The following is a 72,089-nucleotide window of genomic DNA, read 5'->3' on the forward strand; positions in this document are numbered from 1 at the left end:
AATATAAGTGATAAATATTACCATTCTGTAGAATATTCTTATATTTCACTTTTACTTGTTCCCATGTTCTAGTGGGTCCTGTTGTGGCTCTAATGTGAAAGGGGATATAATATAACATATTATAATATAATATAATGTAATATAATATTGGATAATATAGTGTGATATGATAAATCTACCCTACCACCTACTGGTGTTGGCCAGAGGGGCCGATGGCGCGATATGGCAGCCTGGCTTCTGTCAGTCTGCCCCAGGGCAGCTGTGGCTACAACCGTAGCTGCCTCCACCAGTGTGTGAATGTGAGAGTGACTGAATAGTGGCATTGTCATGCGCTTTGGGTGCCTTGAAAAGCGCTATATAAATCCACTCCATTATTATTGTTATTATTAAATTACTTCCGAGTTTAATTTGTCAGCAACTTTCTGCCAGCCCTCTCTCCTTGCTTTTGCAGCCTTTGCAGTGTTCCCTTGCGTTCTGATTAAACTCTGAAACTCCTGAAATCCCTCACTCAAGAGTTCTTGCTCTGCTGCCGAAAAATACCGAGCGCGCTCCTTCGACATTTTCGCCGACCAATCAGAGGGTTGCCGATCAATGTTTCTACTATCGATGCGTAGCCCCTTTTACGACACCCAGTGATCTCACATTACTTCATCCAGCTGTACTGATCGTCAACAGCAGGTGTGTTCGGAGAACCGGATTAGCGAGCTCATGGTTAGCGCGATGATTTGGTCTTGGATGTGTCATTTGATCTTGGATGTAGTAAGCGACGTACGAAGAACGGGCCCCTGGGATATAACAACACCTCATCCATGCTTAGGCACTACAGAGCTTTGCATGAGAATAAGGGGAACACCGATTGTGGAGCAAGACCAGGTGAGCCATCAAATGCCATGATAATATAGCATGCCGTAATGTTACTAAATGATATAACAATATTATACAACTGTTATAAGTTACGTGTGTGATATTTATATTTATATAGTGCTGTCTTTCCTCAGGAGAACAATCTCAAATAGATGAAGACCTGGTTAGCATGGTGATTAAGGACTCCCAGCCATTTAGCATTGTGGAGGACAAAGGATTTAAAAGATTTGTTAAATCATTAAATGTTTTAAATGTTCTTCCCACTAAAAAGGCCATAAAAGCAGTGAAAATTTAGTTTTTACAGAATAAAATGTTGGCAGGACTGAGGCTCAAAGCCTCAGTGTGTAGCTGTCAATACCTCAACATTACAAAAGCACAACCACTGTCCACAACCCAACCAGGGCCTCATGAGCCTATACTGGTGTTATTAAAAGTTATCTTTGACTTTATGACTTTCTGTGTCGTTTCTGGGATGCTTAGGACTCATATTGCACTGCTGGAAATAGTTTATTTTGATGCATATGCTGCTTTTTTGCAAATTTGCATTATAATATTTATTTTCGTTTTTCCTGCAGTATATAAAAATTGGTGTATTTCAAAAATAAAACTATGAAGACACTCAAAATAAATTTCCGGTGGTGGGAAACTATTTTGTGCAACTTTTTTGTATTTACAGTTTTGAGAGATAAGCCTCTTAAATTTCTCTAACTAGAAATATATGTTAAAAAAACAAAAACGATTTTCAATTTTTTTGTAGTTTATTGCACTTTTTTGCAATTTATGTAATTGCTATGCACTTAATGCAGACATATTATTAAAATTTGGGCTATAATGGTTGTATTGATGTATAGCAACTTGAAATGCTCCCAAAAATGGCACTACAGCATGTAAAAATATAATATAAGCTCTGGTGGACTTGGTTCTATGGTAGCCCATATGGAAAAGATATATATAAATCTTATAAAGTTTTTATCTGTCTTTTATGAAACTTGTATGAAAAGCATACAAGAGTGAAAACACATATAAGATCCCTTGAAAAATTATATAATGAAACTTGTATGTTTTGTATACTTACTAAAAAAATATATATGAAAGTAATGAGAAAGTGGCCACTTTCATGAGTAAATCATGTAAGCCTTATATGATTTATATATGATTTACTCATGAAAGTGGCCACTTTCATGAGTAAATCATATATGTTTTTACTATTTCTTTTCCATATGGGAGGTCTTAAAAAGTTAAATAAAAAAACTTTTTTGGGGGGACTTTCCTTCACTGCTCAGTCCATCACCACAGAACATTGTCATTGAGGGTTCCAAGCTTACATTTTCCTAACTACTGAATGGGGGTGCCTAAAGAGCCAGTTGTTTGCTTGTTCTCTACTTCAGGAAGCAGTTTTCTACCTTCCAGTCTTACATGTTCCAGCCCTACCTCCCCCACTCTCTCATACAACACATCACTTGCACACAATTGAAGGAAATTAATATGGTAAGCTGTGAAAATCTATGAATAATGTTACTGTTATTTAATGAAATAATAGTGAAACAAACCCCTCAGTTTCTTACATTTAATTGTTTCTGTTTCTTGATTAGCTAAGAATTGATAAAAACACAGTGCGATGTGAGCAGATATGTGAGCACAGATCTTCTTTGTTTAACTTACTGTAAAACAGAGCTTCATATTAAACCTTTGCACTCTGCATTTCTTTTTAGTGTGTTAAATTTTGAAGAATTTAAATTACTGTCTCTTTAAATTGTCATTTAAAATAATGTTGCTGCATCATCCTAGGCCAGGTTTCAGTCAACAGTTTTTCAGGATATGAATCAGCCTGTATGCCTTTGACAGCACAGGTAACTGCAGAAATATCTGTAGATTTATCAACTGCAGAGTAACGTGCTAACATGGTGACATTACATTGACATTACACTGGGAGGATTGCTGAACGCTGGATGATTGAGCATGGATCAAGACAACTTGAGAAACATTTTTTGTTGATCGATGTAGCTGTTCCAAATGACAGCAACATCAGGAAGAAGGAACACGAGAAGTTCGAGAAATACCAAGGGCTCAGAGAAGAGCTCGAGAAGATGTGGAGGGTGAAGGTGACAGTGGTCCCAATGGTAATCGGAGCACTAGTTGCAGTGACTCCCAAGCTAGGCGAGTGGCTCCAGCAGATGCAGGGAACAACATCGCAGATCTCTGTCCAGAAGAGCGCAGTCCTAGGAACAGCTAAGATACTGCACAGGACCCTCAAGCTCCCAGGCCTCTGGTAGAGGACCCGAGCTTGAAGGATTAACCACCCACAGGGGCGAGCAGGGAATTTTTTTAAAATATATATATATATATATATATTATACGGTATTGAACCGTTCGATACAGTGCTTTCGGTTCGGTACGCAGATGTATCGAACAATACAAAATTTTTAATTTATTTTATCAACTTCTCTTCTGATGATGCTGTCTGTGTTGAGAGCTCATTGGATCTACGCTCGACTACTCCGCCTAGGCTGCACTGTCAAGCGCAGATTCACTGAGCGCAGCGCAAGCTAGCGAGACAGAAGCTCGTTGCAACATGGCCACTGCCTCAACGCTACCCGAAATTGAACCTCCCCCACCCTCATTCATATCTGGCCTTTGGAACGATTTTGGTTTTCATGTGAAGCATGACCCTGAAGGTAAGCGCGTCATGGACAAAAGTAAAACATTATGTCGGATGTGCCACGCAATGCTCAATTGGTGGGAATTAGTGCGTTAGCGCAGTTAGCTCGTTAACGTGTTGACGCCGTCCAGCCCCATGCACGGGGCGATACGCGGTAACTTGTTAACGGAGATTTGCCGCGTTATGGCGCTAATGTCATTTTAACGAGACTAACGCTGACAGCACTAGTGGGAACACAACGAATATGACTGCACATTTACGACATGATCCTAGTGCAAAGACAAGTGGAAGCAGACAAAAACAACAAGCACGCATGCTACAAACTTTACCCGAGTCATTTAGACAGCGGTTAGCACATGATTCTCCTTATGGGGACCTGAAATGTTTAATATGCTGCTGAGAATATACCCCAGAAGATAGATAGTTAATGATTTATGTAATAATTTAAAATAAATTATTTATGTTTTTATGAAATACAATATAATTATGATATTTTAAAAATCTGTTTGCAATTCTTATAATAATAAACTTTAAAATGTACCTAAATATTTGATCATTAATGCATTCTGTAAATGTGTATATCAACAAATACTGTAGAATTATCATAGACAACAGTAATGTATGATTACACTATCTTGGACTTACCTCAGTATTCCAACTGTAGATTGTATAGATATTGGATTTATGTGGTAGATGATTTTAGTTATCATCCTACTGCTATTTGTGCATCCGAATCGATTCAGCCTTTTAAATCCTGATTGAAAACCCATTTATTCAATCTAGCTTTCCCTGGTTAGTGTCGGTATCCTGCAGATGTTCCCTTATGTAGTTTTAATCATTTTACTTTATTGCTGAATAACCTCTTAGTCAAGTTGTGTTTTGTATTTTCTTTTATTTTTTACACTGCGTTGGTGTATTTATACCCTGTTATTGTTCCTATCTCTAATTTATTGTATGACTGTGAAGCACTTCGGTGAACCACTGGTTTTTAAATGTGCTATACAAATGAAGTTGTATTGTATTGTATTGTATTGTATTGTATCATTGTGAGTTCTTTGATGTTGTGTACCTGTGAGTAAGTAGGACTGATTCTTCCTCCTCCTTCACCATTAAATATGTAGACGCTGCCTTCACCATTATTCTCCAAAGGTGCTCCAACTGCCAAATCCCTGAATCCATCTGAGTTTAGATCAGGCAGCACAGCAAGAGAAGAGCCGAACCTTCCTTTGACAGCTGCATGTCCTCTTAGTACTAATGGATCATCAAAATTACACTCCACAAACTAAAAGCAGGAGAGTGAATATTTTATCGTTAATAAAAATTTGACAAATAAAACGATTAATTTAATTGGATTAGATGAAACTGTGATTTACCAAACCAGTTAGTCTGCAAACATAAACTCTTCCCTCTCTATCAGGCTCCATGTACATTGGAGCAGATATGAAGATTAGATCAGTGATGTCATCATCATTTGTGCCCATGGTACACACCTCTGCCCCGAAATATTCCCCAGTCTGATACTGTGTAAGGAACACATTATTATTCTTTTATTTGAGAAAAATAATTTATATATTATTTACAAGGTCATTCAGATCTGTCATGCTGCAAATTCATACCTGTGATGCCAAGGGCTCAATTATTTGATTTTCAAAGTTTTCTCTGTTAACAGCGACTGTTAACTCCTCTGTGTTTATATCTTGGAGCACCAACAACTGTCAGAGAGCTGCTTTGAGTTTTAGCAATTGCCACTGAGTAACCTAGAATTTAGGTATTTAAAATGAGAAAAATGATTAAGTCTCCTCTTTTAAATTGTGCCCATTTTTCAAACTCATTGGTGTGTTTTACATGACAGAATTACAGCAGAGCTGTTTATATACATGAACACATTTGTATGAATTAGATTGTCAAAGCTGTAATATTCTTACCAAGATAACTGTCAGGCTCCAAAGACACATCCTCATATGTTTTCACCTTCTGGCCTCCTGTTGTGTATTGCACGTAGCCTCCCTTCCACTGGTTTGCACCAACAATAGACATCTGAATTCCCTACAGTGTAGACAGAAAATACATTTAAAATACAATTTATTTTCACTTAAAATCCGGACTGTGTTTAACTGTTTATTTGCCTTTAGGCCATAAAAACTGCCACAAAGGCACATGTGAATCTTTCTTTCTATGACTAAACTGTCTGGTGATTTTCAGGTAGTTTTAATTACCTCAGGCACATGAACTGCACTGAATCCCTCTTGAGATATTTCCATTTCCAGTGACTCTCCACTGCTTTGAGATCCTGTAACAGAAAAATAAACAAAAAGGTAAAAGAGAGACACAATACAACAAATAAAATTTTACAGGTTCATTCTTTCATTATGCTTCAATTAATTATCTTAAATGATGTTTTTACAGTTTATTATAAAAGTGAGCATTTATTGTTCATTTTACAAATGTACAGTTACGTTTAATTTAAAATGTGACTTTAATGAATAAAATACAATAAAGTTAATAGAATGTGGTGATTTAGTTTCTTCTTAGTGTAGCAGTTTACACATTAAATGAACGTTTACTGCTTCAATTCAAGAAGGACGCAAATCCATGTAATAAATGTGAAATAAAATCCTTGTAAATAAGTGATCAGCTCAAAGTAGCATTCAATACAATGTAATTATTTTCATTTTTCGAACATTTACATTTACTTTAAGAAAATTGTAACAATAAAAAAATGTTTGTACCTTCGATGGAGAAAATTTTGTCCTGCAGAATGTGTCTTATTACTTCAAGTGTGTCAAAGTTCTTCACTTGAAAGACGTGTTTGACTGAGGGAGACGATGCAATGGTGTGCAGTTCTCTTCTGGCATAACGGTCAGTAAATACATCCCCCACCTATGATTGTTGACAAATTTGTTTGAGTCCTCATACTATGCATAATGTTTTGCTGACTTTATTAAAATGTCATTAAACTTGATTTTTAATAAAATTTACACACAGACATTAAACTCTCTAACCCTGAATAAAACCCAAATCCAGGATAGCATTTATCTCATGCTGTAAAATAGTTTTAATATATTTTCCTCTAGTAGCTAGATTTGTTTTACACACATATCTCATGTTTCCATCAATATTTCAGCTCTTTAATTTATTTAAGAAACTTAATTTCAAGTTTACATGGTCAGCTTATATACAAATGTGTGGCCAGTATATTCAATTCAATTCAATTTTATTTATATAGTGCCAAATCACAACAACAGGCTCCTCAAGGCGCTTTATATTGTAAGGTAGACCCTACAATAATAGATAGAGAGAAAAACCCAACAATCAAATGAAAATGAAAAAACCCAACAATCTTTGAGCAAGCACTTTGGCGACAGTGAGAAGGAAAAACTCCCTTTTAACAGGAAGAAACCTCCAGCAGAACCAGGCTCAGGGAGGGGCGGCCATCTGCTGCGACCGGTTGGGGTTAGAGAAGGAACGCAGGATAGAAGACATGCTGTGGAAGAGAGACAAGAGATTAATAACAGATATGATTCAATGCAGAAAGGTCTATTAACACATAATGAGTGAAAAAGGTGACTGAAAAGGAAAAATTCAATGCATCATGGGAATCCCCCAGCATCCTATGCCTATTGCAGCATAACTAAGGGAGGATTCAGGGTCACCTGATCCAGCCTAAACTATATACTTTAGCACAGGAGTCGGCAACCCTGGGTTGGGTTAACTGATGGCACGACCATAGCTGGACTGGCCATCAGGCAAACCGGGCATTTGCCGATGGTGATTTTTTGTTTTTATGGGCCTGAACTTCATGTAAGAAGTTATGACCTGCAGTCTATCTGGGTCAGATAGGAACCAAGTTTAGGTAGAGTTTATTTTTGTTATGCTGACTTTTTACAGTCAGTTACAATAACTCGTACTGCGTACTAGCTAGCATGATGGAGTTTCTATACAGCTGGGCGGGTGCTATGATGTTACTGATAGTGAACTTTATTTTATTCATAAGGTTAGTTAGTAGAGTTGCCAACCGTTCTGTAAAAGACGGAATCGTCCCGCATTCAGAGAAAACGTATTGAGCTGAAAAGGAACACAGTTTGTCCTGTACTTCAGCTAGAATGGAAAAAGACACAAAGCTGAAGTAATTCTGCGTCTTTTCACTGCACAGCTGTTTCTTCTTCTCTCATTCTCCCCCCTCCCTCTCCTTTTGCTACTTCAATCACGAAACTGATCAATGATGAAACTGATCAGCTTTTCTCTCTTGCTTATTTATCGCCCACTTTGCACCAGAAAGAGGAAACCAGCGGATGTCGCACTAAACAATGGCAGCACGTTTAAGCTTGATCAGCTGTTGTTATAATTTATTTAATATTAATTTCTAGTATCAGCTGATGTTTGCTGGAGCCACAGCTGTAAAAGCTGCTGGTCATGATAGCGGTTTGGATATGTGGTGAGAGGGAAACATGAAGATGAAACCAGGAGATGTCCTTACTGAATCATCAGAGCTGAACAGGTGATGAGAAACAGGTTTACCTTGAATGAGTTGAAGGGAAGTTATGAACTGTTTCTGAGAGACAAATAACACCAGGATCCTTTTCTAAGTAGCTGACAGATGGTAACTGTGCAGGGGCGGGTCTAGCAAAGTTTTGCCAAGGGGCCAGGTAGGACATTAACAGGGAAAGGGGGGCACAAAGAAATACTTTTCTTTCTTACTCTCATTTTTAAAATGTCTAGCTTTTAATAAATAATTATCTGAATCTTACAACCAAAGTTTTTATCTGACGTAAAATGTATAGAAATCATAGATATACCAACAAGAGTGTTTTCCTATAACACCTGGTGGGCCGGTCTCTAGTCAAAATGCCTGGGCAGTTTTTTTGTCCCAGTCCAGCCCTGGGTAAGACACGCGGTGAATTAATCTGAGAAGGCGAATTAAAAAATAAATGGCCGTGCCAGCGGTGCACATCGCAAATTAGCTCCCATAGACCCATTAGTTGTGCTGCTTCTTAATGACGGTATCTTAGCTAACAACCCCCAATTACCAGATTCAACTTGTAATTGGCTAAAAATCACTTAGCCTACTGGTGAGAGGGACGTTGCTAGCTGGCAGTTTTTCCAATGTGGCAGGATGAATATTATGTCTTGGTTCATCCCACTTTCAGTCAGGCGCATTAGGGGGCGCTAGTATAAATAGGAGCAGCCATCTGAGCACCCCTGAATCGCGTACCTGTTATCTCCTTTCGGTCACCTGACTTCGCCCGGTGTTGCAGGTAGGAGCTGCGTACATGTCGTTGTTGCCTCAGCCTGAATTGGCAGTACTTGTGTTGATTGTGGTGTTCGTGTTACAGAGATCACCCGTGGATTTCCTTCCTGAAGCCTCCATCGTGGCTGGTATGTGTGTATTTGGTGCTGTGCGTACATTATTTAGCTGTGGTAAACCAGTGTTGTTTATAGGTCATAGCTGTAGAAGCCTCCTATGGGCCACTCTGTTCATGAATTGAGTGACGCCGTTTAATTGGTACGTAACTCAGCTTCGTTGTGATCTCTGCCTTTTATTGTTGTTTTATAGTAAACGCTTATTATGTATTGCAGGAAGTGTGGGCCTTAGAGGGCAGCCAGTAGCTTTACAGCAAGGTCACTACGGTTTTCTATGCTACGCTAACAGAAGTGCTGCTGCTTTGCCTTTTACCGTCTGTTTCCGTTTGCGAGGGGGGTTATTTTTCCCTGCTGCTGCCAGCCTCTTAAGAGTGGATGTCAGCGTGGACAGCGGCTACATACATGCCGGCTACGGGAGTCAGCTGGCGTGCATGTTGATAGACTGAATTGTTAAATTAAAGTAGTCGGGCGGACAGCAAATTGGAGTAATACGGTAACTCCGTCTGCTCTAGATTTAAGGTTTTATTTAGTTTGTATGTTCGGTTGTTTTGATTTGTAGTTTATTTTTTTTGTTACACCACCGGTAGGAGGCCCTTTATCGAGTTGCGGATCACCAGTGTGTTCCTGCAGTTGGGCTAACCCCAGTGTGTGCAAACTATTTTTTTTGGAATATATTAAAATTTTCTTTGTTTCTTTTATTCAGATGTGGAGGGCCTGACGTGGAGGAGACCGGGGTGCCTTGGTTGTGGGATCCTTTGAGTGTTACACACCTGCATTTTTAGTTTATTAGTGTGAGCGTGTGATAGTGTGCTGCACTTGTGTATTGGTGAGTTTTCTTTTCTTTTTGAGCTGTTTTTGTGCGTGGCATCCCTGCCCCTCCACTGGCAAGCCTCGGCTCGTGTTTTTATATGCTGTTTTAAATCATTATTAATAAATTGTCTGTTTTATCACTGATAAAACAGTATATTGAGTATAATGGATCTTAGTGTCTTCCTGGTAATTAGCATTATTTAGATCCAGTATTCTCTGGGTGAAATTCACAGGGTGGCATTGTCTTTTAAATTGAGTATTTATTCCATCCCCACCTCTTGCTGCCACACCAAGCGACGTTGACATTTCCACATTCCAACACTTCAAATGCTTCAGGAGCTGTCCACTCATCAGCATCAGCACCACGTATATACATGGATACATCCGAAGACTCGAGACAGAATTCACAATTTGTATTTGGGACTTTCAGGTGTATGGACCAATGTATTTTTTTCTGATCAAACCAGAAAGCTTTAATGAGCAGCTGGATTTGTCTTGCATTAACTGGCTGGACACAGAGGACATCGAAGTGCACCTGATTGAACCAAAAAGCTCGACTCTGTGGGGGTCAAAGTTTGCAGAACTACAAACGCAGTTGGAATCCATAGCTGTGCGTGTTCATGGAGCTTGCATTTTCAGCTGCTGGACATCACTACCTGACAAGTTTAACTGTCTTCAGAACATTGCAGAAGCATTATTGACAGTACTTGGCTCTACATGTCTGTGTGAGCAGATTTTCTCTCACATGAGTGTCCTCAGGTAGCCGTCTGAATGCTGGACACTCGTAGACCTGTGTCTCTGTATTAACAAACATGCCATATTGGCCCAGTTTATTTTTCTTATCATTGTTGTGAGGAGACCATAAATAGCATTTGCATTTTCTGTTGTACAGTTCATTTGCTGTTATGGAGTTCTTGTTATGGATAAAAAGTGTCTTTTTTTTGTTTCAAAATAGCTGATAACTATTCGCTGATAGCTGCCAACATCTGCGAACAAATATAATCCTATAAAGTTGTTCTATATAGTGTGTAGCTGTTGATATAGAGCGTTATTAAATTTATTGCTAATGCAATCATATGCCACATTGACTTCTGAGGAAATTTTGAATGGCACTCATCTATGGGCTCAAAATGTGGTCATAAATATTTTGTACTTGTAAATCGGTTTTGTACTTGTAAAAAAGATTTGTATGTGTAAAAAAGATTTGTATGTGTAAAAAAAATTTGTGCGTGCGTAAAAAAGATTTGTATGTGTAAAAAAGATTTGTGCGTGGACTTAGCCCAAAAAAACCCTGCAAGTTACAACTACAAATTTTGACCCTATTTTTCTTCCTTTAAGCTGATTGGTCAATGTCATGTCAATCACAAATTAAACAATCCAATCAGAGAACAGATGGGTTTGGCTGTCGGAGGGGGAATTTTTTGAACTGCAGGTCCTTGAAGGGTAATCTCTATATAAATATCCGATAGCAGTTAGGTCCCCTTACTTTCAGCAGCTGTTGAAAGGATAAAGTTGTGGTATGTCAGTGGTTAGGAATACCATTATTACTTTAGGATTAGTTTAACACAACGTCAGGGCTGACCCGGGACCATTGCTGTGAGTCACAGTGCGCAGCATAAAAGTCCTTTCACATCGGCAGGATGTGCTGCTAATGCTAATTGCTAACTAAAAGCAAAGGATCCAGAATTTGTTGCTGGCTGCTGAGCTCTGTGGGTTTTTGCAGCAATTCTACCTGTACTAGATGCACCTGCTCCTTGTCGTTTCTATCTCTGACTTTATGTGAACTACAAGAGTTTGTGGGTTTTTTTTGCTAGTTCTGCAAATGTTCAATAAAAACATGTATGCTAATTCATAACGAAGAAAGCTTTGTAATGAAGACTGTCATTTCCAAAACACTGCCCCCCCCCCGCGTCCGCAGCGCTGTTGAAAAGGCTGTGGAAGTCCCTGTATTAAACACGTAGTCCTGTGACACAAAAATCACCAAACTCGGACGACCACAGACTGTTTTCCTTAGTGGTGATGAAGGAAAACGCTGGGTTGGCATGTAAAAGGGCATTTATTCCCTTCAAAGACAGTCTCCGACAAGACCGACAGTCTCGGTCATTGTGTCCTTGGGCAAAACACTTCACACTTGCCTACTGGTGGTGGTCAGAGGGCCAAGTGGCGCCAGTGTCCGGCAGCCTCGCCTCTGTCAGTGAACTCGTTTTCATGTTCCAGGAGTCATTTTAAAATGTTTTGGACTTTGTGATATGGTGCGTTATCCTGCTGGAAGCAGCCATCAGAAGACAGGTACATTTTCATGACAAAAGAATGAGCTCAGGTAGACTGTAGCATTAAGCAGTTGAAGTAACAAAGTACAAGTCCTTCATTACAGTACTCAAGCGGAATTTTCAGGTATCTGTAGTTTCAGTTACTTTTACTCGCCAGATTTGAAAACAAATGTAGTTTCTACTCCTTACTTTTTCAAGCGTGTTGCTTTTGGTTTAAGATTCTTATGTGCAGTTATTGTTGCTCCAAACTGACATAAAATTCGGTTTCAAAAATCAAACAGACTTTTAGGGAAGAAGCACTGATGATGCATGATGAATACAATAATGATGTATTCATCATTAGTTATTATGGCACACAAAGAGATAAAAGAAGCCAAAAACATTTATGCATTATTTACAACACTATTAACACTGTTCTACAGGGTAAAAGTGTCAGGAAGTTGTGGTTGTGGTACTTTTATATCTAGCAAGTATATAGCTAGCTAGTTCCATTAGCACTTAACTCCTCGACACGTCAAATGCTCAACAGACTTAAACTAATACCAGTGAAGAAGGAAATTCAGCAGTGTTCATATTAGCTTAGCTTAACTTTTTAAGTGGCAGGTAATTTTAGATGTAACTTTGAAAACAGCCCAATGAACATCAGAAATTACACAAATTTTCTGTGCAGTTTGCCACAGTCACACTCCTCAGCTAGTTAAAGCTGCAGCTGCTGCGTTTAACTGGAAGAGAAATAAATTTGAGATAACTTCAGTCAAAGATAGAGAAAGATGAATTAAGGCTGAGAGGAAGAAGAGGCCACAGCAGCAGACCATATGATTTGGGCGGGCAGGCAACTTTGACAATTCAATTCGGCTCAGTTTGGCTTTCCATGAAAAAAACAAACAAATTAAAATTAAATAAAAATAAATAAATTAAAAAAAATTTAAAAATTGTTTAGATTGCTGTGATTATACTTAATGTGTGAGTGCAAGTGCTCATACATGCTATACATAATTACAACCATACTGTTCACACACACCTGGTGAGTTTAACTAAGGCTGCGTTCACACTGCATGCGACCCATATCCGATCATGGTATGACAGTTTGAACAGCACAAGTCCGATATTTTCAAATCCGACCTAGGTCACTTTTGTATGTGGTACTGAATCCGATACATATCTGATGTTTTAAAAAGCGACTGCTGTTTGAATGGTCATGTCGCATTAAATCCTTCTTTTACATCACTGACACAAGACAGAAGCCAATTATCAGTGCTGGAGTAGACAAACGAGAAATCATGGTGGCGGAAACTGGAGACGGAGCGAGTCAACCCATATGGAAAAGAAATAGTAAAAACTTATAAAAGACTTGCATAAGATGTGGCCTACTTCATGTAGTGAATCATATAAGGCTTATATGATTTACTCATGAAAGTGGCCACTTTCTCATTACTTTCATATATTGTTTTAGTAAGTATCCAAAACATCCAAGTTTCATTTATATGATTTTTCAAGGGATCTTATATCTGTTTTCAATCTTGTATGCTTTTCATACACGTTTCATACAAGACAGATAAAACTTTATAAGATTTATATATATCTTTTCCATATGGGTATGGACAGAAACTGAGGTTTTGGACTTGATTAGCATATGGGGAGACAATTCTATTCAAGCTGCGCGGAGGTAGCAGCCACTGCTCCAAACAAAGCCATTGTTAAAGCACAGGGTCTCTTTTTTTCACAGTGTCCTTCTTTCTCTAATTAATTTGTCAAAATTCTGTCGGTTATGAGTGTGCAGAAATTGATAGACTGCTGCAACAACACCTACTAGCTCTAGCCATTTTTACTTCCGTAAACAGAGCGTGTTGTGTGTGACGTCTTCTTTTGCGCATGCGGGCCGCTTTGAGGGTCATAAACCGCTCACACTAGAGCGCGTTTGCTGTCTCATTTTATTTGCAGTGTGAACAACCAGACAAAAAAATTGGATTTGATCAAAAAATCAGAATTGAGCATTAAGACCTGCAGTGTGAATGTAGCCTGATTTTCCTGTGTAAATGTGGATGCTACTGACTACTGACTGTAGTGTATATCAAACCATCTAACATTTCACAGGAGGGAAGTGAAGTAATTTCAAACTTGTTATGGTGAAAAAAGTGTGATTCTTCAATACTTTTAACATGTTGTCATCCAGATTTTTAAAGCTACAAAAGATGAGTCCACAATTGAATGATAAAAACACAATTCATACACAAAGTGACCTCTGGTAAGAACAACCATAGAGAAATTGTGTGGCTTTCTCTTTGCTCTGATTACATGCATTTCTAACACTGGTTCACAAGTCACACTGCTACATGAAACTTATTCACACCCTACCAGACGACACACGTCAGATTTGGCTAGAGCAGTAACATCTGCAATGTAGGCAACAGCAAATAGATCGATTTTTTTATTGCCATTGTTTTTCTCTGCCCGTTTACGCTCATTATAATTTATGATGAAAAAGTCTGTAGTAGGAGATATTATTTTATTATAATATTAATAAAGACATTCAGTTAACTTTGCACAAAAAATGGTAAATGTCCAAGCAACATCCATACAGTTACTTTTTAATTTTTACTTTATGACATTTCAGAGCTACTTGCTTTTTTTCACTTTTGTTTCAATAAAAACCTTTTACGTGACTTTTTAAAACACAAGTATCTGTTGTTTTGCTCAAGTGATGTGTGTACTTTGTCATTTCTATCAGGCATCAGTGTGCATATCAATGCTCAGCAACACCAACAAGCCTAAAAGACCAGAGTACAACAATTTGTTGTACATGTACAGAAACAATAAATTTCCATTCTACCCTGCTCTAAGTGGATGATTGCAAATTCTTTCCTTTATTAAGAAAAACATCTTCAGTTTATCTCTGAATGCTGCCTGGCTGGTGGATAACTAACCAGCCAGCTCTAGTTCTTTTGAAGCCTTATTACATCTCTGCATGCTTATTAGCAGAGGTGTGGACTCGAGTCACATGACTTGGACTCGAGTCAGACTCGAGTCATTAATTTTATGACATTAGACTTGACTTGAAAAAATGTTCTAAGACTTGTGACTTGACTTGGACTTTTACACCATTGCCTTGGGACTTGAATTGGACTTGAACCGGTTTATTTGAAAAGACTTGATATTTTACCCCAAATATAAAATTTAACATGCATATTATATAGAGATTGAAAATGTGACGTCATTCACGGGTAGAACCGCAAAGGATTCTGGGAACTCGTGGCAAGCGGTACTAGCGCACGCAGGCTTTCAATTGAAATCAGTTACACAGCGATAAAAAGAAACACAAAAATGTCAAGAAGCCGTTGTATTATTAACTGCAATAGCATGACAGCCACGGGAAGCCGACGGGTAAAGAGATCGGTTGTTATCGGATTACGTCGTTGAAGAGAAATTGTTCTAGCCATGTTTCCGAAGTAACAAAGAGGTGACTGGATTGCAGCCATTCAAAGATCAAATATAACGTCCCAGAACACTCCAGCTCACAGGTTAGTCTGCTCCAAGCATTTACACAAAGGTCAGTGTTTTTTAGTAGTTAATACGTCACTTTCATAACATAATTGGTGATATAGGTTACAAGCAAGTCTGGCGCTGAACAGAAATTGTCGCGCTATGCTCCTTTATTTATTGTGCATAAATAGTGAATTGTCCTGACACAATATTGCGTTTCGCTTCTGTTATTATGGTACATTGACAAAAACATATACTTTTATTCACAGGATAAAACAGGTTTTTTGTATCACCAATTGCCCAGTACGATTACAGCATACAGTATTATTGTCACTGCTCCATTTCTGTGATGGGTACCAGAAATTATTTCCACTACTAATTAATTACCGTTGAGCTCAAAGGTCCTATTAATAAACGGTTAAGGAATGTGTATTTATGACGACAATTTGTGAGACTGGTAAACTTATGATACGTACGATGGTCTTTCGTTCTACACGGTGCATTTCAAGGTCCTGTACCCATCCGTCGGTAAACTGTACCTGGGCTTGTTGCAGTGACCTGAAGTTACTAAACTTCATGAGTGTATGCACTCACTCCAAGAACCGTATGATTATAAATATGCATATAAATATGCTACGATGAGATAGCTGACTTCATCTAACTAGCAAATGTTGTACAGGCTACGTTGGTGATACAGTTTTTTTTAATGTGTATGATATTTTTGTCATGCGATTTTAAAGCTGGTCCTACAACCGCATCCAAGAATAACATGCAGCTTATCTCAGAACTGTCGGTGAAAATTATTCTTGGAGCTAGGTTTAATTGAGCTGCATTTTAAAGAGGTGCAATTTCACAATTTGTGTATATTTTCTAAGTTCACTATTTTGTCATGTGTTGAGAAAAACACAGATTTTAAAATTACATGGTCTAATATTTACATTTAGCATATAACTGCAACATTATTTTTTCTTTTTTTTCTTTTTTAAAGACTCGAAAGGACTTGAAATTCAAAGTTTCAGACTTGTGACTTGACTCGGACTTTTACACCAGTGACTTGAGACTCGACTCTGACTTGCCTGACATTACTTGAGACTTGACTTGAGACTTGAGGATAAAGACTTGAGACTTACTTGAGACTTGCAAAACAATGACTTGGTCCCACCTCTGCTTATTAGTTCAAACTGCTTTTCAGGAAGTCACTTCTTTTGCATGTGTGCACCACTGATAAAAATGAACTTGTCAACCCAGCATAACACCCAATAATAATAACCACATCCAGTTTCACATCAGTTTTTTGTAAGTCTTTCTGTGTGTGTGCATGTGTGTGCGTGTGTGTGTGTGTTAAATGGCATATCTAAGAGAAGGAAATTTAATCAAATGCAGCTCTTTATGGTTTCATAAAGATTAATTTTTTTTAAAAAGGTCCAATATAAATTATTCTGTTGAACACTGTTAAACATGAAGTAAAACAGGAAGCAACAGAAAAACACTGAACATGGAGACAAAGACTGAATAAATAAACCAAATGCAAGATACACTCAAGAACTAAACTCAGTTAGCTACAAAAAGCCAGACAGATTTACATATTGAATCATTAAACCAGTTAAAGATTTACATATTGAATCATTAAACCAGAAAGAAATGACTGTACTTGGAAGTAATACACCGCTACAACAAAACCCACAAAACTCAACAAGCCACCAGAGCTTCATTGTGTTTAATATGCCAAAAGTAGACAGTTAACATGTCCCTGGAATTATAAACACATTTGTGATTCACGAACAACCTTAATTTCATTTAAGTTCCTTTATGTTACAACAGCTAAAAGGTTCCCTTGCTCTTGCAATGCTTGGCCATGGCTCACATGCACCACAGCTCAGGACCTAGATTATTGGCCAACCTTAGCCAATCTTAACTCAGATTGAAAAACTTCTTCAGAAAATTTCCTCAGATTAAATCCAATTCCCTTTGGTGGACTTTGACTAGGCCACTCCAAAGTCCTTTTTGTTTCTCTTAAGCCATTAAGACGTCAACTTGTTGGCGTGTTTTGAATCATTGTCCTGCTGCAGAACTCAAATCTGCTTCAGCTTGAGGTCCAAAACAGATAACCAGACATTCTTTTTCAAGAAACTTAGTTCATTTACCACAGCAAGTCTTTCAGGTCAGTTTAACACACAGGGCAATATAGGTTTGGATTTTTTCCCTTTAATAATAAACGCCTTCATTTATAAACTGCAATTTGTGTTTATATGTGTTATCTTTGTCTAATATTTAAATTTGTTTGATGATCTGAAACATTTAAGTGTGGCAAACATACAAAAACAGGAAATCAAGAAAGGGGTGAACACTTTTTCACAACTGTATATATGCAGACTATTTCACCTTATGTAGGCATGTTGTGAGTAAAACCAGAAAAGCAAACTCTCCACCAATGATTTCCTTGGTGAAATTTGGTTCAGGATACACTTCTCCTGTATATAAACATGTATGATGAAGGCATTAGAGATTGTGTGCCCTGAAAAGCGCCAGGCCTTTGCAAATATCAGCCTGACAAGAAACACAGTTGCCGACAGGATTTCTGCTCTTTCAGCGGATTTGGACAGCCAGTTGAAGTCATTTATTGTGTTTTCAGTTGCAATTGATGAAGGCACGGACATTACAGATGTTGCACAACTGGCAATTTTCATCCGCAGAGTTGATGACACATTGACTGTCACCGAGGAGTTCGTGGAGTTGGTACAGATACAGCTGATATTTTCACCGCACTCATCGGCGCGCTGGACAGGGTCGGAGTGGACTGATCCCGCGCTGTCAGCCTGGCTACAGATGGTGCGCCCTCAATGATCGGGAAGAAAGCAGGCGTTGTAAAAAAGTTCAGAGATAAAGTGCAATCTGCAAATGGAGGACGTGATTTTTGGACTTTTCACTGTATTTTGCACCAGGAGGCTTTGTGTTGCAAGTCACTGAAAATGGATAACGTCATGAAGGTGGTCATCCAAACTGTTAATTTCATCCGATCCAGAAGCCTCAATCACCGTCAGTTTGACAGTCTTCTCAGAGAGAAAGACCACATCTATGGCCTGCCATACCACACTGAGGTAAGATGGTTGAGCCGAGGTGCTGTGCTGAGGCGTTTCTTTGATTTACGAGAAGAAATTGAACAGTTTATGGAAGAAAAGGGCAAACCACTGTTAGAATTTCATTCCGCAGAATGGATGCAGGACCTTGCATTTATGGTGGATGTTACAGAGCACCTGAATAACTTGAACAAACAGCTGCAAGGAGGCAACAAAGTTGTCACGCAGTATTATGACAGCATACGTTCTTTCAAGTTGAAGCTGTTATTGTGGGAGATGCAGCTCACTGGTGGTGATGCAGCCCACTTCCCCTGTCTGAAAAATGTGTGCACGATCCAAAGTGTGGCAGATATGAAGCGGTTTAAAGATAAAGTAACGGGACTGTTACTAGAGTTTGAGCAACGATTTCAGATTTTTGGTGAACTGGAGAAAGACTTCAAAGTTTTTTGCTCACCATTCACCGTGAATCCCCGTCAGTATCCAACTTGAAATAATAGACTTGCAGTGTGACTCGGATTTGAAGGGCAAATTTGCCGCAGCTGGCTTGAACACATTCTATCAGAATCTCTTGCCAGGTTACCCCAACTTGACAGCCCTCGCTGCAAAACTGTTGTGCATATTCGGAACCACGTATCTTTGTGAGCAAGTTTTCTCTGTAATGAGCATAAATAAAACAAAACTGCGCTCAAGGCTCACGCACAGGCACTTGAATCACATCCTGAAGTTAGCTGCCGCTCAGGATGTGAAGCCTGATATTGATGAGCTGGTGAAAGCTAAAAGATGCCAGGTATCAGGAGTCAAATAAACTATGCAACCCCACTGAAAGTGCTGCATGAGACACCCTGATGTAGTTCTGTGATCTGTGATATACTTCTGTGAATCGCCTCTCATCCGAGAAGCTTCTTCAGTTCTAAGGGTCAAATGGTGGAGAGTCCCAGATTTAAACCCAGTGGGAGTTTCCCCCCAAAGAGGGACAAAAGGACCCGCTGGTGATCCTCTACCTAATCACATGAGCCAAGGTGTGAAATGTGTGCAGATGAACACTACTACTGAATGGGAGTGCCTAAAGAGCCAGTTGTTTGCTTGTTCTCTGCTTCAGGGAGCAGTCCTCTACTTTCCACTCTTACATGTACCAGCCCTCCCTCCCCTCACCTCCCTCATACAACACATCACTTGCACACAATCAAAGGAAATTAATATGGTAAACTGTGAAAATCTACCGATAATTTTACTGTTATTGAATGGAATAATTATGAAACAAACACCTCAGTTTCTGACATTTAATTGTTTCTGTTTCTTGATTTAGCTGAGAACTGATAAAACACATTATTATGCTGTCAGATATGAGAACACAGATCTTTCTTCTCCAACTTACTGTAAGCCAAAGCTTCATATTAAACATTTACTGTCTGCATATCTTTTCAGTGTGTTAAATTTTATAGAATTTAAATCACTGTCTCTTTAAATTGTCATTTAAAATAATGTTGCCGTGTCATCCTAGGCCAGGTTTCAAAAGATGGCAGTTTATAACAGCTGACTAGATAGCTCGATTGACCGTGGAGTCAGTCAGCTTTGACCTGAATGAATACCAAACTACTTTACTTATTCTCCAAGCAGGAATGTTAACAGAAGTTAAACAAGAACCAGCTAGAAAAATATTAACAAAGTAAACAGTATGCTCAGTTGTTCTAAAATGTCATGAAAAAGTCAAAAAGCATATCTGGACATGCAGACAGAAGATATTATTCGTTTTATTCAATAATAAAAGTAATAGGTGCAACATGAACTCTTGGATGAATGTGTAGTTTTGTTTATTGTGCATGCCATCTTTGTCAGATAACATATTAGTGATGAGTTGTACTCTAAAGATATTAATATTAATCCTTATTTATTTCTATCAATGACATATGTCAACATGTTTAATTAGAGAGTTTACTAAAAGTACTAATTTTCCAATTCTCTAAAGCTCTACTGCAGTGATGACATGTATTCCAAAAGATATTCTCTCATCTAACACATCGTTCTAAAATTTCTTATAGATATTCAGTTGAATTGCTTAACCTGCAACCTACAGACAGGCCTCCATACAGAACCCAGAGGGATGTTTTTGCAAGTGTTTTACTGACATTGTAAATCAGTTTACTCAGGATAAAAGTTTCAAGTTGTATCACAGAAATGTCTAGATTTTTGTTTTATAAAATATGCAATAATGATAATAGTATAGTTTCTTTAAATGACATTAAATACATAATTAATAATTCTGTGAAGTTTTGCTATTTACAAGTTCTAAATTAAATTTTAAGTAAACTGTGCAGTTATTTAATTGCATTCCTCATCAGAAAAGTTTGTTTTATTATTGCTGTCTACAGAGCTCTGCAGATAGCAGCTTTGGTCTCATGGTTTGTAATTTGTTCTTCACCTCCATGTGGCTTGGTTATCTTACAAAATAAATTAACATGACTTCATCTGTATAAATCTTTGATTTCAGGTAGTTTTAGTATATCAGTGACTTAATTTAAGGTGATTTTTTAAATAGTCTGAATACTTTACAAACATTTAAAGATTACATGTTCCTGTTTTTTACCCATGAAGTATGGAATGATTCATGACAAGGAAAAAAAATTGACAATAAACAATTTTAGTTTTAGGGTGTAAAGGGAATGAGTCATAATGGTTTCCGAATACAGTGCGAATAGTTGTCAAATCATGGCAACATGATACTAGCTAGTCATTAAGACACTTGACAGCACCAGTAACTATTTTGTAATTAAAATATAATTTTATGTCTAAATAGTAAATCATGGTGCCGAAACACACAACTGACACATCAATGACAACTGGCACGTGTACAGAATTTCATCCATCCATCCATCCATTCGCTTCCGCTTATCCTTTTCAGGGTCGCGGGGGGCGCTGGAGCCTATCCCAGCTGTCATAGGGCGAGAGGCAGGGTACACCCTGGACAGGTCGCCAGTCTGTCACAGGGCCAACACACAGGGACAGACAACCATTCGCACTCACATTCATTCGCACATTCACACCTAGTGACAATTTGGATTTTCCAATTAACCTATCCCCACAAGCTGCATGTCTTTGGACAGTGGGAGGAAGCCAGAGTACCCGGAGGGAACCCACGCAAACACGGGGAGAACATGCAAACTCCACACAGAAAGACCCCGGCCTGGTGTTGGAATTGAACTCAGGACCTTCTTGCTATACGGCAACAGTGCTAACCACCGTGCCACCGTGCTGCCTTTCATCCCAATCTTAAAAGTGAGAAGTCCACGGGTAGGTTTTTCATTGACTTTGAAATTAATATTAATGTAGCAAGAATGACTGAACTGTGAAAAGGGCAGAAGTCTGTCATGGAAAATGACATAAAAAAAATCACATAATTTTTTTTTAAAGTGCACTCTGGTCTTTAAGCTCTGGACATTAAAAAAATCACTGGAGTTCTGTAGTCTTTGTGCCAGAAATTAAAGGAAGAAGGAAATGTTTCAGTGTTCTGGCTGTGGGGTGTGCACGTGGGAGGAGCAAATATAAACGTGACACACGGTTTATATATTTGCCACTCACTGACAGCTGGCTCACAAGTATAAAAAGAGGGACACGCGAGAACTGTGCAGTTACACAATGGTGTTAAGGAAGTGGATTCATTTATTGGCTTTGGTGAGCCTCCTGTCTGTAGGTAAGTCAGACCAACATTTGCATGTAACATAACTGTATGCAAATATAAAGTCAGGATTTCCTCTCTTGAACATCACTGATCCTGTTGTGTTTCTTTCCAGAATCAAATGCTCAGCTTGATGGTAGGTAAAAATAAGAGTTTCTCTGAGTAAAAAAAAAAAAAAATTCATAAAAGTTATATTTTTCATTTAATTATCTATGTTTTTGACATTACAATTCATTTCATCAGCGATACAACTACAAACAAGGAAAAAAATGTTTTCCATATTTCACAATGATTTATGTTGCTTCTGAAGTTTGATCCTGCTGATCTTTGTTTCAGTATGTGGCACTGCTCCACACAGCAGCAGGATAGTAGGAGGTGAAGATGCTCCACCTGGATACTGGCCGTGGCAGGTCAGCGTGCAGATATTTGGTAAACATTTTTGTGGCGGTTCCCTCATCAACAAAGAGTGGGTGATGTCTGCTGCTCACTGCTTCTTTCGGTGTGTAACACAAACGTCTGTTTAATCTTTATGCCTAAACTGATCCAGCTAGAACAGGGTAGAGGTGTGCAGATCGATCCAAATATCAATAGTACTGATATCAACTCTGACATTGATATCAAATCGATACTAACGCGATGCGATCGATACTTTGTGTTTGTGGGCACAAGTTCAAGTGCAGGTGGGGTGGGGGAATCAGTGAATAGCAAAGGTGATGTCTTTCAGCCTGCTGGTTCCAGGGCAGAGGCTCATTAGTCCCCTTCCCGATAGCAGAAAACTGGAAAAGCTGTTTGACAGATGAGTGGAGTTATGGGGTGGGGTGGCTGTAGCTCAGGTGGCAGAGCAGGTCAGCCACTAATCAGACGGTCGGTGGTTCGATCCCAGGCTGCATCCTGGCTGCATGCCAAATATCCTTGGGCAAGATACTAACCCCGTGTTTGCCTACTGGTGGTGGTCAGAGGGCCCGGTGGCGCCTGTGTCCGGCAGCCTCGCCTCTGTCAGTGCGCCCCAGGGCAGCTGTGGCTACAATGTAGCTTGCTATCGCCTGTGTGTGAATGGGTGGATGACTGAATGTAGTGTAAAGCGCTTTGGGGTCCTATGGACTAGAAAAGCGCTATACAAATGCAGGCCATTTACCAGTTATCTGTAATGCAGAGGAGTTTTTGGGTGAGGTGAGTGCAATAGATGTCCTGGAGGGAGGGAAACGAATCACTCACAATCCTCTCTATTACTCTCACTACTCAATATAGCTTTTTCTGGCAGGACCCAATCAGGAGCCATTAGATACAGTAATGCAACTGGTGAGGATACTCTTAACAGTGCCTTTGTTGAAGGCGCTCATAATGGGGGTTGAAGCTCTTGCACTCCTCAGTATGTGGGGAAGTAGAGTTGTTGTTAGGCTTTACTGACCAGTGATGCTGTGTTCTTTGAGCAGGAGAGATCTTCTGAGATGTGCACACCAAGAAACTTGAATCTAAGAAAGCTGCCTATATAGGTTAAACGTACTGACATCGGTATTGGCCCTGTATTTATTTGATATCAGATTGATACCAAATCTGCAGTATCGCAGAACACTGGGCTTTGACTAATATTTGTCAAGGAAGGCAAATGTCAGAATGGGAATACCGAAACTGCCAACATTCCTGAAACATTTCATCAACATAAATGTTAAAATACTGGCTCATGCATAAATACAAATGTTTACAGTTCAATGTTTTGTTTTGTTTTTTCATCAAAACTTCTATATTTTCTTTTTCTTTTTTTTTAACTTTAGTTCAAGTCCTTCTGGGTGGACAGTTTCTCTTGGTCTTCAGAGCCTGCGGGGTGCAAATCCAAATAAGGTGTCCAGAAATGTTGTCAAAATCATTTTGCACCCAAACTATGACAGTATGACCAACAACAACGACATCGCTCTGCTCAGACTCTCCTCACCAGTCAGATTCACTGACTACATCAGACCTGTGTGCCTGGCAGCGAGTGGCAGTGTGTTCAACAATGGCACTGATAGCTGGGTGACTGGCTGGGGTGCAGTCAAGGAGGGAGGTGAGGCTGTTGTTGGTGTTTCAGTGTTCATGTGTTCTGTGGTTCATTGGTTTGTGTGTAAACAGCTCCTCATCTTTCTTCCCATCAGTGGCCTTACCCTTCCCTCAAACGCTGCAAGAAGTGGAGGTGCCAGTTGTGGGAAACAGACAGTGTAACTGCCTGAATGGAGTGGGCACAGTCACAGACAACATGATCTGTGCTGGTGTTCTGGCAGGAGGCAAAGACTCGTGTCAGGTAGGCTTCATCAGCTCATTTGGTTACATAATCAGGTGTTTCAAAGATTCTCAGATGTGTCCTCTTTATCTCTACAGGGAGACTCCGGAGGTCCAATGGTGAGTAAACAGGGCTCTGTTTGGGTCCAGTCTGGAATTGTAAGTTTTGGTTTTGGTTGTGCTCAGCCCAATCTGCCAGGAGTCTACTCCAGAGTGTCCCGTTACCAGTCCTGGATCAAGTCCCGCATTTGCTCTAATAGGCCAGGATTTGTGCAGTTCATCTCCAGCGGGCTGGACCCTGACAGCAGCTACACCTGTCCTGGTCTTCTAACAAGACCCTCAAGTAAGTCTCAGGTTCCAGTTTTTCAGTACCAATAAATGAATATGGATAAGTATATAATGTTTTCAAATTTTCTGTATGTGTAATTCAATTCAGTGTTATTATACAGCACCAAATCACAACAACAGGTGCTTCAAGGTGCTCTATATTGTAAGGTGAAGACCTTACAATAATAGAAAATAGAGAAAACCCCAACAATCATATGACCCCCTATGAGCAAGACCTGTGGTCAGTGGGAAGGAAAAACTCCCTTTTAACAGGAAGAAACCTGGAGCAGAAACAGACTCAGGGAGGAACACGACCGGTTGGGGTGAGGGGAGGAGGGTCATCTGATCCAGCCCTAAGTGTTTGCTTTATCAAAAGAAAAGTTTTAAGCCTAATCTTAAAAGTATAGATAGTGTCTGTCTCCCAAATCCAAATTGGAAGCTGGTTCAACAGAAGAGGGGCCTCACAGCTGAGAGCTGTGCTTCTCATTCTACTTTAAAATAGGCTAGGAACGACAAGTAAGCCTGCACGAAGCACTCTAATGCTGTGATACAGTACCATAAGGTCATTAAGACAAGATAGCGCCTGATTATTCAACACCTTACATGTGAGGAGAAGGATTTTGAATTCAATTCTGGATTTAATGGTGGAGCCAATGAAGGGAAGCAAATATAGGAGAAATATGCTCTGTCTCTAATCCCTGTCAGTACTCTTGTTGCAGCATTTTGGATTAACTGAAGGCTTTTCCGAGATTTTTTGGACATCCTGATCACAATGAATTACAGTAGTCCAGCCTTGAACCTAAAGCATTTGCTTTTTTCATTTTTTGTTTCTTCTTTCAGTGTCAGTTTGTGGCAACACCCTCGTGAACAGTCACACAGGAGGAGACAAGAGCACTGTACCCGAAGGAACTTGGCCCTGGATGGTAAGTCTTCACCAAAATGGAGTACACAAATGTGGAGGAAGCTTAATATCTGACAACGTTATACTCACAACTGCACAATGCTTCTCTACGTAAGTACACAAACAGCATTTATAATTTTTAATTTTAAAATATGAGCTGTTTGAGATTTGTCTTTTAATTGTGTCTTCAATCCTCCTGACAGCACCAGTCCAAATGCCAGTGAATGGAATGTGTTTCTTGGTCTTAGACTCATAAATGGTTCTGAAGAGTTTGAGACATCTTTGGGTGTTTTGAACATTACAGTGAGCAAAATGACTGGCTCCAATATTGCACTATTGGAGCTGTTTGAATCAGTCAGTTTCAACAATTATATCCAGCCTGTGTGTTTGGACATTAGTGATTCAAAGTCTTTCCCCATTGGTAGTCAGTGTTTGGTGACAGGCTGGGAAAACAAGAACAACAGCAGAGGTAAGGGTTTGCTGTTTTAAATAATTGCAGTGTCTGAATATCTTTGGTTGCATTTGCAAATATGACTCCTACAGGTGCTGTTCTTCAAAACATGAAAACTCAAGTTGCAAGTTGTGGCAATCTTTTTGATTCAGATCAAATTTGTACTCACACCATGGACCTTCAAGAGGTAAAAACAATATTTATAATTGTATCCTAAATGTGCTTGGACTGATACTTTCAGGCTTGGTGTTTGTTGATCACTGATCATGAATCCTGTTTTATATCCACAGGGAGGTCAGGGCAGCCCATTGCTGTGCAAGTCAGAGTCATCATGGTTCCAGGTTGCTGTTGTAACAGTCTGTGAAAGTAGACTGAGCCATGGAGATGTTGATGTCTTTACCAAAATCTCAAGATTTGGGTCATTCTTAAAGGAGATTATTGATGAAACACCATCTGTTGCAACACTTTTAACAGGAAGTTCACCTGATTTCTCAGTTTCCTTATTGATTTTTTTTGCTGTCCTCATTATCTCCTTGTTCCTGTTGTCATGATTTGCTCTTGTGGGTGGTTGGTGTAGTTCATTATTACAAATTACCAACAGATGCCAAAAATCTTTATTAACACCCATTCATATTTACTTAATGTAGTTATGATGCTCAGGTCGATATGAAGAAAATTATTCATGTGAATATTTCTAATGAAGTTTAAAAATCTTTTTTTTTTAATATTTTGGAGTGTGATGGTATGTTTCTCTAAACAAATTATACAGGAATATGTCTTCTTTGTGCATTCTGAAGCTGTTGTCTACTTAAAAATTGTATAAATCGTGTAAGAGCAAAATTGAAATGTAATTCTAATTACATACTTATTATAATAAACATTGATAATCCATCCATCCATTCGCTTCCACTTATCCTTTTCAGGGTGGCGGGGGGCGCTGGAGCCTATCCCAGCTGTCATAGGGCGAGAGGCGGGGTACACCCTAAACAGGTCGCCAGTCTGTCGCAGGGCCAACACACAGGGACAGACAACCATTCGCACTCACTTTCATTTGCACATTCACACCTAGTGACAATTTGGATTATCCAATTAACCTATCCCCGCAAGATGCATGTCTTCAGACGGTGGGAGGAAGCCGGAGTACCTGGAGGGAACCCACGCAAACACTGTTGTGCGGCAACAGTGCTAACCACCGTGCCACCGTGCTGCCAAAAAATGATAAAATAATGTTATTTTTTTGTTGTTGTTGTTTTAGATAACTCAGGGCTAAATATTGCATATTTTGTTTATTTGTGAGCAAAGCCATTCACATTATCAGTAGTGATGTGCGGATCGATTCCTCCGATACCAGTCATTTATGTTCTAGAATCGATTCTCACATTAAAATATCGATATTTTAGTAATTTAGGGTAAATTTGTAGTTTACCATTAACATGAACACAGTGGAAAGTAACTATATCATTCAGATTGTCTACATTCGAAGGAACTACTCCCTCTTCCGCCTTTCATAGTCATGTGCGAAATACGGCTGCATAAATGTCTCGCAGCCCCTTGGCGTGCGCACTCACAACAATGGCTGAGCGTAATTGGAGTCATGTGCGGACGTATTTTACCTCCACAAACAGCTGAGATGGTTTGCGATACATGTGGCAAAAAAGGGAGGTGTTGTAGCCACACCACTAACATTGTCAAACACCTCAGAGTAAATCATATCACAGAATATGATGAGCGTATGTTGAGGGACAGGTGCTGCTAGGGCGAGACAGACGCCTCTCACTGAGTCCTTTAGTGCTGCAGGCAGGCAAGGTGTTCAAATAGCGCACAACTTCAGTTTTTTTATTTCTATATGATGAACTCTGCATTATTAAGTGATAAGAACAAGTAATCTGTTGTCCTGTAATCATTATGATGCTATAATTTGAGATACAATAAATAAAATAAGTTTTTGCACAAAGTATCGGATCAGTATCGTCGATACCACCCTGAATTTTACTTGGTATCGGATCGGAAAGGAAATCAGTGGTATCACACATCACTAACTATCAGTGACAGTTTTAACAAATTACAGCTTTTTCCACAAGTTAAATGCTTTTAAGCATATATACTGAATTTCATAGATTTACGTTCATTTTCTGTGATTAAAGGTGTGTCTTTGCAATGGAAGTAGTAGTGGTCCACAATGGAAGCAGGTACATGGTGACATCTGGTGGCCAAAAATATGAAGTGCAGCTTGAATCCACAAATAAAATGAACCGCTTCATTATGCTTGCCCACTCTGCAGAGTTCACAATTTTGTGGGCCACCGTTGTGTTGCTTTGAACATGTATTTTTGGGCGGTGAAAAAATTATCATATGTATTTGTTTAAAAATAAATTTGATCAATAAACTTTCCTTATTTAAACATGCCATGGTGCGGTCTTTCTTTGCCTGTGATTACTTGATGTTGGTAAATACAATAGATGAAAAATACATATAATATACATATAAGACAGCTAAGACCTGGCTCTCTGTAATAACTGGGAAAAAGACCAAAATGCCAATGTAAATTAATCATATAAAATGGTTCATTTGTGAGTCTATCACTGAACATTTATTTGTGATAATACGATAATGTAGAAAAATGTAAAAATGTGTGCATGACTTGCATGACTAGTTGGGATTTAAGTTTACAAACTGACAGTTACTTAACACAATGTACCACTGAAACACAGCAAATATTATTGCTGAAAATGGGTCTCTGCAGATATTCCTTTGAAACTCATTCATCATTTATGATAAATGTTACTTTTAAACATTCATATTTCTGATTAATTTTAAAAATATGAAATAAATTTCAGCATTTTTAGAAAATAAGATGTTTCTAATTCACTTCAAACTTTTGAGCTGTAGTGTAGAATGCAGTGATAGTGTATGGCTCTGGATTATAGTGGATGATATAGGACTATCAGGACATGGAGAGACGATAGACGCTACCAGAGCTTCAGGTTTACATGTGAAGTCAATGGAGGAGCGCAATGAAGCACGACTGGGGGTCGCGCGAAACTTCAGAAGCACATTTGCATCGCGAAAACGCTTTTCTGCCTGATTCGCGCAACCAAGTAGTGCGACTGACAAGTTTGAAGCTTGAAGTAAAATACGTGCTGCAGTTTATGTGGTGCATTTTGTGCATTTGCGCTTATCGCGTCTACCGCTGGAGTTGGAAAAATCTGAACTCCAGCCTGCAACATCCAATCAGGAGCCTGGTGATGTGATGCTCTGACCTATTTCAAAGAGGCAGGTCCAGCCGAAGCCATTCATTCTATCAATCAGTAGTTTTCTGATGAGGCAGGCTCTCCAGGGCAGAAACAATGTTCTTATTTTTCTCCTCATTCTCCCTGAAGCTTTTCCAATTTAAGCTGGGTCCTTTTATATTTATGTTTAATGTTTTTCTGTTTGAGTATCTTAATTTTATTTCAAATAAATTTTTGTAATGACTTGTGTGTAAAGCGTCCTTAAGTTTACACTGCTGCTCTAGAGACGCTCTCTTCAAATGCTAGATCGACAGCTGCCATCTTGCAAACATACCGTCTGGCACTACTTCCTCCCACATTTCCGCTTCACAGGCGTGAAAATTGCACATTTTAAAGCGCCACTAGTTCGCTTTGGACCCGCTTCGAGGTGCGAATGTGCACGCGACCAGCTAGGGGCCTCTGGCGCTTTTTGGTCGCGTCTATTGCGTTCGGTGTGAACGCACCGTTAAAACATTATGAACTGTCTTGTTGTAGAGAAAGTGGAGTCTTTCATCCTTAAAATGCTACCAACATTTCTGATGAAAGAGCTAAAAAATATAGTCTTGGATTTGAAATGATGACAAAATCCTCATCCGATACAGACAGATACATACATACAATAAACAAGTTTGAGGTCAGATTAAAAAGTCATTGTTTTAAATAGTCACTCTCGTATTCAAAGGTCACACGGTCATGTTACTTTTAAACATTTGTATTTCTTTAAATTTCTGATTAATTAATAAGTTTCCCTACAAATCAAAGCAGGGAACACCCTTACATCACACTGACTGGAAAAACCTGTCTTTCATTTTTACCTCTAAAGTTTTATCTGCTTTTGCCCTCTCACTAAATATTGAAATAGTGCTAAAAATACATGCCAGAGTGTCATAGTTCTGTTTGACTTACCAGTCTTTAGAAATTACATAAAGTTAAATTATGTTTACAGTCAAAATCATGGAGATACATAGAAGATTTCAAAGAGTTAACTAATACTGTGAAAGTAGACACCGGCGAGGACAGGTGGTGCTTTAAGTAGGGTAAAGCTGGAAAAAGGAGATTGTCTTTTTCCACATCTTGAAGTTCAGGCTGCTAAAGAATCTGCTCCTCTTTGTTTTGCATGATATAAAATGAATACTGCTTTATGTCTGAGATGACATCTTATCCAGTACACTGGATTCATTTAGATGTGGAAAGACATTTCATTGTCAGCTCATTAATTAACTAATAACAAAGATATAAATAAAATACACAGACCATTAAAATAAAGGTTAGATTTGATTTTAAAGGCCCAATCTTTCTTGCTGGACTTACAGGCTTGAAAATCTACATAAATATATCCTCTTAAGACAAATATCTAGTGGTGGTTTCTTATTTACAATAGGTGCTCCAGTTTTATGGTCCCGAGTCTTGAGGATCCTGACGACCAGGTAGGAACCTTTGTTACAGATCATAGCAAATGACTAGGCAAGGGAGTGATTTGAGACACAGCAAGCTGTTGTCTATTTAATTAATCAAATGTGGTAGCATGGACATTTCTACACACCATGTTCACCCCTGAAATTATCAGGATGGTCTACATCTGTCATTCAGATTAGATGTACAGCTACAAATGTCATCTTTGTTACTCTGCTGAGGGTGCACCTGCAGCCGTCCCTGGATCATCTTCTGTCATTTCAATTATCATCTGTTTGTATTTACTCTTGAAAAATCCAGCCTAGAAGTGAATGAAAAAGCACATAAAATACAGCAATCATATATTAGAGTTCCAATAAAAATGTAACCAAGCTGACAAAAAATGAGAAAAAAAAAACTTGTAAACTTTTAATTGAAAAAAGTATAAAAAGAGTCTTTCACCTTATACAGGCTAGCGGTGAGTAAAGCTAGAAAAGCCAACCCTCCCAGGGATCCTCCAATGATCGCTTTGGTGAAATTCAGCTTAGGATACACTTCTACTTCTGCCTCAATCTGACAGATGAAGTGACAGAATGTGAATAAAATTAAAGCTCTTAATATGCCAAACAAAAGAAAATATTGTATAATCACCTTGTGAACAGGAGGATTGTTGTCAGACCCTGCTGAAAAGTAGATGTACTGGTTTTTGTCATACTCCAGACTGGCAGTGCTGGTCAAGAGGAATTTGGCAGACTGAAGCCCAATCTAAGGGAAAAAAATACATCGCGAGTTGACCCTAAATTAGATACTGTTTGATTTAACAGGTAAATAGTTATGTATCTAAACATTTAGCAAACAATCCAAAACACATTAATTTAACATAAACTACCCATCCATTACCTGCTCTATCCATCCTGAACTGAGGTTGGCAGAGATTTCATACATCCTACTCTCCCGTATTCCCATGAAAGTGTTGCACTTGAACACTCTGCACTTGGCTACAGAGCAGTCCTGAGAATGATTTAAACAAGACTGAATCCAACAAAAACTGTGATAGCTGAATTTGAGATAGGTGAGGTGAATGTTAAAATCTAAAAGAGGTTGAATTTCAAAAGCTCAAGTGCAGAGGTATACTTACAACCACCTTATTTTTTCTGATCTGAGAAACAAAAGTTTTGACAGGTGGTTCTTCGTCAATTCCTCTCTGACAGTCTGCAATCTGAAATACATTTAATTCAGGTATGCTTGGTTTTGTCCCAATTATACCACATCCATTCATCCATTTAGAAATGATGGGTGACTCAAGACTTTTGCACAATACCTGTAGACTGATCAAATTCACCCAAATGTCTTTTTTACCAAGCTTCACTGGAATCCTGATCACCACAGTGAAATTAAGTGCTCTGATATCATTTGTAATCTGATAAAGAAAAGGACAACCAAGCAATACAATTAGATTTAGATTATACAGAACATATAAATGCACATATATAGATTTATACAGAACTTATATTTTGACCTTAATTGATTGCTGGACTGGTTTCTGCAAATCACTCCTCCCAAATGTGAAATTGTTGTAGCTGAGAGAGCTAAACAGACATATTTAAAAAATTAAATAAATACCATGTAATACAACATTTGTTAATTTCTAAACGATGCTTTTTATTTCAAGTGGAAGAACCCATACCTTTCAAATGTCATAAAAATGCTATATCTCACATCAATCGATTTATTTTTATAGAGTTCATTTGTAGTGGCATGCTCCTGATTTCCACTGAAATGAAGAAGTGAAATGATTCATATTTTATCTGTGGGACTATACAAAAATATACCAAAGGAACAGTACCTGGTGGCATTTGCAGTGACAAAGAGCTTCCTCTCAAGCTGACTGTTGGTGTCAATCCCATAGGAGACAATGAAGGAAGCCTTAATTGAATGGAGGAGACATATCAAATTGCGTCATCTCTTTTTGCTGTAAACAAAACTATAAAGAAGTGAGAGAAAGATATTCTAAGCAAAAACACCTTAGTTTTGTTCTTGAAAATTGGTTTGTGGATAGTGCAGTCTGTCCTTCCTCGTGATAAACCATCTTCACTGTCCAAAGAGTTGCACCCAATTCTTCCCTTTGTTATAAAAATAAAATTACTGCTGGATGTATTGGAAGAGCAGCAGATCAGTGATGAACTTATACAGACTTGATCCTGATGCCTTACCTGCTGAATGGTGAACTTCCTGTAGGAGAGTCCAGCTGGGTACGTGAGAATAACACGACTGTTGTAGGAGTTTTCTCCTCTGTTCTCCACTGTGACTGTGACATCCAAAAGCTCATCAATGCCCACTTTAACCTCTGAGGATCTGTCAGAGTATTAAGGAGGATGAGAATAAAGGAAAAGGAATACAAGCACAAGCAAAACAAAGCTCTATACATGAGCCTCACCTGGTGAACGTAAAATCCACTTTAAGGTTATCAACACATTTGTTGTCAGTGCCACAGTTGATGTCAAACCCTAACTGTGGAAGAGAACATTTTGGAAAACATATTTAAATGATGAATGACTTATTCCAATTAGCACATTGTATGGGGAAATCCAACAACCAATTTTTTCATTCTACCATCTCGTGGAGGTTTTTTGCAGGGAAGAAAACAATTTCTGATAATATTCTTGATCCACTTCTGGACAACTTTGATCTCAGACACAAGCTGTCATTCTAAGTTAAGAATTGTGTATTTTGAGCTCTTTTTTTAATTGCTTTTTGTTACTACTGCATTAGTCTTTGACTGGTAGTACAATTAGCCATACATTAATATCCAATAGTAATTTTCTTTCTGGTGGCGGAAGAGAAATAAAATGATTACTTAAACATTAAAGCCTTTTACTGTGCTCCATGGTGGACATAGAGAGCTGGAAATACAACAGCTGATCACTTATTCTTATTATAATTCTTTGAAGTCTGCTTAAATCCAGCTAATCTTGGGATGTTGGACTACTTTGTTTACTTTGTTCTTTTCATCCGCGACACCTTAAAGGCCGGTCCGTGAAAATATTGTCACACATTAACTGGTCCGTGGCGCAAGAAAGGTTGGGGACCGCTGCCTTAGCTCACATGATAGCTGGTGGGCTAGTGACTCTTACAGGAATAACACCTTGACCCACTCTTTGTTTCAAACTTTGTTTCACTCTTAAGGCCATTATATAGGGAGCGCATTATAAAAAAGGAATGTGTTTTTTGCAGAACATTTGTATTCAAAAAACAACTGTTTGTTACATCTTTGTATTTACGCCCAAGATATTGAGCTTGATTTAAAATAAAATAAAAGCTGCAAATTTGTCCAACAAAAGGTCGCCGTGAACATCTACATTAAGAATGAGTGATTTCGAAAAATGTTTTAATGCACAAAATGTTTGCATGGATTTTACATGTTCAGTTTGTAAAGGCCTTTAGTCTTTGTTTTCCCCATCAGATGCTGTAAATCCTTTTGGATGACAGAAATTTTTTCTGGAACTAAAAAGACGTTCAGTGGCCTGGATCACTTAGAACTGACACTTTAACTGAGTTTAATGGTCAATTTCATGTCAATAATTTAATTAATTAATTAATACGAGGGAAAGACTTAAGTTGTTTTCTTGGCCCAATTGTTTGTTAATACACTGTGTTTAAATATTACTTACAGGATAAATGGTTGTTGTTTGAGCCTGTGAGGAAAGACTTGGTCTGGGATTTCTGTTGATGGACAAACCATTAAACATGAATTTGAGTTCATTGGAAAGAGCACTAAGAGCATCTTCTGGACAGGCCTGCAAAAAAAGAGCAATTTGGTTTGTATTCAGTGTTGTAGGACTCTCTGAACTGAACTTTGATTGTTTGCATTGTTTTTTTTTTTTTTGTTTGTTGTTTTTCCTGATATTATTCGATTTTTACCTCAATAAGTAACTTTAGAGTTGAACACTGTCGTCTTCTTAAGACCACAATGACTGATCCAGATTGTTCTTGTTGTTTCCCACTGGCATAAGCTCGGTTGTTTGGAGGTTTACGTGTGGCATCCAGTGTTATAGTATAATTAATCACTGCTTGAGCTGGAATAAAACACAGTTTGGATTCAATGCTACAAATGATGGGCAGTGGCTTTGTTGTTGAATGATGTAGAGTAGAATGATGAACCTGTGTGGACTGCAGACACTCTACTCATGGTGAAGCAGACTGTAGCTGTGTTCTCCAATGGTTTTGAACAGCCTTCATTCTGAGTAGCGATTTGGTTTGGGTTGAATGACACCTCAGCTTTCACCATTACTATGGGTCTTGATCTAGAAATGAACATCACAGGAAAATACCACACTGCATTTTTTACAAACCACTACTGCTTAAAGGTTTTTGATCATGCATCATTTGTTTTTATCTAATAGTTTATATCAAAGTGTCTAGAAATGTCATAAATTATTGTAATAATTAAAAAAAATTATTCATGGAATTCATTCTAAACTTTTAACCAGTGGGGCATTCATTTCTTTTATTTAACAGAAATAGTTAATAGAATTAAACATGGACAGTAATAATGCATGATTGGACTGTCTTGGACTTACCTCAATAAAACAACTTTGCCCTTTGAGCCCACCGCTAAGTCAGGCAGTCCATCACCACTCTGGTCAAAAGATGACTGACTGATTGACACGCCAAAGAACTTCAGTCCTGACTGGACCTCAGAACCAGTAATTCTCTGTGTACATGAAAATATTTGATATTCAAACTGCAGAAAATGACTTTACATTACAGATTAGTTTAGTCATCCTCGTGAGTTCTTTGATGTTGTGTACCTGTGAGTAAGTAGGACTGATTCTTCCTCTTCCTTCGCCATTAAATATGTAGATGCTGCCTTCACCATTATTCTCCAAAGGTGCTCCAACTGCCAAATCCCTGAATCCATCTGAGTTTAGATCAGGCAGCACAGCAAGAGAAGAGCCGAACCTTCCCTTGACAGCTGCACGTCCTCTTAGTATTAACGGATCATCAAAATTACACTCCACAAACTAAAATGACGAGAGTGAATATTATATGAACATTAAGAAAGTTGACAAATAAACCGATTAATTTAACTGCAGTAGATAAAACTGTGATTTACCAAACCAGTTAATCTGCAAACATAAACTCTTCCCTCTCTATCAGGCTCCATGTACATTGGGGCTGATATGAAGATCAGATCAGTGATGTCATCATTATTTATGTCCATGGCACACACCTCTGCCCCGAAATATTCACCAGTCTGATACTGTGTAAGAAACACATTATTGATGAAAATAATCAGATAAATGAAAATAGTACAGTTTTGTTTATATATAGTCTAAATATATTTTACATTGTCATTCAGGTCTATCACTTTATACTGTACATACGTACCTGCCATGGAAAGGGCTCAATCTTTTGATTTCTAAAGCTATCTCTGTTAACAGCAAACACAACTCCTCTGTGTTTATATCTTGGAGCACCAACAACTGTCACTGAGCCACTCCAGGATTTAGCAATTGCCATGGAGTAACCTAGAATTTAATAGTCAAGCAGTCTTCAGTTAAAAAAGTAAAAAATAGTCAAATATAGTCATACAGAGAATTTATAAATATTTTCATTAATATTTAAGGTGCATGGAAGATGTTTTTTTCTTGAAATGTTGTCATTTGTGGTATTTCATATTTTATGTGACATAAAGCACAATCAAAAACAACATGACTAACATTAAACACCTAATTAAAGCATACTCTTCCTCAGCCTTTGGAATCCTTACTCATCCTTTATATGTTGTCTATTTTCCAAACTGATTGGGGGAAAGAATTACAGCACAGCTATGTATATACTACATGATCACATGTTTATGTGTTAGTTGTTACCAAGATAGCTGTCAGGCTCCAAAGACACGTCCTCATATGTTTTCACCTTCTGGCCTCCTGTTGTGTATTGCACGTAGCCTCCCTTCCACTGGTTTGCACCAACAATAGACATCTGAATTCCCTACAGTGTAGACAGAAATGTACAGAAAAATAAATGTGTGAATGTTTTATACAGTGCATTTAAATTTGGAGTTTTGTTTGGTTTTCCTTTCTTTTTATCACTTGACTGTCTGAGTTTAAAGTGTTTTAAATTACCTCAGGCACATAAACTGCACTGAATCCCTCTTGAGACATTTCCATTTTCAGTGACTCTCCACTGGTTTGTGATCCTGTAACATGAAAATAATAAAAAAAGAACTTAAAGGACAGACTGTGTAATTTCAATTTGTTCACGACCTGAAGGACTGATTCTAGACAATCACTTGCTCTTTATTAAAAATATGTCATTTATGTGTTGTTTAACACACTAATGTAAAGAGATAAAAAAAGGTGAACATCTCTCAGGCCTTTACTGCAGGTGGCTTCAGTTGCTTTAATTTTTATAGCTGGGATGTTTACAGAAATTTTAACAAAGTTGTAACATTTTTTAATGTTTGTACCTTCGATAGAGAAAATTTTGTCCTGTAAATTCTGTCTTATTATTTCAAGGGCGTTGAAGTCCCTAACTTGAAATACGTGTTTGTCTGACGGAGACGATGCAATGGTTTTCAGCTCCTGTTCTGCTGCAGGTTTATTAAATGCATTCCCCACCTAGAAACACACACACAGCTTTTACTTTACTAGCACCCACACAGTCCTCCTCATGAAGAATGGTGCCTCATTTCATTAGTGTCAGAAAATTAGGTTAACTTTACAGGGTCATTGAAAGGATTAACCTTTTGAAGAAACTGGTACAGTGTAAAACTGAGCAGGTACTTACCCCAATAGCAAATCGAACAATCTTTTTACTCTCAGCTAGCCTTGCTACATATGGTAAGCGATGTGAGTCATGAGATTCTCCATCAGTAATAACTATCAGCACCTTCTTTGCATTTGATCTGGATCCTCTTTGTGGTGTAAAAACATTTTGGCTGATGAATGAAGAAAACAGTTTCAGTTCATCTTTCTTTACAGTGCATCTTTTAGATGTTGAAGAGAACTGCTTACATAAAAATCATGATGCCTTCTTTTACAGTATTTTCGCTAATATAACAAAGAATTATGATTTTTTTTAAAAAAAAAAAAATAAAGCTCTACAAGTTATCTCTAACCTCTGACATACTTCATTAACTGTGAAAGATGTGTAACATCATGGCAGCACTTACACAACATGTTCGATGGCTTCAGCTGTGTAAGTTGCTTGGTCTAGTTGTTTTATTCTATCAATGTTAGATTCCCATGATCCAGATGAGAAAATATTATCAAAATAGTAATGGACCTTTGATGAAGTAGAGAACTGGGAAACAGAAAACTTGAAAAGAAAAAAAGTACAGAAAATCAATCATTCCATCAATTATGGAAATAAAGAAATATTTAATATTTAATGTCTGTTCCTCACCTTTGTATCACTTGAGAGAAAAGACCGAACCAGATTTTTCACAAAGGTCTTCATTGTTTGAAAATCTTCGCTATATACACTCCCTGAACCATCCAACAGAAAGGCAATGTCTGCTTGCAGCGGGCATTCTGCCAAAAAGATGGGTACGAAATGTAGTGTTGAGCAACTTTAAGTGGCCTTTCTTTGTTAGGAAGATTCACACTTTGGTCCCATTTGCCATTTGAATCTTTGGTGCACGCTTATTTGTGACTTGGGATGTTTACATAACTGGGAGTCAACTGCCTTCATAAATTATGTTTGTGTTGTAATATGATTTCTGAAACTCTTAAATCTTACCCAAGCTAAAATCCTAATAATTAAAAATAATTAAAAAGTCAAAAAATTACTACTTAAAGCAATGAAAACTAATCTCAACCTATTAAAGTGACTCTGGGGGGTAAAATGAAACTGAATTGAAAATTCAAAGCATAATTAAAACTAATTAAAAAAAATATTTAAAAAAGCACAATAACTGCAATAAATGAGCTTCAGACTGTTTAAAATGTATTAGGTTATTGGGTCACAGCGATTAATTGTGTGAATGTGCAGTGACATAAGTATTTATAGATTCTATTATTATTTTGAGTTTGTTTTCACAAACTTAGTATCCTGTTACCTTTGACAGAAGGTGGTATGGGACGCTCAAATCTATTGGAACGGTTTATTTGAAAGCACACTCCACTGTACATGGTGATACTTTTGCAGTCCTTTGGAATAGTTGGACCGCATGCCTCAAAAGAGAAAAGATCAAATTATGATGAATCAAGCATGCTGATTATTCTTCCATTCCAGTGTGACACGTCTGCAGTTCACCAACTCACCACAGCATTTTGGGTTCCAGGATCACTTTTCATTGTCAAACCAAGAGACATGTTGATAGCAAAATCTGGCTCTGTATTTAAAGCATTGAGTATATATTAAAACACTCATAAAATAAATGTTGGGGTCACTAGAAAATACATTTTATTTAAATGACTGCCACTTTTCGTACCACATTACAAAGGGAAAGAATGCAAAATACACTAATCAAAGTTCACTATTACTGTGTCTGAAAATCAACAAAAAATAAATAACTTTTAGCAAGAATTAATTAAACAAACAAATACATTCAATTAAGTGTTTTGTTATATCATGAAATGGCAAATGCTTAACAATGCATTACAAACTCGCACATTTCAGTTTTTTTCTCTAGAAATCCACCTTATCTGCAAATTAATCTAATTAATGTCATATTCCAAGATCTCAATACTTGAAAGATACTGTCAGAGTTTCAGGATATTGTGTTAAGACATCAAGAAACTACCTACCTTGAAATTGTATATTTAGGCAGTTTTCACCAGAGATGGTACACCTGTATATTCTCCCCTTTCTGTTTTGTGAATACTGTTCAAGTGGGGCACTGACAAGCAAACTAAGGAGAGAAATCCAGACATTAGATAACATTTGGTGAGCAAAGTGCAGTGAAAAACCTCCAGCTGTTAAGCATTAGTGGTGAATGTTATAAGCAGGCAATTGTAAACCCATATTAAACATATCTATGCTCTGGCTTACTCTGATTGTCTTTGAACCACCTGGTAGCCAAAACCAGCAGCAGAGTTCCTCAGGGTCTTCCAAGCCACAGGATCAATATTGAAACTAAGTGCAGCATTTAACACTGATAATTAAAGAAAGAAAAACATTATTAAAGCTTATTATGGAATGATAATGTGATTTATTTCAACAGCTCAGCCTTCTGTGTTTCTTTAATTACTAAATTAATTACAGGGGGATCACACTCCTCAGCCTCCCTGGGAAAGTCTATGCCAGGGTGCTGGAAGGAGAGTCCGTCTGTTAGTCGTACCTCGAATACAGGAGGAACAATGCGGTTTTTATCCTGGTCACGGAACAACCTCTCGAAGATACTTGAGGGTGAATGTGAGTTTGCTCGACCAGTCTACATGTGTTTTGTGGACTTGGAGAAGGCATTCGACCGTGTCCCTCGCGGTGTCCTGTGGGAGGTGCTGCGGGAGTATGAGATGTCTGGCCCATTGCTACGGGCCATTCGATCCCTATACAGCCGTTGCAAGAGCTTGGTTTGCATAGCCGGCAATAAGTCGGACTCATTGCCGGTGGGTGATTGGCTCTGCCAGGGCTGCCCTTTGTCACCAATTCTGTTAATAACTTTTATAAACAGGATTTCTAGGCACCTCATCATTATAACATGCTGTCAACCTTTTGTCAGGACAGCCTTACTGTGGTCATTATGGTTTCAAACACACATTTCTGCAGGTAGCTTTGTTTACAGAGGATGAAATTCAAATAAGAAATAAGTAAATTGCCACTAGCAAAGTATGTCTAGAAGATATAGTTTCACTTCTAATTTGTATTACCAGTACTCCAAAAAATCTTTTTTGGGGTGAAAAATGTTGCCACAATTTTGAAAGACAAAATGAGAAGGCACAAACTTGCCTGACAAGAACAGCATAGCACTGATGATCCAGTCCATTGTGTTACTCCCATGAAAAAAATAAACTTAAGTGTGATTTTTTTCTGTTTCAGTGTGACTACTCAAATGAGCTGTTACTTCTTCTGAAAGTGCTGAAGGAGTTGTTGAAACTAAAATGCAGAATGCACAGAGTGAATGCTCAAACTTAAGACACTCATTTAGAGGAACTCTAATGTAGGAGGAGTTAGAATACTGATATCACTGTCTGTTATATGTGACACACAACACTTTGGTAAACTATTTAAAATTGATGTGACTGTTAAAGCACAATTAAAAACAAGATTACATATACTAAAAAGATTGAATAATCTATTAGTTTCTGGGCAACCAGATGAAATCATTGCAATCACAAGTAAAAACAGGAAGAAAGCTGACAGTGTAAATGTTTTCAGGGGGCTTTTGCCCACTGGTAGGCAATTTGGCTGTGGGTGAGGAACCAGACAAAGAAGAAATCAGACAACCCTTGTCACAGAAACACTAAGGAAACAGGCCTAGGGAGGGTGCTTCCCATATGGAAACGATATATATAAATCTTATAAAGTTTTTATCTGTCTTGTATGAAACTTGTATGAAAAGCATACAAGAGTGAAAACACATATAAGATCCCTTGAAAAATTATACAATGAAACTTGTATGTTTTGTATACTTACTAAAAAAATATATGAAAGTAATGAGAAAGTGGCCACTTTCATGAGTAAATCATGTAAGCCTTATATGATTTATATATGATTTACTCATGAAAGTGGCCACTTTCATGAGTAAATCATATATAAATCATATATGTTTTTACTATTTCTTTTCCATATGGGTTGAATGAAGATCACCTTGTGGCTGGGCCTTAGCCCATGGTGTCTGGCAGGCTGCAGTCCACAGAGCAGACATAGTCTCGGCCTCCTATCCGGTGTTTAAGTCTGACGTCATTAGCTGTGCCTGGGCCCAAACTCCGCTGCAGGTCCTTAAGTCACATGATCACAGTGGCATCACTGAGAGTTAAAAACTGTCTAAATCTTTTCATCTGTAATAAAATGATCACCGCTGCTGCTCTATCAGGTGTAACAATTCAGTTTAACATCCAGGCATCCATGAAAACCAAATTTATGAAATTTAATGGCGTTAGAAGTTATCAGGGAGTTAGCTTGCTAGTTTCCATATATAATATGGTATGGTATGGTATATAATATACCATGTTCTGATTTGGGGATTTCCAAAACAAATTAAGACGTACAGCTCTGCTATCACTTCCAACACAAATGAAGACAGGAAAGCAAACAGCAGTGACATTTGTAGGGTCACTGAAGGTTGGCTAGCTGGTATATAATGATGTGCTACGTGATCGCTAGCGACACAACTATGTTAGCATAATATAAACAGTGAAGCTGGAAAATGAATGCTAACTTTTTTCCACTCTATAAAAGTTAACATGAGGGTTCCCAAACGTTAGGGACAAATGCAATCACATGGCAAAATGCTGTAAACGGACCAAACTTCAGTCAGGAGAACAAATGAGATAACCCATCCACAATACAAGGTTAGTCATTAATATACTGCCACATGGGCTGAGCTGTAGTTACATTGTAAGGTTTTAAAAACTGAGTTTTAAAATGATTAGCGGCAATAAAAACCCACAGAGGCCAACAGTGATCACTGACTGTTTTTAGGGGCTTGTTGAGATTAAATAGAACAAGATACAAAGCATTAAAACATGTTAAATACAAAACAGCCTTATTAAACGCAGAGTAGTTTGGGCCTGATAGCAGGATTCATCACGTCATCACTTAAAGACCGGATAGGTCCACTTCCTGCAATGTGTGTTGGAAAGACTAAAGCCAAAGGCTTTGGCAGACCAATCCCTGTATATCAAGGGTGGTGATTTGGACATGGACGTCATCTCTCTGGTAGGGAAGTACTTTGAGCTAGTGCAGGAGGTTTAGAGATACCAGCTAGATATAGTTGGGCTCATCTTAATGCGTGACTTTGGATCTGGAGCCAGTCTTCTGGAGAGGGCTTGAATTCTTTTTGAGTCTGGAGTTTCCCTTGATGAGAGGAGGTGGGCTGGGATGGCAATAATTGTATGCCTGCTGTCTATACTGTATGGTGGAGCTTGCACATGTTTATTTTTCCCTGCACCTTCAGGCCAGAGAACAGGTCCTTACTGTCCTGTGTACTTATGCCCCAAATGACAGTTCTGAGTACTCTTCTTGGTGTCACTCCGAGGGGTGTTTGAGGGAACTCTATCTTGTGACTCAGTCATTGTTGGAGTCAAATTGTTAAATGTCATTGTGTTACTTAAATTTGTAAGTCTTAGTTCAAGCAGCAGGATCAAAGACATTCCTTTGTCTCTGACCACCTCTCCAGCCAGTTTGTTGGTGGGGGAGGCTGAAGTGTTTTATTAGGCACATCCTATCTAAAGATTCTGTTTGTTGCTTAGTAAACTTCCTGCATTTATGATCCTTTTGTGGGCAGGAGGTCACACAAACGCACCCCCAAACACAAACACACATACTCACATACATACACACACACACACACACACACACACACACACACACACACACACACATTCTTGCACATGCATACACATGCACATACGTGCTTACACGTGCACACACATACATACATAGTGCCTTGTCTTTTGTAACCATTGGAGGGGTTTTACAATGGGAGGTGCTTGTGTGTACTGTAACTGTTTTCAATAAAAGGTGACAAGCGGAGGCCTATGGTGGGGTCAGTCTGTGGTTGGATTCAGAGTGCTTTTCTGAGAAACCGACCGGGGCCTCCCTTGCTAGCAAGTAAAAGATGTTCGTCTTGTTTTTGTTGTTAACGAGAATAAGTTTCTAAACCAGCGGGGCCTGTGGAAGCCCAGACCCAACAGTCATCCTTCTGGTAGACTTCAGTGCTTATGTGGGTAATGACAGTCAGACCCTGAGGAGTATGACTGTGAGGCCTGCATGATTTGAACTCAAGTGTTCTGTTATTGGACTTCTGTGCAAATCACAGTCTATCCATAATGAACACCATGTTTGAACATATGGATGTCCATAAGAGCAAGTAGCACCAGAACACCCTAGGCTGCATGTCAATGATCGATTTTGCAATTGTATCATCAGATTTAAGGCTTTATGTTTTGGACACTCTGGTGAAGAGAGGAGCTGAGCTGTCAATAGATAACCACCTGTTTTGCTGAGGTGGCACAGGAGGATACTGGCAGAGACCCCTGTCTGTGAGATCTTCAACTCACACCTCAGCCACAACTTCAGCAGCATAACAAGACTTCTCACCTTCGCTGGAAACGCCTGGGTGTTCCCCTGTGATAATGAGAATCTTAAACAGCATTCCCTATATGCCTATATACAACACAGGCAATAAGAAGCATATGTTTAAAATAGCTCTATATATCATTAATATCACTTTGACTTTCAGATTAATCTATTGATCTTGAAGTAGAGGTCAGAGGTCAAACACGACATCATATTGTAAATCTTCTGTTATACCTCTCTGACCTGTCTTCCCCATGTGATGTTTTTGTGTAATGTATGTATGGTCGGAGGGTAAGATGGCGCCACCATTGCGTGCAATAGGTCGGCAGCCTTAACATGAAGTTTCCCCTTGTGGGACTAATAAAGGTATCTATCTAATAAAGGTATTTATCTTAATAGTACATTCTATGTGTTGACATTGCACACCACACTTGTAAGAATCCCATTTATAAGGCTTTTTGTCAGTTTTTGACAGATCAATCATTAAGTTGACCTTCAAGACCTTGATGAATGTAAGCCAAATTTTAATGGATCATTGGCATGACCCAACTTTACATCCCTGCAAAGTTTTATTGGAATTAATTTTAAAAGTTTTGAGCTATTTTGTTTACAGACAGAATGACGTGCATGCATGAACATGCACACATATGCTACAAAAAACATAACCTTCTTGGCACTAATTAAAATAGTCAATAGCCTATAAAACCTTTTGTCTAGCTTAAGTTCTTATATGCAGATGTGAAACAAAATTATTTGCTAAAATATTGTTATACTCAGAAAAAACATTTTCACTTGAACTTTTCACTTCAAATTGTAAAAAGGAAAAAAAAGGCTTATTTTATATATAGTGTCAATTTGTTTTCATACTAATGGATTGACATTGTCAAAAACATTTAACCTCATTATGGACAGAAAGTGAAACCTCTGCGTAAAAAAGCAGAAAAATCTAAAAATACAGTGTGCATTTCTGCTTTTCGCCTGACTTCCTGTGAAATGTCTCAACTGTCTGAGACATTTGTGCCAGTTTTGTAAAAGGGAGTCAGCATGAGTTGGTTAAACGGGCCTGTATTTAATATGCACCTACTTCATGTCTATGTATGGCTGTTTATACAGTCAGGGAAAAATTATCATGTTTGGCCACTAACAAAGAAATGTTCAGTCTATAAGTTCAATGGTAGGTTTATTTGAATAGTGAGAGACTGAACAAAAACCAAAAAAATTTAAAAAAAAATCATTTAAAAAAGTTATTAATTAATTTTCATTTTCATGAGTGAAGTACTTTTTCGATCCCCTATCAATCAGCAAGATATCTGGTGTCTTTTATACAGGTAATGAGCTGACATTGGAAGCCTTCTCAACTTGTTACCTGTATAAAAGACATCTGTCCATAGACGCACTCAGTCTATCCATATTCCAAACTTTGCACCATGGCCAAGACCAAAGAGCTTTCCAGGACAAGATTGTGGACATACACAAGGCTGGAATGGGCTCCAAGACCATCGCGTTTAGCTGGGTGAAAAGGTGACAACAGTTGGCGTGATTATTCGCAAATAGATGAACCATAATATAACTGCCAATCTCCCTCAGCCTGGAGCACCACGCATAATCTCACCTCGTGGAGCTTCAATGATAATGAGAAAAGTGAGATCAGTGTGGAATGAGAACAGTGTGGAACACTGGCTTACATTACTCGGGAAGAATTTATCAATGATCTCAAAGCAGCTGTGACCATAGTCACCCGCAAGGTCCCCCTGCTCAAGAACACACATGTAAGGGCTCATTTGAAGTTTGCCACTGAACATCTCTATGATTCAGAGGAGGACAGAGCGTTCTCACTCCCGAGGCGTAACATGTCGACGTTTTGTCTCGTCCCGCGGCGTTCCTGAGGAACGCGAAAGGAGACCTTCGGCGTTCTTAGGGTACGCGGCGGGTTATGGCTGGAATCCAGTGCAATGACGCTCCCGCGGTAATAGACGTTCCAGCCCTGTATTCCAGCCCTAAACCTAACCTTATCCCTAGCCCTGACCATAACCTTATTCCTGACCTTAACCAGGACTTTAATGATGTTAAATAGCGTGTTTCTAAGCGATTTGAAGAAAAAGAGCGAACATGTGTAGGTTCAGTCCAGACGGTTCTCATATTTCGTCTTTTTCCGAGGTCGTCATTTAGGAACGTGGTGGGTAGCCAAAAACGTAATATGGTGACGATTTGTCACCTAGCGTAAAATGTTACGCTTTGGGAGTGAGAACGGGTTGGCCAGGGAATCTACATACACATTGGGGGTCTCAGTGGAGCTACCAAAAACCATCACCTCTGTCTTTTTATCATTGAATTTTAAAAAGTTAACAGACATCCAAGCCTTAATGTCATCGAGACACTGAAGTAATGGCTGTGTAAAGTATCTGCCTTTTTTCTTTAGAGGGACATAGATCTGACAGTCATCAGCATAAAAGTGGAAAGCAATGCCGTGCATGCTTTCTCAGTACAGAACCAAGAGGAAGCAGATATAAAGAGAAGAGGAGGGGGTCTAGAACTGAGCCCTGTAGGACACCACACAAGAGGGGAGCCGAGGACGACACAAAAAGTTCGCCCCGCCAAGTAGGACCTGAACCACTCCAGTGCTGTGCCCCTAATGCCCACCCAGTGCTCCAAACGAGAGAATAAAATGGCATGATCCACGGTATCAAATGCAGCTGTCAAATCTAAAAGCACAAGAACAACACAGTCCCCAGCATCAGTCGCTAAAAATATGTCATTAAAAACTTTTAAAAGGGCTGATTCAGTGCTATGAAAGGGTTTAAAACCAGATTGGAAAACCTCTAACACATTTTGCTTTTCCAGGAAGGCCATTATTTGGCTGTAAACTACCTTTTGAAGAATTTTGGAAATAAAAGGTAGTTTGGAGATAGGCCTGTAATTTGCAAGAACCGTAGGATCAAGAGCAGGTTTTTTAATCAGGGGTTTGACTACTGCATGTTTAAAATCTTTAGGGACAACACCTGACATCAGACTATGGTTTACCAGCTCAAGAACCAAAGGACCAACTGTAGGTAACACCTCTTTTAAAAGTCGAGGAGGGACAGCATTATTTGGAGACCCTGCAGGCTTAAGATGACCAACAGTCTCCTTTAAAAAGGACAGAGTCACAGGCTCAAACCTGTCAAAGACAGCAGAGCAGGAAACAGAGACTGAGAGGTCATGAGCACAAGGATAGATTTGAGCCCTTGTGGAGGAGACCTTCTCAATAAAAAAGTGTAAAAATTTTTCACAGTCTTCTGATGAGGGCTCGATACAGTCAGTATATGGTGCACTAAGAACAGAGTTAATAGTTTTAAATAAAACACGTGGGTTGTGGCAGTTTGACAAAATAATGTCATATAAGTGTTTTCTTTTGGCATCTTTTACAGCATCTGGAATGACACTTGTAGTTTGTCCTTTTTCCACTTGCGCTCAGCTCGACGACAGTCGTGTCTGACAGCTCGAGTCATGTCGTTCAGCCAGGGCTCAGATTTACTTTTAGGCAGTCTGGTTTTTAATGGAGCCACAGTGTCCAAAGCAGTCCGACAGGTGGAATAAAACCATGAGCTCAGTTCCTCAGTCTGGCTGCATAAAAAATCCGGGATCTTACAGATCTGGTCAAAGACTCTTGAAAAGTGCTCAGCAGTGGAGGAGTTAAAAACACGACAGAGCTGAGCAGCAGCGCGAGGTTTAACTGAGGCACAGGCAAGAGGAACTTCAAACATCACAGGACTGTGGTCAGAAAACACAGCATCACAAATCTCTATGTTAAAAACAGAAAAGCCATGAGATAAAACAAGATCAAGTGTGTGTCCACGTTCATGTGTGGGACCTGTCACACATTGCACCAGATTAAACGAATCAATAAGGTTTAAAAAGCCCTTCGCCATGGGCATATCAGGACAACACACTTGAATATTAAAATCCCCAACAATAAGAACACGATCATATTTTGGCATGAATTCAGCCAAGAAGTCAGCAAAATCACTCACAAAATCCTTATTGCATTTTGGAGGCCGATAAACCACCGCACACAACAGTGTGAGAGCAGCCCAGCTCAAACACAGACAGTTCAAAGCTGGTAAACGACGGGGTTGATAGCTGCTTACATTTAAAATGACATTTAAAGATCGTAGCTATTCCTCCTCCTCGGCCCAACATACATGGGGAATTAAAATAGCAGCAATCGCCAGGTAGAAGATCTGAGAAGATGCTACACTCACCGGCGCTCAGCCACGTCTCGCACACACAGAGAAAATCCAGTCCTCGGGATGTGAAAAAATCCTTCAGGATAAACGTTTTGTTCGGTAGGGACCTAGCATTTACCAGGCCAATCCTGGCGGTAAGCGGCGGATTCCCGTCGCTAGCCGTCCTAGAAGCCCGACACAGAGGCCGCAGGTTCCGCAGATTCACACCACGCTGGCGGGGGCGAGGATAGCAGAGTTTTCGGGACTGGAACATCCCATCCGGGCCGATGACAGGTACCAGCCAGGTACCAACAGGTTCCAACGATTGCCGAGAGAAACAGAAGTTTGGCACCGCTCCTTGTTTTCTGGATAAGGGCTTAAGAGAATACCTTAAAGAAGCTTTCACCTTCACCAGGAAGCCAGCCCTTCGACCCCGGCGACGGCACTTATGCCGGAGTGGTGGATCTGGAACACGGCACAGGTGAGCCGGGATCTCCGATATTAGCGGGGGCAAAGTTTTATGTCCAGTTTGGTTCCACTTTGCCCAGCCTTTGGCAGAAGGTCCGAGATCGAGTAGGGTTAGGCGATCATACACCAAGAGAGAGTTGGCATTTATTACAATAGTCAATAAAATCAAAACAAACAAACATAACACTGGCAGTGATAGACGGCAAGCCACACGCACCGGCGCCATCTTCTCCACATGTCATGATCTAACATGCGATAAGTATGTCCCATTTGACCTCTTCAGCCTCAGCTGACTTCAGGTTTCCCAACCTTATAAATCGTACCTTTGCTCAATGACTGAAACTTGGACAGGGAGGTCAGTTAAAAAACTTGCTAACCACACAGTAGTCTCAAATTGAGTCTCAATGGCATAAAAAGGTACCCCACAGTGTTTCTATGAATACTTTTTCTCATCTGAAACATATTGCTACCCTTTTGTATTGGATTACACAGAGCCAACGTCAAGAAAGCAATGACATTTAACACCACAAACCAGCACACAGGCTACTTACTCATAATGAGGTCTTTTTTAACTGTCTTAATTTTGGATGATGGTCAATCAAACACACTTAACAGCATGTTATTTATATTTCTGAAAATATACATTTATGGTTTTATCTTTGTGCCTTTTCTTATATTTCAAGAATATATAGCGCACAAGCAGATCTCGACTTTTTTAAAAATTAGTTTTTTTACACATTTACATACAAGCATTTGTTTTCTTTCCATTTATGTTAATTGCTGTCATTTTAGAACTTTTAAATGTTTTATGTTTAAATTTTAGTTTTTAAGCTGAACTTTTTTAATAAGACTGTGATGTGTCACTAAGATGCCGAAGCTGCTGCATTGAGCTGCGGCCGCAAGGTGGTTGGTGCTAGCAAACCGTCAGGCGTCTCAGGAGGGGACAGCGGTGCTCTACTTGCACTGTGTATAGTGCTGGCGGAGCGCTGCTGACTTTGACTGAGAAAATTGTCAGGCGGTGGAAGGAATACTTCGTCTTCTGAGGAGGAAGCAGAGTCTGGAGATGAGGGGAATAACCCGCCAATTTCCGCAGGCGAGGCCATTGAGTAAGTTAAACAACTCCTTGGTGGCAGAGCCCCTGCTGTTGATGAGGTCCGCCCCGAGTTCCTGAAGGCTCTGGACGTTGTGGGGCTGTCCTGGTTGACACGCCTCTACAATGTTACGTGGAGATCAGGGGCAGTACCCCTGGACTGGCAGACTGGGGTGGTGGTCCCCATCTTTAAGAAGGAGGACCAGAGGGTGTGTTCCAACTACAGGGGGGATCACAATCACAAGTGGCAGAGGGCTTTCACTTCAGTGGCCTCAGAATCTCATCTCTGCTTTTTGCACATGATGTGGTTCAGTTGGCTTCATCGGGTGAAGGCCTCCAGCGCGCACTGGAACGGTTCGCAGCCGAGTGTGAAGCAGCGGGAATGAGGATCAGCACCTTCAAATCTGAGGCCATGGTTCTCAGCCGGAAAAGGGTGGAGTGCCCACTCCGAGTCGGGGATGAGTTCCTGCCCCAAGTGGAGGAGTTCAAGTATCTCGGGGTCTTGTTCACGAGTGATGGGAGAAGGGAGTCGGAGATCGACAGACGGATTGGGGCTGCAGCTGCCGTGATGCAGACGCTGCACCGGTCCGTCTTGGTGAAGAGGGAGGTGAGTGTAAAAGCGAAGCTCTCAATTTACCGGTCGATCTACGTCCCTACCCTCACCTATGGCCAATAGCTCTGTGTAGTGACCAAAAGAACGATACAAGCAGCGGAAATGAGCTTCCTCCGGAGGGTGGCTGGCCTCTCCCTTAAAGATAGGGTGAGAGGTTCGGCCATCCGGGAGGGGCTCAGAGTAGAGCCGCTGCTCCTCCACATCGAAAGGAGCCAGCTGAGGTGTTTTGGGCATCTGACAAGGATGCACCCTGGGTGAGGTGTTCCGGATATGTCCCAGCAGGAGGAGGCCTCGGGGCAGAACCAGGACACACTGGAGAGATTATATCTCTCGGCTGGCCTGGGAATGCCTTGGTGTTCCCCCGGATAAGCTGGAGGAGGTGGCTGGGGAGATGGAGGTCTGGGCTTCTCTGCTTAGACTGCTGTCCCCGCGACCCGGCCCCAGATAAAGCGGATGAAGATGGATGGATGGATGTGTCACTAAGATGCTTAACTTTGCAGATGGTTTTAAACACTTAAGTCAGATAGACTTACTGTAAAATGACAATCTAAACTTCCTAAAATCTGTAAGAAATGCATCTCAGATGGAAACTTTTATAAGTGATGAGAAAAGATTAAAATATCCATGTTGAATGTATTTACCTTTGGTTTCAGTTATCTCAATACCATCAAATAGCTTTGTTACAAAAGCAGGAACAGCATCGTGAGAATGGTGCGTGTTGTTTGGCCTGATATTTCAACATTTCATTGATGATATAGCTCGTTAACCACTACACATTCGTACATTTGTAAGGTTAAAACGAGAGTGGGAAAAACAATGGCAGCTTCACAGCTTTTAAACCAACTGGGAATAAAACTGCACACTTTTTTCTGAAGGTACATGGTTTAAGCACTTTTTGTGAACTAGAACAGCAAGCTCTTAAAATATTAAACAACTTGGCCTGGTTAAGGAAACCAAATGCGGCTATGAAAGAGTCCAGCCAGCAATGTATCATTTTAAAATGGCCGAAACTTCCAAGAGGGAAAACTGCAGAAACAGTCACAAATAGTTTTCATTGTCATTTAATAAGATGAAGTCACAGTTTTCTTCATGTTCAAGCAATACAGGAAAGAATTAAGGAAATAAACAATGTGCATCAATAATAAATGAACTTCATTTTTTGTCATGTGCAGCGAAGGTTGGACCCCTTCCGACCATACATCCATGGCTCGTTGGGAGGACAGGTTGGAGAGAGGTAAAATGATAAGAATAACAATGAAATTAAACAACATCAGGGTCATGGGGAGAAAAGAGAACTATCCTCAGACTGAGCTCCTAACTGGGAGAGCAGCTTGAGGACGGTAAAAAAAGCACTGCAGCACATAAAAAAAAATATGAATCTTCACATCTTACACCATGTCAAAAGGACGTCGTAACCACTATTGTTTTATAAAGCTTTAAGCCTAGTTATCACTGGTGTCACCAGTGTTTTCTATGAATGTCATCGTAAAGGTCTCAATATAGTTGCCAATTTCCATCAGGTTGTTAATATTCAGAATGCCATGAATACAAATAAAATTTCTGAGATTATACAACATCTCAGAAACAAAGCTCATGAATGAATACACATGTGATTCCTGCTTGCAGGAAATGGTGGGCACAAAGATGCACACAGCAAAGGCAGCTACTACAAATCACTTCATGTGAAACGAGTGAAAAGCCAAATTGTTTATAACAATAATATTGTTAATAATAATAATAATAACCATCATCATCATCAACTAAAATGAATTAATAATACACTAGTGTTTGAAATAGCTAATTTACTTAAAAATAAACTTTGAACATTAACTTGAATATTAAATAAAGCTAAACTTTTATTTGTTACAGTCAGCTTCCATTTTAGACTTTGACCTCATTCCATCCAGAGCAACATAGACTAGAATAAATCCTCATGAAGACTGGATGGATTAATGCCAAAAGTACAGTTTTATTTATGAGTGATGACACATAAGTAGACTTTCAGGAACTAAATTTACTGAAGTACTTAAAGCAGTTTAGGTGCTTTCGGTTTTGGAACTGCTTCTGTCAGTTGTGTCTAATGTTTTTGTGTGAGAATTTTCATTTTAATTATGTAAAATATGCAGTTAAGCAGAATGCTATGTGCAAAGTTACATGAAACAGGTTTCTGAGATGTCTGTGCTCCAGTTTCTCAGAAACTCTGTACTGTTTAAAGGACATATGGGCATTATTAGCAGGTATCTGTGCAATGTAGTCAGTACAATCTATGTACACACCTGCAGGCCTGATAGCATTTTTGTCCAAGTATAACTTTAGGAGTGGCTCTTTTGAAGTCAGAATAAATTAGCAGTTAGGTATATTTTTAACATAGCAAAGTTGCAAAGGCTTTACTGAAAAAATAATTTCACCTTTGATTTTCACTTCATGGTAAAGGTTGTTATCTGAAGATGAAGAAAAAAACAGACAAACAAACAAATGTTCTGATCATGTATTGGGCGTATTATGGCACATGCAATTGTATTCCATGTGATTAAAGCTAAAATAATTTCCACGTACTCTCAGCCTACTCTTTCTAATGGTGCCCATTTTGAAGGGGAAGATTAAAAATCTGTCACTCAGTAGTGTCAGATCTATGAATTAATCACACAACAAATTAAATCTTTTTTTAAAATATGCAAATTATCCAATAATATTAATCTGTCCAAATAAGATCTAAAAAATACAATTAACCATAGCTGGTAAGTTAATAGATAACTTGGAAGAATTTGGGTCAATTTGGACATAGGTTTTGTGTTAAAATAGTAAATTAAAACACCACTTAATATTAAGAGAAAACATTGCATTTCCTTTCATTGGCCTCCTCAATCCGCGCTTCCCAGGACACTGTGAGGCCTCAGAAATAATGATCATGCCTGGCCGGAGGGATGTTTTTGCAATGTGCTGTGGGAACTTTAGCAGTTTAGCCAGGTCAGCCTGTAGCTTCCAATCCGAGGCTGTGTTAAGGAGGCCGGTTGTTAAATGTGGGCGCACCTGGGGTTTCTCTCCAGCCTTAACGAAAGAGATTGCCCTCCTCGGAGCATGATGGTGCTTGCTGGTGCTGATTGCTGAGTCAATCTTTTCAGCAACTACTCTGAGCACCTGGTCATGCTGCCAACGATACCGACCATCGGCCAAGGCCTTTGGGCAGCTGCTAAGGAGGTGTTTTAGGGTCCCTCTTCCAGGGACAGAAGGGTCGCTCGCTCTTCCCCCACAGATGGAGGTTTGCTGGGCTTGGCAGAGTGTCATATACTGCCTGCACTAGGAAATGGATCCGGTGGAAGTCTGCCCGCATGATGTTTGCCCATGTGACCTTACGCTGCAAGGTGCTCTCCCACCTTGTCCATGCTCCCTGCCGCTTCACAGTAGTTATTGGAACTGTATAGACAAGCAGAGGCACAGGATTCGGGGCAGGATGGAATGCTGGTAGATCCAGGCTTTAAATCTTTTCAGAACATAAAATCATTAGTAAACATGAGCAGAACATACAGGGAGTGCAGAATTATTAGGCAAGTTGTATTTTTGAGGAATAATTTTATTATTGAACAACCATGTTCTCAATGAACTCAAAAAACTCATTAATATCAAAGCTGAATGTTTTTGGAAGTAGTTTTTAGTTTGTTTTTAGTTTTAGCTATTTTAGGGGGATATCTGTGTGTGCAGGTGACTATTACTGTGCATAATTATTAGGCAACTTAACAAAAGACAAATATATACCCATCCATCCATCCATTCGCTTCCGCTTATCCTTTTCAGGGTCGCGGGGGGTGCTGGAGCCCATCCCAGCTGTCATAGGGCGAGAGGCAGGGTACACCCTGGACAGGTCGCCAGTCTGTCGCAGGGCCAACACACAGGGACAGACAACCATTCGCGCTCACATTCATTCGCACATTCACACCTAGTGACAATTTAGATTATCCAATTAACCTATCCCCACAAGCTGCTTGTCTTTGGACGGTGGGAGGAAGCCGGAGTACCCGGAGGGAACCCACACAAACACGGGGAGAACATGCAAACTCCACACAGAAAGACCCCGGCCTGATGTTGGAATTGAACTCAGGACCTTCTTGCTGTGCGGCAACAGTGCTAACCACCGTGCCACCGTGTGATGGAGCATTGCCCTGCATGAAAATCATGTTTGTTTTTTTTGTTTTGTTTTTTGCCTGTCCCATTTGGTTCTTTAGCCATCAGAATTGTTGTCTGAAGACCAACAAGGATACCCAATGGATTTACTTTGCCAAATGGATCATCGTGGCATTGCCGTATTGGTCCATTTGATCAACCTTTGTTTTTATTATTTATTATATTTTATTTTCAGATGTTACAGACGGGACAGACATGAGTGAGGGATAGGAAAGGGAGAGAGAAAGAGGAAGGAAAAGAAAAACAGAAGGGGAGAGGGACAGTGAGAAAGGGGGGGAGAAGAAGAAAAAATCTCCTGGATCACCTGTTGAGAGAAGAAGAATAGAAAACAGGCAAAGAAAAAAACCAAAGCAACATACTACACACAACACCATCGCATTAATCTAGCTAAGTGTAGACAGCAGTAAATACTAAATATTCAATGATGTTGTGCAGCACACAGGACAGACAGCGCACAATGTGCTTTGAAGTAGCAGCCAAGAAAGGTGTAATTTAAGTCTACGAGCAGTGAACACCCGTGTGCATACCTGTGTGGATCAGCGCGCTTGTATTTAAATGGTTTCCACGTGTAATGGTCTGCAAGAGGATGTAGCGAGCCATAGCCCCGTCCCCCAGGGCATGAAGCAGGCATGGAGGAGATCCAGGCCCCAGACATCCAGAGGCCTCAGAGGGCATCCGTGCCACCCTAATGGGAAGGGCTGAGGATCCCCAGACGAGGCGTCACCCAGTAGCCACCGAGCAGAAGCAAGAGGGGGCTGCACCGGCATGCCCGCCGGCTCTGCCGGCAGCCAGCTGTGCCAGAGTGAACCGAGCCGCAGGCCCAGAGGCCGGAGGCCCGAGAGGCCCCCCGCACCCCGGAGAAGGCCTGACCGAGCAACAGGCGCCAGGCCCCGCCAGGTAGCCACCGGGAGTGAGCTGGTACATACCTGAGTGCCCAGCCCCGGACACCAAGAACCACCAATGCACCGACCCCTGAGGGCATCAGTCACCGGCAGGGAGTGTGGTGAGGGGAGATAGGCCTTGGAGGGCCTGGGAGTTCCCAGAGAGGTGGAGTCTAAGACCCGACCTGACATATAGACACAGACAAACAGGCACACACAGACACAAACATGCATTCCCACCCTCATGCACACATGCATCACCAGTGTGTGAATGTGTGCGTGAATGGGTGGATGACTGGATATGTAAAGCACTTTGGGGTCCTTAAGGACTAGTAAAGCACTGTATAAATACAGGCCATTTACCATTTTTTACCATATACAAACACTCAGCACTCACCCAACGTAAAGATTTGACATAAATGGACATGTACACACAATCACACTCCCCAAACATACTCTATACCCCGGGTCCAGGTACCCTCGCCCCCAGAGGGGGAAACAGAACCCAGACCCAAGTGATGTTACCCTTCCCCCCGGGGTGGAGGCAAGCAGACCGTCCCAGGCCCCGCAGCAGCAGGGAGGCCAATCGGACAGCCAACATCTCCTCCCAGCACCCCCGCCCCAATGGCTAGCAGAGAACGGGGGTGTGTGAAAACCCCATACCTCCCTCCTCCCGCTCATGTGTAGTGTTGCTGCGTGTTGTTCTAAAGTGCATTTAAAACAAGGGAGAGCATGGTGCTGCTGCCAGAGAGCAGCAGGTGTTAGCACGGCCCCTCCCGAGAACCCTCAATGTCTACATGGATTTAAAATTGAGAGGTGGGCACCAGCGCCAGAAGTAGGTTTGAGTACACAGACCGTCCACTGGATGCTGTTAACGTGCCCACCCTCAAGGCCCTATATATATATGTATGTTATGAGAGTGTAAGTAATGTGGATGTCTAAGTTGTGAGATAAAATTGAGGCACAGGTGGCCAGAAGGGGACAGAGGGGGGGGGGAATGTCTCCCCTGCACCCTTGTGACACACCCGCACCCCAAGGCCCTACCTGTGTGCGTGAGTGTGGTGGAGCGGGAAGAGGGAGGTAGCCGGGGATGGGGAGGAAAAGGAGGGAGGGGAGGATGCCCCTCCCTAGGGCCAGCTCCCCCACTGACCCCAGTAGGCACCCCCGTCCTCTGGTACCCACCGGGGCAAGGGAGCCCAGGTCCATCCAAACCGGGGCCTACGGTAGCACTGCCAAGCCCCACAGGACCTGGGGCAGCCCACCCTACCCCACCGCAGAGGAAACTGTACCCACCCCAACATTCAATCGTCTCCCAGACTACACAAGACAACAGACACCCAGGTTAAGTTTATTCTCCACCTCTCCTATGTCTCTCCCCCACCTGCAGAGTGGACTCCTGCAAGGATGGAACAACCTCCCTGCCAGTTGAAGAGCCCCCCAGTTAGGCCGATGCACAAGAGGCCCCCTGCGCCAGAGCTGAGCCCCCGTGCACCCACCCGCTCACAACCTCGGTGACACACCGACGAGGACCGAAGCCCCCAAGGCCCAGCCAGAGCCCCAGCACGGAGGCGAGGCACCCCCGAACCCCAAACCCCCACGCCTGCCCCGGATCCACTCAGGGGCAGCCAGGCCACCAGGCCAGTAACCTATGTCCACCAGTACAGACCATCCTCCAGCCCCGCTGCACGCAGCCACGAGGAGAACAACCTCTAAGAGCGACCAGAGCCACTAACCAGGTTACCTTAGAAAAATCAGTCTTGAGATATTTCATGGCCCAGTCTTGACATTTCAGCTTGTGTGTCTTGTTCAGTGGTGGTCGTCTTTCAGCCTTTCTTACCTTGGCCATGTCTCTGAGTATTGCACACCTTGTGCTTTTGGGCACTCCAGTGATGTTGCAGCTCTGAAATATGGCCAAACTGGTGGCAAGTGGCATCTTGGCAGCTGCACGCTTGACTTTTCTCAGTTCATGGGCAGTTATTTTGCGCCTTGGTTTTTCCACACGCTTCTTGCGACCCTGTTGACTATTTTGAATGAAACGCTTGATTGTTCGATGATCACACTTCAGAAGCTTTGCAATTTTGAGACTGCTGCATCCCTCTGCAAGATATCTCACTATTTTTGACTTTTCTGAGCCTGTCAAGTCCTTCTTTTGACCCATTTTGCCAAAGGAAAGGAAGTTGCCTAATAATTATGCACACCTGATATAGGGTGTTGATGTCATTAGACCACACCCCTTCTCATTACAGAGATGCACATCACCTAATATGCTTAATTGGTAGTAGGCTTTCGAGCCTATACAGCTTGGAGTAAGACAACATACATGAAGAGGATGATGTGGACAAAATACTCATTTGCCTAATAATTCTGCACTCCCTGTAAGCTGCCTCAGTTTTACAACTACATGTCAACTCTTGGCCATTTCTTTTTGCTCTCTCTACCCTCTCCGTATTCCTCTCGCAGTCATTGTACTGTAACAACAAAGGTAAATGAAACAGCGAAATCATTTATTACCTAATAAAAGCCTGATGTATACTGCTTTTTGACAATATTTTAACTGAATAAGGGCTGCTTCTAGGCACTGACAAGTAACATCCTTCTGACTTTCTCTCTGGAGCTCTGTTGTGTTGTAAATAAGCTCTGAAGCCCAGTTCAGCCAGAATAAAAAACTAATAAGCTACCTCAGCTCCTTGGCTGACAACTAGTGATAGCAGACTTATAGCATGCAACTTATTGAAGCTGGAGAATTGATTTATGCCACTGAATTTTCTCTTCTTCTTCTTTCAGCTGCAGCAACACAAGTCTAATTTATTAACACACCATGCTACTAAAGCATGCAAAGCCTCTGCGTAAGTGCACTGTAACATTATAACATCAAGAACATTGGACATTTAAACTTGTTTTCATTGCAGCATGCACTGTCTCCAATAGACAAAATTTGAAAAATATAACATTAGGGCTGCTTTGATTAAATTAGAGGTGCTTGTGGTCCATCCTCCTGTTCTTATAAAGGGGAACCACTACAGTCTGTCAGTCCAGAGACACTGTCCCTACTTCCATCTGATTCCTGTCTTGCAGAAAGATTTCAGCCAAGACAGTTCAATAATATTTGCTTATCTTATCCACCCCACCACCACAAGCTTATTAACAGTGCTATCACCCACTCATCAACTGCAAGGCATATTTCCAGATACATAAAACAAATCAGACATTTTGGATGTTTTTTCATAGCATCAGGTGTCATCTGCAGAAAAAGGTGTGAATTCCTGATGATTGCAGTCTGAAGAAATCAGCTTAGATGTGATAAAGAGAAGATGTACATGAGTAGAGTTAATGGGTTATTCATCTACCAGCCAGGTGAGATTGACAATCTAGTAGTAAATCATTTAACAAAGTATTTTCGCATGCTATGTTTTGTTTGTTTGTTTGTTTGTTGTTGTTGTTTGTATCTTGAACTGATAGATAAAGTGAATTCAATTAAAGTTGATTAAAATAAAAAAAATAAAAAAATAAACATATTGATTAATCTTAGCTTGCCCAAAAAGAAAGGCTTGCTTTGTGTAACAAAAATAAATGAAAAATAAATTTGCTATGCACAGTTACAGCAGTTTGAGATTTTCAAAGTAATCATATCAGAAAACATAACTTAAAAATGTCTGACTTTGCTGCCCTCTAGTGGTAATGAAAGCAACACTATGGTTTCATTATTTATTATTAGTCCTTTATTTATCCAGGTAAAAATTCCAAGAGAGACCTGGAATCATGACAGCAAAAGTCAAAAAAACAAAAACACATGCACAACATAACTCCTTAACAATTAACCCTCTCAGGCTCAAATTAAACTTTTTGTTGCTAATGCACAACCAAGTCCTGCAGTGGTACTTCTGAGTAAAAAAAAATCATAAAATATGTATGTGAGGTAATCAGGTTGTTAGTTTTTAACTGTTGCAAATCGGCAACGCCTGCCTTGAGAGAGTTAAAAAAGTAACAGACTGCATCTAATTTACAGTCCCCCCTTTTTTAAACTGCTATTATTCATTCTTCTTTGATTCTAAGTGAGAAATGCTGCACTTTGTTTCAATATTGATCATTACCACTGCTATTTATTTATCTCTTTATTTGAATAGTAGTGCCCTTTTCACTGTGTAATATTTTCTTTATTCAACGGTGCAACAGACTCACAATAGTTGAAATGTGCAATTCCCTGGTATTCCTATCCTACTTGTCGCTATTATATACTCTGTATTTATGTCTCTGAATTTATATATGTGTATATGTGTATATATGGTATAATTCTATTTCTGCTTACATTCTTTTGCCATTTCTATCGGTGCTGTGCTACTGGAAACAGAATTTCCGGGAGGAACCCACCCGAGGTAATAATAAAGTTTTATCCAATCTCTCTAATCTGTCTAATCAGAGCTATCATCTCTATCATGCCCCACAGCAATAAGTAAACAAGAATAAAATACGTTTTAATAGAAAACATATGTAGTTTATTTAATGACAGTTTGCTCATCTTACATCATTGTCTGGATTTCTATTTTTTATTGTGCTGGTCAGCGCTCCACTTGAATAATATTAACAAAATGGATGTGATGGTTTGCAGTTTGGTAAATGCATGAAGGTCAGTGTGCCTCCTACCTACCATAAAATCAGCTGATGTTTTTGGTACATTAACTCAAGCATATTTAATGAAGCCATGCAAAATATTGTCTATAAACTTTGAAATAACCTTCAAAATAAATTTGACTGGGTCTGAATTTTTTTCTTTTTAATTCAGGTTTAACACATTTAAAATGTGTTAAAGACTAACTAGTGTAGATATATTGACCACTTAAGTTATGGTGGCACAAAAATGCAAGGTTTTATCAAGGTAAAAATTTGCTTCTTTAAATGGCGCTAATTTTTCCTTTCTTTTTTTTTTAATGAGCTGATTCTGAGGGATCATGTAGGATTCTTCACATTTTTGAGTGGATTTCTGCTCAAATTTCTTTTTCTTTCATGAATATTAAAATAGATGAAAGAAAGACACCTGAACACTAAAACATGATTTCAATAAATGACTTCTCACAGTGGACTTTATTTACTACACTCTATTTGTGTCAAAGAGGTCCAGAGGCCTGTACATGATTGCGGACTCCAGTGCAGAACCAAACACGGAGACAGCAGAGAACTTAAAGTATAAATAAAGGGGAAAACTCAACAAGGGATTCGTGGCTTGGTGATTTAACTTGGCGAGGTAAAACAGAGGAGTGATTTTACTGATACGTAGAGGGGGTAGGTGAAGGTCTGGTCAGCAAGCTGAGTATACTGACGATGGGCTGGCCTGAGTTCCAATCACTTAACATTTTGAAAAGAAAATCTGTGTGTTCTTTTAGCCCAAATCCCAAGAAATATGGCACCAATAGAAAGCCCACGATGTCATTTTGACAGTAAAGTAGTACTCATATACATTGCATAAATTGTGCTTGGCATAGAGGTCTCAGAGTGATGTCCTCCACAAAGGACAAAAATTTATTACTGGATCTTTTGAAGTTATAAAACAGAGGCTGTCACTGCCTCTAAAGTGTTTATTGATACACTTTCAGAAGGTTGTTATCATCCATTCAGATGGAGGATCACTAACAGGAGGATGGGAAGACTCCAGAATCAACTGTCGCTGACTTCCGGTGGATACGGCAGTGTTTACAGGTAAGATGATGTAAATTGATAGCATTTCTGGAGTGATTATTATAAGTCAGCGAGTGCCAATAAGCACTCAATAATGTCAATGTGGTTCTGTTGAGTAATACAGCGAGTCCTGATATAACAGCTTTGAAAAGCATTTGTAGATATTTGTCTTGATACAAGCTCAATCATCCCATTAAGGAAATCCCAAAAAGTTGATTCTGTTCCTCTGGTCGTAGCGTTTACAGTGGGAGAAAGGTTTCATCACCCATCCAAGTGACATCAGGTTTCCCCAAACTTATACACAGTACCTTACACAATATCTGAAACTAGCACCACTGACAAACAATGGGCTGTGAGGTCAGTTTCTTGATCATTAATAAACAAATAGTCATGACCACTGATCAACAACCACTGATACCATTGATCAGTGGCCATGATATTATATTATTACATGCTTCACTGTACTTGTGGTGCTTATGTAGGGTTTTTTACGAGAGAAGACAACTATGCTCCAATTATAAGTTTTCACAATTTATTGTCAAAATGGTTAGAACCCTCTGTCTGACTCAGAGACAAGAGGCTGCCGTGCCCAGGCACTAAACACTTTTTATTATGTGTGATAAACAGGACACAAAGGTGATTGGTCAAAAGTTGGAAGAAAGCAACAGTTCTCCTTATTTGGCTGAGATCCAGCACTTTGGCTCATATTTCTTCTTCTGCAGCTTTCTGGGCATCTCTTTATTTGGAGATGACACTTCTGCTGCTCTCTGCAATGCGCGCGTTCTCCTGGCAACCAATTCTTGCCCTCCAGTCAGGCCTGTAGACTTAAAGAAGGGGGGCAGAGTGCATTCCATCAGGTTTATGGCGCACAGCAATATTTGCCTCTGTCATGGCTAACTTACAATTAAGTTACTAGTTACCAAAAATGATCATTTTCAGCCACATGTTCTCAATAAATATTCTTATTAGCTATAGTTCTTCTAGCTCCAGTGCTTAATTTAAACTGTGTGACAAAGCTCTGTGTCGTCATTGTCCACATGGGCGAGCAGGAACAACACAATGTGGGACATCCAGCAGCATCCAGCCTCCACACAGATAACATTTTCCATGGCCCTTTTGGACTTTGTCGTTTGTTTGTGCCTGGAGAGTCCAATTTTTGTTTAGGGTTTTTGCAGCACCCTGTGCAGAAGGAAGACACTCACACTTGCAGAGGTAAGTCAATTTGCAGAGGTCACACATTAGCTCTTCCAACAAAGAAGTTTGGTTATGTTTATTTATAGTTTAATGATGGGACCACATGCTCTGCATCTTCAAAGTTTCTTTGTTATTATTCATACACAGTAATGTGATGTATAGTGATATCTAGTATAACTGGACCAACCTCGTCCCTCTTTAATTTATGAAGACTGAATGTTGAATGTTGGACCTTGTGTATCTTGGGGTTTTTTTTCTGAACTTTGTTGACCTCAGTCTTTTTGCAGCCACAGAAAATAAAACCAGGAGTACTCTAAGTGCTTCTTCTCTAGGTGGATGATGATTACACTGTGTGACACAGGATGTCACCTTTGGTCTTGTGAGGAAGCAAAACCTGAGACAGTCACGCCTACCTCAGGACCTCCACTTGTCACCTACTGATCATTATGATTATGAAGATGACAGTGAGTGCAATTAAGACTGTAAACAGCCACGACCGTGACTGTTTTGATGCATGTTTGTGCATTTTGTCTATTTCTTTTGCAGCTGTTTATTACTAACAAAGTGAAACCAAATTCTGTAGTTTATATTCTGTATGCATTTTCATCTTTACCAGCCACAATCTAACTACAATTAAGAATCCAGCATTCAGAAACTGTTGCCTCAGTGGCTTTATAAAATATGTAAGTAGTTCAGGTAATTTAGCTAGCTTTTGAATTACCACAAACACTTATAATATTCTACCTGCACAGTATGTTTTTGTATGAGATAGAAAAAGTAAGGTAAAAAAAAGTCTTCCTCTTAGCAAGGTTGAAGTTATATAATTGATGGTAATTCAGTGAATATACTCGGGTGCGTCCCTTTGTTCCTTGGTACGTTGCTTTTCAGTGTCCTAGAATGTTTAATTGTCTTTCTGTTTGTAATCACTGCCTGTTTTTCACTTTGTACAACTTCTGCGTGTCCTATTCCTGTAAAATCTTTTACTGATACATGTGTTTTAATGTTAATAACACATCTTTCCTGTCAACATCATGTATTCACAGCATATTTGAGAAAGGAGATTCAGTTTAGTATAGTAGTGATTTAATAGTTACAGTGTGCCACTACCATTTAGGAGATTAGAATGAAAAAAGTACACAAGGACTAAGGAGTCACTTGCGGTTGAAGAACGATTTGCATTTTTTTTTAAACCTAGAGTATTATTTGTTGTTGTTTGCACTTCATAACACAAGTTTCAGGCAGCCCCCCTCGCAGAGATCCACAAATGTAAGATGCATTCAAGTCCCAGTGTAAAACTGGGACATCTGTTTTTTGTTTTGTTTTGCCAAAACATGTAAACTCCTTTTTCTAAATAAATTGAACAACTCGCAACCCCTTTATCAGAAAGCTCGGAGTTACCAATTACAGACACTTAGCAGTAGCCTATAAATGTTTAGTGCACAGCTACAAGTGGGTGGGGCCGTCACTGTGGATCATCCTTTGCAGTCATTTTTACACTGGGACAATGCATCTGAAATACGACCTCGATCTTCGCGTTCCAGACGATTCGTCCGCACGTATTTAATGGGTTGTTGGTGAGCGAGAGAGATGTTACGTGTTTTTCGACATTTGTACGCACAGGTTTTCGTAAGGTAAAATAATCGGATTCGTGGGGCTGAACCTAAAGTAAGCTGTGCGTTAATGGTCAGTATTTAATTTTGTAAAGTAGTTTTACGTGTGGCCAGGTTGCTTCGTATTTGGGTGTGGATTAAAGCTTGTGAGTCTTTCAAATCATTGTACACATTTGTACATCTTAGTTTACACGTGTGGATCATATCGTACGCATTTGCTAGACTTATGAAGCAAAATTCTCTCCATTACTTTGGTTCAGGACCGAAATCCGTTGCGAAGTGGCTGTACTGTGTCTTTAAGGGAGAGTTGACGGGACACAATTGCTTTAAATGATACAAGAGGAACAATTTAACAGTGTGTTAGGGAGACGCGGAGAAAAGCAAACAGGGGAAAATAAACAGGCTGTTATTTCTATTTGAAGGACTGGTAGAAACATATAAAAGATTTGCAGAAAAGCAGTTACTTTCTGAATTTACAGATCAATTTACAAGTACTGCTAACACAAAATGCTGTGGGAAGCATTTCCAACCCATAAAAATTAATTTAATTGATAGAAAATAAATTCAGCCTTACAGTTTTTCTGATATCGTCTACATGAATTTGTAATCTGACTCAAAACTTCCAGTACTAGTAGTGCTCTTTAAAAAAAGAAAAGAAATCACACTTTATCTTTCGTCGGGAGCAACACCATGGACTTGATATTCAGTGCTACGTTATTGTCAGGTAAGACAACTTTGTACCTTCTGATTTTGTTTTTCATTTTCTATTTATGAATTACAGCAACCTATGAAAAATGGACTGACCTGGGCCGGTTCTAGACAGGCATATATGAGGGGGCAAACAGAAATGTAGCAATGTGCATATTGTGGCAATGGAGGAGGGAAAGGGGTGGGGTGCTGTGGATAACTGTTTTTGTCATGTAATTGGATTGGCTGTCCCACCTAAAGGCTAAGCTTCTCCTGGTCTAGTTCTTAGGGTCACTGAGGCATGCAAACCCCCTGACCACATTAAGGTGGCTATCCCTCAGGGGGAAAACTGAAAAATAAAACAGCAAAAAATAAAATATTTCTCATCAGATTATAAAAGCTAAAAACATGACAGTTACCTTAATTGGATGGCCTGTATCAAATATATTCGAACCCAACAATAACACTTCTCACTATTGCCAATATTAACAAAACTAAAAGGGTAGGAAAATAGAATAATAAAAAAAAAAGAACACCAAATATCCATCAGGATCTTTACAACCAACAACATAAACTTTATCTTAATTGGATGGCCCAAATCTCAAATTAATTGGCAAGATTAAGTAAGAATAAAATGAGACTTCTCAATATAGCCAATATTTACAAAACTAAAAAGAGTTTGCATAGTAATAAAACACACACACACAATTCACCATGTCTCTTCCTACAACACTCAAACTAATTTGTAGAACACAACGGATTCAGAACAGAACATATTAACTTTTTTTGTCTTTTTTTTTTTTTTTTTTTTTTTTTGTTACAACAAACAGAACTCTGTGTTTGCAACTAAACACTCTCCTTTCTCCTCAATCCGCTCTACAATAACAGTCTCCTGTTTCTCTTTCCAAAAACTTTCATCCATATCCAAGTTATTCATTATGAACTTCTATTGGGCCAAGATCACCAAATTTCTCTTTCTTTTATGTAACATGGTGTGACGATAGGGGTTAAGACCTATGACAAAGTGGAGAAGGAACTCTCATACGATGCTGAAGACACACCAATTAGCAGGACTGTTACAAACAATTTTCAATATTCTTATGTGAAAATCTAGTTTCCATTCTTGAAAGTCCCTGTCAAGGATGTTGAGCAGGGATCTTTTCAGAGACTGATGGGGAGAATCACCAGAGTCTGTTTGGTCCAAAGTTGAGAGCGCAACACTTTGTTTGTTCATTGTTTTCCTTCTCTTTGTTGGATGTGACTCCTCCTCAGCAGGAGATGACACCCCCCAGCAGTCATCCTCACAGATGTTTTTTAAGGAGTCAAGTGCTGCACTAACAACCTCAGAAGCACTGCACAGATCAATTCACTGACACTATAGAATAGCATTTGCTGGTTTTAAGACACCGTGCACCCACAGTACGAACTTTCCAATCTCAAAGAATTGATGCCTCTTAATTTGGCATAACAGGCCTGATGCCTCGGTGCACAGGTCAACGGCAGCATTATCATCCTCTGTCATCTCATACAGGATACTAAGGATTTCTTCTTGATTTTCCACAGTGCACCTTGTCACCACATAGTGGCTTGACCATCTGATCTCAAGCAGCCTTTTTAGACAAGGTGCATCATGTTTATTGAGCACATAGTGGTGGTGAAAAAAGTTGTAGAGTGAACTAGAAAGATTAAAAAATCTTTTTGCACATGGCTCACTCTAATGGCATGCACAACCACTAAGTGCAGTTGGTTGTTGTAGCAGTGGATGTATGGGACATATTTGTCAATCCTCTCAAAGCGTGTACACCACATTTAATCCTACTCCTTACAGAAGCCCCATCATAAAACTGGCAAAGTATACTGTCAGCATTGTAGTGTTGAAATCTCCCAATTCTTTGAATCTTTGGGCTGAAGGAAGGACAATACTCGGTGTATTTATGCTCAATCAACAATCATTTATTTCCATACAATTCAACACAAAGAGCATTAGAACCATCATGATGGGGAGACCTGCCTGAAGAGGGTCACAGCAAGTCTCAAAATGGTGACGGTTTACACAGCTTCTTATACCCTCTAACGGCCCCCACCTAATCGTAAAAGACCAAACATTAACATTCTTTCTCTCTTACGGCGCCTGAGTTATGACCTCGGCAGTTGTTTCTCTGCTTTCTGTAAGGTGGGGGTGTGGAATGTGGTCTGTCTATCTCCCCTGTCTTAGACACAGAGTCTCCTGCTTACAACCTTCTTTTCATGATTCAACAATTAAGCATGTAATACATTCACAGCAGATCAAGGATACAGAGTGATGCACACTTATCTAATAAACTAATAAGTGAATATGTTCTTTTAACTTAAAAGTATAATGAGAACTAAACTACATACAGATCACACACTCTATATTAAAGGGTATAATATGATCTACAGCAGTATTCTAATTCAACTACTTTGATTACATATATAAGGTAACATATAATAACAGAATAATCTGATAGTAGCCAGCATCAGAAAGATGTAACAGTATCTCAGAGGTGATGTACTTTGCATTAAGTTGTTGCAAGTCAAGCAACCCAGTAAGATGCTCCTCTGGCATGGAATTCCCGATGAACCGTATTATCACAGACACATTTTCCACATTGAACCTATCCCTGGTCCCATCACTTTTGAGGCAAAAGCTTCTCATCCTTCTCTAAGGTATATTCCATCAGTTGTAGAAAAATACCTGAAGCAATGTCATCATCATTACCCGCTGCATCATGTCTCAAGGTTGGGTGGCTGTAGCTCAGGTGGCAGAGCAGGTCAGCCACTAATCAGAAGATCGGTGGTTCGATCCCAGGTTGCCTCCTGTCAAGTATCCTTGGGCAAGATACTAACCCCATGTTTGCCTACTGGTGGTAGTCAGAAGGCCCGGTGGCGCCAGTGTCCGGCAGCCTCTCCTCTGTCAGCGTGCCCCAGGGCAGCTGTGGCTACAATGTAGCTTGCCATTGCCAGTGTGTGTGTGTGTGTGTGTGAATGACTGAATGAAGTGTAAAGCGCTTTGGGGTCCTTAGGGACTGAGTAAAGCGCCATACAAATGCAGGCCATTTACCATTCAGGAGTACCGCGAAGCCCCAACTCCTTTACACAGAGAAATATATAGCACTACCAATACTCTTGACATAGCAATGTTTTTTTCACATTGTGTTTTACCAACCAACATTGAATCCACAGTCACCCCTGTGGCCTCTCTGTTTTTATGCTCAGTCCAGATAGCTGAAGCATGCACATGGTTGTGGCTGGACACATGCCTCTGTAGCCCCTTGTCTCGACCAGGTGCTGTTTTCCATTTGTTACAACCAGTTATGGTAAAAACTACATCCTTCTCATTAACAGTGCTGCTCAGTATTGTGGTGTGTTGCAATTTAAGTCACTGGGTAGCTGAGCAAGTTGCTTTGGGACAGCAATTGTTGGCAGAGGTACAGGAGAAGCAGCACCTGTTGATGCCACAGGAGCAGACATGCTAGCTGTTGTCTCTGATGTACCAGCAACAGCGTCATTGCTACTGGTATTGGTACAGGCAGGAGCAGCACAGAATTTTTTAAATGCTTGGAAAAAATAATGTATCTCACTTTCTTTTTCACTCACTCCCTTTGTGAGCTGCTGGAAGCTGGGGTGAAACGTGAAGAAGCTTTACTAAAATCACTGTGATTACATCAGTATGTGAAATGAGAAAACTGTTGAGTGCAGAGTTGAAAACTGGGGCAGGGCTTTGTGTCGCGGACACAGACACAGGCCCTTCAGTCAACTCTGTGCAGCAGACAGGCTCACAGAAAGATACACTGCTCTACTAGACTGAAACTGTGAAAACAACAATGGAATCGTTGACTGTATAAATATGTTTGTATTTTTTAGTTGTTAATTATCTCACGAGATAATAAGTGATTTTTACGACAGAGGTTTGCTGCTTCATTTTGCTCTGCCCTACCTGCTGAGAAACCTGACACCAGGTCATTTGCATACTAACAGTGATTGGATGTTTAGCTGGGAGGAGGGTGAGTAGGGGTTCTCTGCTGAGGGTTGTGCGAGTTTGCGCACCAACAGAGCACAGAGGGAAAGAGTGGACGAGATGTGAAACTAGGGCTGCACGATTTTGCATAAAATGAGAATCACAATTTTTTTGCTTAGAATTGAGATCACGATTCTCTCACAATTTTCTTTTCCAATATAAATATTTCTTGCACTTATTAACTGCACATCAACTTCGTAACAGTTGAGACTGAACATAAAAACAATAAATAAACATAAAAACAACAAATGTCTCACGTTTTGTTGTTGCCGCAAAACGTTGTACTGCTTGAAATTCCGTCTCCGCCGTTGCTCAACACTGTGTGTATAGAGCAGGTAGTGCAACATTTTTAAAATAGTTGTGGGACGGCACTGTGTAGCGTTTGTCTAGGATGTTGATCATTCTCCTAAATCCCTCGTTTTGCACAGTGTTGATGGGAGCCATATCTTTGGTCAGGTGATAAGTAATGGCCTCCGTAATTTCTTTGTGCCTGCAGGAGGTCGACAGGTATGGGGAAGTGCTGTATAACGTTCCCGTTATTAATGTTTGGGTGGCTGACGGGGACGGAGTTTCTCCTGTCACTTTCTTGGCCTTTACAGCTTCGTCATATTGCACTTTATGGTGACGTTTGAGGTGGTTATACAGATTTGTAGTGTTACCTTGCGGTGCTGCTACTATGGCAAGGGATAGCTTAGTAGGTAGTAGGTAGAGTGGTGGCCCCATGATCGGAAGGTCGGGGGTTCAACTCCACTGAACGGCTACCCTGAGGTACCCCTGAGCAAGGTACCGTCCCTACACACTGCTCCCCGGGCGCTGCATTGGTGGCTGCCCACTGCTTCACTGGGTGAATGGGTTAAATGCAGAGGAACTATTTCCCTATGGGGACTAACACACACACACACACACACACACACACACACACAAAACACAGCTTGCAAATGATATTTTTTTTGACTCTCATCGTCTTCTTTGAAGGCAAAAAACTTCCACACGGAGGAATGAGAACCTTTTCTTGGAAGTAATTTTACAGTGGGGTTGTCATTCTCACCGGTATCAGGAAACGTTTTCTCTGCGCTCATTGTGTTTTCTCCCCTCGGGCAGTTTCACGTGCTCTAAGTTTTTTTTGTTTTTTGTTTTTTTTTTCCCTGCCAGATGGCTTCTGTATCACGTGGTATAAGGCTCCACCCTTGTCATTTGTTGAGCAGGAAGCGTGAGCGCTTGTTTTCATGCAGATTATGTCCCGGATCAAAATGCGGTACAATTAATCGTGCAGCCCTATGTGAAACCATCTCATTTGTGCCTTTTCTAGTGGATTTTTCAGCTACTGTAGTAAATCTTGTCCATATTCATGTTTGTGGGTAATCTATTTTATTTCTTATTTTGTTATTTATTAAGTTTGATTTAAGGGGTAGGACATTTGTTTAAGGGGGCATATTGTCACGGTTCTGGGTCCGTTGGACCCAGTATTTTGAGTTTCTTATGTTTTGGTTTATTTTGCATTATGGATTAGTTATTTTCTGGTGATACTGTTTTGATTACAATTATATTCTGATTCTTTAGTTATCTGATGATGTTGATGATGATTATTTCTGGTTTAGGTTTTGTTATCTTGCCCTTATGTTTGGTTTAGGTTGCCTGTGCTTAGTCTTCTCTGCCCGTATGTCCCTCTGTTTGTCCATGACGTCATTATGCCTGTTTACGAGTCTGTCTCTGTCTGGCGTGTGCTTCCTGTCTTATTTTGTAGGTCTGTGTCCTTTGTCAGTGCGTTCAGCTTTGTGCTCTCCCTGTCTCGTCAGTGTAATCTACGTCAGCCGTGTCTCCCAGCTGTTTCCTCTTTGCTCCGTTCACCTCTTGTATTTAGTGTCTGTGTCTTCCCCTACTCGGTGTCGCATCGTTAACGTCTGTTCACCCTCATGCCGTGTGTGGATCTCCCTGTGTCTCTCTGTGAATTCTTAGTTTGTAGTTTTCCCAGTTTAGTTTTGTATTTCCTATGTTCTGCCTCTTCAGCAATAAAGCTGCCTTTTGAGTTTATTCCCTCGTGCCTGTGAGTCCTGCATTTTGGGTCCTACTCCTGCCTGCCACACAGCCGACCATGACAGAACGATGCGACCATTTCCTGGACCCAGCGGATTCATCCCGGGAACATGACCTCTCCCGCATCCACCGCCTGATCGAGCGGGTCTCCCACGCTAAGGACGCTAAGACTATGGCAGTTGGGATTAACGCTATAGAAGCGATCCTGGAGGGGAGTCCTCATTTGCGCACACTAAGGGGATTTAGGGGCTTCATAGACCAGCTGCATGAAGCCCAGGAGGTGCTACAGGCTCGGGAGCTTGCAGCTTTTGTCCGCGCCCAGTATTCTTCGCCGAAGCCGTCGCATCGGCAGCAGCCGCAACACAAGGAGCTCTCCGCGGAGTCGGCCGCCGTACAGCAGCAATTGCAACAGAGGAAAGGCGTTTCCGCACCGCGGCCACAGAGCTCCACTTCTTGCCGCTCAGGGCTTAGTTCACCTGCCTCCTGCTTGGCGGCGATGTGGTCGCAGGACGAGGACGAGGACGTCTTTTCTCCATCGTCACCAGTTTCTCCTGTCGCCTCAGCCCCTGCCGCCAGGAGGAAGCGGCGCCACCGCCGTCATTCCTCACTACAACCGGAGCCCAATCACTCGTCAGAACAGCAGGCAATGAGTAGTGAGGTGAAGGCGGTTTGTTCCATGGACGTTCACCCCGGCCCAGTAGAAAGAAAAGACTCCCTGACTCATTATGTTGATGCCTTTTCCGCTGAAGAACCAGAATGTATGGGCAAAACTCTGATTGTGCACCCTCTGTTGGAGCCTGCTAAGAACTTTTCTGTCGATACAGAGTTAACCCCGGACAGTTTGAATTCGGTTCTGACATGTACTGCTGAATCTGTGAATGGCGCTGTGGGTTCGCAACCCAAGAATGGGGAGGGGGACTTAACGGGCTGTTTCTGCCCTGTTCTCTTAGAGCAGAGAAGCCTAAGCAGAACTGTTTCTTCTGAACTCCTTCAGCTAGTTAAACCGAGCCCTAGAGGCTCAGGGGAGCCTATACCACCCCCTGCATCACGCTCACCACAAACACCTCCTCAACCGTTAGCCCGTTCAGCAGCCCAGCTAGCTGTTCAGCTGCCCTCAGCTCAGTCAGCTGCCCAGTTAGCCACTCCGTTACCCGCAGCTCAATCATCTGCTCCTTCACTAGTTTCATTCTCCCCACAAGGGTCACTTCAGTCTTTCTCAACCCAGTCTCCTGCTGAGCAGCCATCTTTTCTCACTCGTATTAAGCAGGAAAACATGCTCAACAGGACTGTTTTCGTTCCTCGAAAGCTGGCCCGATTAGAGACATTTACTACCTCCAGGGCCTCCCCAGAGTCCGAGTTTCAACCCGCAGTTGACTCTGGACCCCTGGGGGCTAAGGAGTCAGCCGATGACTGCACCCAATTGTTGCCTCCTGAGCCT

The 72,089-nt window shown here is 40.2% G+C and overlaps 2 protein-coding genes and 2 pseudogenes across 2 annotated transcripts; 2 read left to right on the forward strand and 2 right to left on the reverse strand.

Annotated features, from left to right (window-relative positions):
- The first annotated feature begins 17,934 nt into the window (after positions 1–17,934).
- On the forward strand, positions 17,935–19,010 carry LOC146626595 (general transcription factor II-I repeat domain-containing protein 2 pseudogene; annotated as a pseudogene).
- A 2,598-nt stretch (positions 19,011–21,608) lies between these two features.
- Positions 21,609–26,677, forward strand: LOC146626596 (polyserase-2-like). Its single transcript, XM_085361345.1, has 11 exons — positions 21,609–21,809; positions 22,104–22,209; positions 22,310–22,330; positions 22,531–22,693; positions 23,967–24,235; positions 24,324–24,469; positions 24,547–24,790; positions 25,615–25,786; positions 25,879–26,144; positions 26,219–26,313; positions 26,417–26,677. Exons 1-11 carry the CDS (start codon positions 21,609–21,611, stop codon positions 26,675–26,677), a joined length of 1,944 nt encoding a protein of 647 aa, XP_085217471.1.
- Positions 26,678–31,016: 4,339 nt separating this feature from the next.
- Positions 31,017–40,724, reverse strand: LOC146626597 (integrin alpha-M-like). Its single transcript, XM_085361372.1, has 30 exons — positions 40,688–40,724; positions 39,791–39,893; positions 39,547–39,650; positions 39,061–39,131; positions 38,856–38,970; positions 38,201–38,328; positions 37,968–38,113; positions 37,583–37,733; positions 37,263–37,413; positions 36,919–36,992; positions 36,664–36,784; positions 36,179–36,318; positions 35,904–36,050; positions 35,599–35,811; positions 35,368–35,501; positions 34,949–35,091; positions 34,709–34,863; positions 34,459–34,584; positions 33,225–33,298; positions 33,001–33,142; positions 32,812–32,910; positions 32,634–32,713; positions 32,475–32,561; positions 32,307–32,376; positions 32,109–32,207; positions 31,926–32,006; positions 31,688–31,798; positions 31,439–31,552; positions 31,250–31,360; positions 31,017–31,109 (listed from the first exon to the last, which is right to left on the reverse strand). The coding sequence occupies exons 1-30, from the start codon at positions 40,722–40,724 to the stop codon at positions 31,017–31,019; spliced, it is 3,420 nt and encodes a 1,139-aa protein (XP_085217498.1).
- A 24,930-nt stretch (positions 40,725–65,654) lies between these two features.
- Positions 65,655–69,340, reverse strand: LOC146626598 (uncharacterized; annotated as a pseudogene).
- Positions 69,341–72,089: the final 2,749 nt, after the last annotated feature.

This window comes from Diplotaxodon limnothrissa, linkage group LG8, assembly GCF_057381915.1.
Source record: "Diplotaxodon limnothrissa isolate DT_005_m linkage group LG8, D_limnothrissa_male_GT1.1, whole genome shotgun sequence".
Taxonomy (NCBI): domain Eukaryota; kingdom Metazoa; phylum Chordata; class Actinopteri; order Cichliformes; family Cichlidae; genus Diplotaxodon; species Diplotaxodon limnothrissa.

Bases quoted from the DNA above. Each gene is read 5' to 3' on its own strand.
- LOC146626597 (XM_085361372.1), bottom strand. From the start codon at position 40,724: ATGGACTGGATCATCAGTGCTATGCTGTTCTTGTCAG. The intron at 39,132-39,546 runs GTAGGTAGTTTC...CTTTAAATACAG, and splicing joins CCTAAATATACAATTTCAAG to AGCCAGATTTTGCTATCAAC. The intron at 32,911-33,000 runs GTAAGGCATCAG...TTTATAACAAAG, and splicing joins GGAAGTTCACCATTCAGCAG to GGAAGAATTGGGTGCAACTC.
- LOC146626596 (XM_085361345.1), top strand. From the start codon at position 21,609: ATGTCTTTGGACAGTGGGAGGAAGCCAGAGTACCCGGAGGGAACCCAC. The intron at 22,694-23,966 runs GTGTGTAACACA...TTTTAACTTTAG, and splicing joins GCTGCTCACTGCTTCTTTCG to TTCAAGTCCTTCTGGGTGGA. The intron at 24,470-24,546 runs GTAGGCTTCATC...TTATCTCTACAG, and splicing joins GAGGCAAAGACTCGTGTCAG to GGAGACTCCGGAGGTCCAAT.